The sequence below is a fragment of the Nelusetta ayraudi genome, unplaced genomic scaffold, assembly GCF_046127955.1.
Source record: "Nelusetta ayraudi isolate G7.1 ecotype Tasmania unplaced genomic scaffold, CSIRO-AGI_Nayr_v1 ptg000020l, whole genome shotgun sequence".
NCBI lineage: Eukaryota > Metazoa > Chordata > Actinopteri > Tetraodontiformes > Monacanthidae > Nelusetta > Nelusetta ayraudi.
Window position 1 is genome coordinate 595,605 of NW_027466070.1, and position 72,089 is coordinate 667,693.

General features: G+C 42.8%; 1 protein-coding gene across 1 annotated transcript; it reads left to right on the forward strand.

Annotated features, from left to right (window-relative positions):
- Positions 1-13,369: 13,369 nt before the first annotated feature.
- LOC142888759 (solute carrier family 23 member 2) lies at positions 13,370-46,507 on the forward strand. Its single transcript, XM_076027143.1, has 12 exons — positions 13,370-13,605; positions 24,872-25,021; positions 26,839-26,996; positions 29,349-29,529; positions 29,750-29,931; positions 32,276-32,393; positions 33,785-33,941; positions 35,541-35,794; positions 39,851-40,015; positions 42,033-42,141; positions 45,672-45,767; positions 45,859-46,507. The coding sequence occupies exons 1-12, from the start codon at positions 13,534-13,536 to the stop codon at positions 46,047-46,049; spliced, it is 1,833 nt and encodes a 610-aa protein (XP_075883258.1). The 5' UTR covers positions 13,370-13,533; the 3' UTR covers positions 46,050-46,507.
- The last annotated feature ends 25,582 nt before the right edge of the window (positions 46,508-72,089 follow it).

Sequence of the window (72,089 nt, forward strand, 5' to 3'; positions counted from 1 at the left end):
AGGATTACTGACACAAAACTCCCCAAAACAAGATGCTTAGCCCTCTGTTTGCAGCCTCCTATTAAAACAACGACTTAGCATCCTGACAGAGTGTTAGTAAGATGTTCTCATTTCATGGCATTATATATCAATTGATGGTATTTAAACTAAATTGTCTTTAATTAATCTAATTAATCTAATTCTTTACTCTATGAGTGATTTCAGTCCACTCCCCCTGAGGCCTGTCAACAGGTGTCTTAGCGCTTATGAAACCCTATGACACCTGAGTGCCACTGTGCCGGCGCTCACGTCGGCACCTGACCTTTGCATTTGCTATGAAGGGAAGCCGCGACCTTGGCACGCAAAAAACAAAACCAAAAAAACCAAAACCAAAACTCTTGCACGCAGCAAAAGCGTATCCAGCTATCTCTAGTTTTACGACACCTGATGTGTTCATGTTTACGATCTGAGACAGCAAAACATGCCGACTGTTGCGTTACATCATTGACCGTAAGTGTTGTTGGGATTACGCCATAAAAGTAATCCAACTACTGATTTCACCTTTAAAAAGTAATCTAATTACTTATTTTACTGCTTTGTTTCATAAGTAATCAATTACTAATTACTTTCGTTTGAAAAAGATAAAGTTGCATTCACGGCTGCGTCATCAATCTGCGACATCGTTGTTTTTGGTTGTTTTTTTTTAAAAGACATTTTTAGCTTGCAAAATATTTCAGAAAAGTAATGGAATCGTTACTTGATAAAATAATTATGGTATAATTAGCATTTTTCTTCCAGAGTAATCCCATTACATTACTCTGTTAATTAAAAAAAAGTAGTTTAAATACAGTAGTGGATTACTTAGTCATAGATTACTCGCCAACACTATTGACCTGCGTGTATTTACCAGGGTGCAGTGCCTGCAGTGCGCCTATCTTAAGCCAGGGCTTAGAAAATGAGAGCATGATGTTTGTGAAATATGGATGAGGGAGTTGAATAAATGAGCGGCGTCCATGCAGAGAACAAAGCACAACAAGCTCGTCTCAGGCTCGTCCTCGCTCTGCCCCCCCACGCCTCCTCATTCTCCAATCTTACCGCCGCCGCTCTGAAGTCATGGACGCATATTCAGAGGCATGACACAGTCGTCCATCGCCGGCTCACAGCCTGCAGCCCGATAGCAGACACAAGCTTATGAATTCTTCATGAGGCCTCCGAGAACAAACATTACGCGACGTAATTCCTTAACGCTGCGCTTATTCTCATTGGTTTTACTTATTCAAGGCATGAATAAAATGATGTATTTTTAGAAGCGCTTGAGACTGAAGAAACACTGTTTGCATATACAGTATAGTTTTCAAAACAATAACAAGCAATGCTATTCAATACAAGTTTTTTTTTTTAATAAAAACATTTTTGATTAATGCGTCTTTACATCTTAATGATTGATGTAGCAGTATTATATTATATGCATTCAATGTTATACATCCATATACAATATTATACAGTATAAAATACTTCTGTATTATATATTTGTAATATGTTGTGAAGTTTCTAGATGACAGCATCTATTCTTGTCCGCTATATTTCCCGTAAAAGTCCCGAAAAGTTCCCTGGCAAAACAGAAGCTTGTGCAGGATTTCAAGGACTTTGCAAGAGGAGAACTTGTTTTCACACGCTTCAGCGGTACGGCCACGTGCTTTGAAGTGGCACATAGAAGGCACACACACACACACACACACACACACACACACACACACACACACCTTTGGCGCTGTTTTCACTTGGTCACTTGTAACTGTTTTGAGGGACTGGATCACGAGAACTGATCTCGAAGCATCTGTTGTACGTAGCATTAACATGCGTCTCGAGCGTGCCATTTGTGATCGCATCACCCCCCCGCCGAACCTATGCAAATGCAACATGCGTCATTTCCGTTTTTAACGACTGGGGGCAGTAAAGCGCAAAACCACGACGAGTTTTACATGACAGTGAATAAGAATCAACTTCCTGAATGAAATTTATTAGCATGCTAATAAACGAGTCTAACAAAAATGATTTGTTTCGCTTCTTGTTTGTAACTTTATAATGACGACGCCGGGGGGTGGGGCGCCGACCAAGTACGTACACGGGAGAGGTGAGTGGAGTAGGCGGTCCTTAATGTGGCCTGAGCTCGCATTCTGTTCGCACGTCCGTGACGAATGCGTTTTTATGCGATGCGACTAGCAAGAGGTGGTTTTGGTATTCGGATGACAAAATGGATTTGGACTGTTTGCACTTGGTTACTTAACGTGTTTTATGCCGATCGGAATATGAAAAACGCATGAAATGACCAAGTGCAAACAGGGCCTTTGTTACTCATCAAGTCCTGATGCCGCTGCCAAACACACCTGGAGTCTCGCTAATGAGAAGCCGAGCCTGCATCTTGCACCAGGATATAAAATTAGTGGAAAAGAACATAAAAAAGAAAGAAAGAAAATGAGTGTGTTTGTAGTGTGGAGCTGAATTAATGGTAGAAAACTTCATCCTCCTCCCAGGCCTGACAAGATTCCTGCTTACCTGAACTATCACAGACGCAGTGTGTAAGATTCAGTGACATCTAATGGCAAGAAAGCATATTGCAGGCAATGCTAACATTACACGCTTGGGTTTTTTTTTTCTTTACAAAATAAAAGCAATATTTTTGAAATTCAGTAAAGTACAACTTTGAAGTGTACGTGTTAGCATTGAAGGGTGTTTTGAGAAAAAGTGTTTCGTTTTGTGATATATTTCTATCTTGAAACGTCTGTAATAGAGCGCTCAAACGTTTCAGGGATATTTGGGACAGAGCGCTTTGTGTTTTTTTTTTTTTTTTTTCTTCAAAACTAGTTCTTATTGTTGCGCTATTCAGGTTTCGCGTACTTCCAAGGGTAATGGAAACGCAGCCACAGACACAGTTCAGCCTTCAGCCTCCTGCGTCTCTCTGAGTCTTTGCCTCAACAGGGTGAGTTTTCCATTCCTGGCTTACATTAATCTGCTCTCTTTATTCTTTCACGAAACAGTCATCCATCTAACCCCCCGCCCCCCCCCCCCCCACATCCTCACCCCTCGGCCCCTCCTCACCCCCCCCAACACACCCTTCATCTTTCATGTATTACTCACGACAACATAATTCCGGTGAGTCACCGCCGCTTTTCTCCCCAAGTCTTCTTTTCCATCAACCCCCCATCCCCCCCGCCCCCCAGTCTTTTTCTGTCTTGTTTGGTTGATTCATTAGAGGTGGGTATGCAGCGTTGAAAAAAAAACATCACAAGCCCGTCCCCCATTCAGGGCCAATCAGGGTCCTTTGATGGAAAAATTATGGCAAATGAGATTTTGTCTTGGCTAAAATGGGAAGTTGCTGCTGCAGCAGCGTTAATTTATGATTATTATTTTGCAACGGAACTGTGTGAAGACTCCCCGCGCCCTCCTCTTTTACTTCTGTTTGGCCAGCAGTCCTTAATCCTAACTGCACCCAATCAGAAGTGAGTAGGGGAGGGTCTTTGCTGGGCACCAATAGGATTGCAGTATTACCGACTGGATTTTTGCAGGTGGTAGACAAGCAGTTTGTCCAATAACCTTCATTGTTTTTTTTCTTCTTTCTTCTTCTATTATTATTATTATTATTATTATTATTATTATTATTATTATTATTATTATTATTATTATTGTTATTATTATGATTCCTATCATTATTATTATGATCCTTCTTCCAACTTGCAGGTGTTTTCTATGTCGCTGAGAATAAACTTTAACCCATTAATCAAAAGGTTCCTACTTGATTTTGTTTGGGTGACTAATAGAGCTGTTTTTTGTGTTTTTGTTTTTTTTTCTTCAGTTTTTCGCAGGAAGTTTCGCTGTCCGAGTTCGGCGGGCTAAACCGCCTTTGACTTTTCCACCCGGTACCAAGCGTGTCAGTGTGTCTGCAGGGCCCGGTGTCGAGGAGCTCAGTCAGTGGGAGGCTTACAAAACATTTTATGGGCACCGGCTGACGAGCCGAGGAAGGATTCTCAAACCCAGTTATGCAAGATGTTAGTCATCGCGGCGTGATTCATTCTCTCCGTCGTCTCTTGTCTGCCTTTCATTGGCCCGTTGCCCTCCCCGCTCGCTTGCTCCTCTGCCCGTTGGTCGTCGATTTTTAAAGTTGCCAGAGAAAGATGAGGTGACGGCGTGTTTTTATGTTTTTTTTGTTTTTTTTAATCTTTAATAGTTATTGACGCTGGTCTCTCTCTCTTTTAGAACCAGGTAGTCAGACGTATTGGTGACATGTTTCTTCACTCAATATTCCCTCCTTCTGTGCCTGCGATTGATTTCAACAGTTTCTATTACGCTGGACTGAATTGCAACTTTTTTTTTGCTTTAAAGTAATTTATTGCTCTAATCAATTGCCAATTAAACGGATTGGAACTGATGAATCAAAATCAGAACATTGTATGTGTGTGCGTGTGTGAGACAAACATGGGTTTTATTACACGATGAGTCAGATGGACCAACCGGACCCATGTTGTGGTTCCCTGACCTGTTTTTTTCCCTTCCCAACATAAAGTCCAACAGCGTCTAGAATTTATTATTTTTTTTGCAGGAGGCTGTAAACGGTGGGCTAAAGATACGCGGGTTCCTGGAAATCTGCAAAGGGTCTGTTTTATTGTTTCCAATGCAAGGCTCCTCAATACACTGACCATTCTCCCTCCTCTTCCTCCCTCCTCTTCCTCTCGCTGCAGCGCCGCTCGCTGCGCCTCGCACCTTTGCTGCCCCGCCGACCTGCAGCCCTGCGACCGCAGTGACATGACGAAATGTCATCCATCACCGGCCCGGTCTCCGCCCCCTCCTATATGTTCCCGTCCATGTCCTCCCCTCCCTTCACCTGACCTCACCTCCTTCCCCCCCCTCCCTTCCCGGCTCTTATGTAACGGGCTGATCTGGGCTGTCGTCCGCCGTCCTGTCGGCCCCTCTGAATGAAACAGGAAATTATGAATGAATAAGCAGCCATTCTTAATCCCGTCTCTCCCGGCTGCCTCTCTCTCCCTCCCTCTCTGTGTGTGTGTCTCCCTCTTCGCTCTTCCGTCTTGTGCTCCCTCCCCCTGTACTCCCTCCCCCATGCCGTCATTTTTCATTCATCTCTCCGCTCCCGCCCCCCCTCCCCCCTCCGCTCCATCCTCTCACCCCGTCGGCTCAGCATCACGGCAACGTGCAGCAGTGGGGTTGGGGAGCAGAGGGGGTGGGGGAGGGGGTGGTGCTGTTGCCGTGCAGATTAAACGGCGTAATCCTGCAGCGTGGGGAGACGGCGTGCAAACCCGCTACTCGCACCCCCTCCTCCTCCTGCAGGGGCGCCGCCATCACTGTGCACCATGTGGGTGAGGGAGGGGGCAAAGGGAGAGAGAGATGGGGAGGAAGTGGTGAGGTCATGGGATGGTTCCAGCGCTCGTGTGCTCATTCAGGAAAACGGCAGCTCGAGATGGGGAGGGGGAGGAGATGCTGACATATAAAGAGATGTGCAGGGAGAGCGAACGGACCGAGAGAGAGCGAAGGGATGAAAGGTGTTTGCATGCGAACGAGCAGCAGAAGGGATAAAGAAAGGAGAAACAGAGCGGAGAAGAAGAAAAAGAAGGAGCAGATGAGATGGATTTTTTCACACCATCGAAAACTCATGGTCTGATAATACCGCTATAATAAGTAATATATAATTTCATCAAACAATATATCATTGTTTTTGTTTATAAACACAAAAACAATGAGAATTTCAGTAACAATAATAATAATAATAATAATGATAATAATAATAATAATAATAATAATAATAATAATAATAATAATAATAATAATAATAATGAGTTAAAGTTGTGACCAGGTTTAAGATGCATTTTCACTTGCAGACTTTCGGAGTGTTTTCGTTTTTTTTTCCATTTTGATGCAATTTCAGTGACGACAAACACGCAAAGTGAGACTGACAGGAGCCCAGCGTGCGCTGCGATGACAAGGAGGCCTTGTTTGGAAAGACTGTAGTTTGCCAACAGTGACATGAATGAGAAATGACAGGAGTGAGTGTTTTTAAGATTTAGGGGAAGAAAAAAGAAAATGCGGCGTTATTCCGACCGCAGTGGGAGCCAGTCAGGACCAAGGAGGAAGAAAAACACACCAACAGAAAGAAAAGAAACCCAGACTTGTTACGTAACTTTTTTTGGGGGGGTGGGGGGGTGTCTCACAGTCGCTGCAGCTCTGCTGTTAGAGAGAAGAAAAAAAGCTTAAGCCATTCTTATAATAATATTATTATTATTATTATTATTATTATTATTATTATTATTATTATCATTATTATTATTATTATTATTATTATTGTTTGAAAAGCAGTTTTCTTTGAGATTCAAACGACTGCTGTGTGGCCTCAGCAACAGGATCCACCTGTTTCAACACACGTGGTGTTGGCGAGTAATCTATTACTAAGTAAACCACTACTGTAATTGAAGTATTTCTTTTAGTCACACAGTACGGGTTTACTGTGGAAAAACTGGTAATTATATCATAATTACTTTATCAAGTAACTATTCCATTACTTTTCCAAAATATTTTGCAAGATAAAAATGTCTTATTATCCACAAAATGTCTGAAATTTAGCAAAACGACTAAAAACAACAACGTTGCAGATTGATGATGCAGCCGCGCGTGCAAAGTCATTGATATGCGACGATGCACCAAAACAAGCATGGCAGTGGCAAAAGAAAAAACAGCGGTTGCATTTGATAGCTGGAAATACAAACATTATTTCGAGTTCATCTCGTCTGAATCAAAGAATATTGTGGTTCGTTGTGCGTTATGTGCAGGAAACAAGAGGTTCTCCACTTCAAAAATATCCACGGCGAACCTCAGAAATTGTTGAAAGTCATGTTTACAAGTACGTCAGCAGTGCTCTGCACAGTAGAGATCCTTTAACTACTGTACGTTTTTATTATTTTAACAATATGGGCTGTGCTAAAGGCACCAGTGCTGTACATGGGCTTGTGCAGTGATATGTGCAGTTTGTGTTCAGAGAGCAAACATTCATTCACGTTAAGAGGACAGAGGCAATATTTGCAATTGCCAAATTTGCACTTTGAAAGAGTTCATTCCAAAGCACTGAGCAACTCTTACTTTACCCTTTTTTTTTAAAAAAATAACGTAATTAGTAATTGATTACTTACGAAACAAAGTAATTAGATTACTTTTTTTTGAAGAGTAATCAGTAGTTGGATTACTTTTATGGAGTAATCCCATCAACACTGAACAAATACAGGTGAAATGACATTGAATTTGAATAAAATGTCTTTGTGTTACGATACAAATTGATCTCTAAATGTAATTGTAATTCACTTCAATTTTTTCTTTATGGTGTCATTCAAATGAATTGAACAATCCATTGAATCCACTGGCTGAAAGTCTCGCAGTCGGTCTGCGATGGATTTGCTCCAGTCATCCACTGCGAGCCCACATTTGCTAAATGCTTTTAAGCGCTGAAGGAAAGTGGGTCAGTCAAAGTCACAGAGGCCGCTTGCTTGTGTTGACCACACGCACTCTCAGATACACACACTCGCTCGCAGTAACCTCACACAAGTGCCCGCACATAAAATTGATTGTGCCCTCGCTGCACTTTCCATGTGTGTTTGTTTTTGTCTAATCCGGTTTGAGACGAAGATTACAAATGTCAACGCACAAACGGACGACAGAGGAAAAAAGAAGAAAAAAAAAAACACAACACAGGGCAGAGGTTGACATTTTTCTGAATGAAAGAAAGAAGAAAGAAGGAGGGGCGCTGCTTGGGTCCTTTGAATAAAATGAGTAAAAAAACAAACAAACAGGTGCTCTTTGGTTGGGATGCATTCATAGAAGCAGACAGGTTCAGTTAAAGCCTGCACGGAAATGGGGAGCGTGCGGGTGAAGTGCAGGATGAGGAAGTGAAAAATCCAAGGCAACTCTGTTGTATATAGAAAATTAACTTTTATTTTGGCATGGCTGCACACATTAAAAATGACTGGCCCTACCTCAGCTTTGTGCCTTTATCAGGGTAAAAGTCCAAACAGCCATGAACACATTTTATGTATTGCCTCACAACACGCACTGTTTCCACTTGCAGTGCTTACTTGGCACTTTCCTTTCCTTTCTCTACATGTACTGTATCAGACCTTCCTGTACAGATTTGATTAGTTGATTATTTGTGATGCAGTCTACATAGTTGTTTGTTTGCAAGTCCCCCATGATCTCTAATTGGTTACTAATTGAAGTGTCTGTGTGTATTGTTAGCCTAATAGCATAGTCGCCTAAGTCATATTTGAACGTTTTCGGAAAACAAGAAAAAACACATTTGCAAGCACATTGGTAAAGTTAGGCAGATATCACAATTTGGCCAAAAAGGGACTTAGGCAATTATGCTATCAGGCTAATGATATGTAAGATGTATCCACGACTATTTGGACTTTAATCCTGATGAAGGCAAAAAGCTGAGGTAGGTCCAGTCATGTTTAATGTGTGTGGCCATGCCATAATAAAAGCTTTTTAATTTTCTATACAACAGAGTTGCCTTGGAGTTTTCACTTCCTCCCCATTTTCATTCAAGGACTTAACTGAATCTTTCTGCTTGTAATTTTTCTCCTTCATGTCTGGACACAGTATGTGTTGTGTTGTTTAGTTGCACCCACCCAGTGCACCCAGGCTGCTGTCACATGACTCTGCCTCCACTTCACTGCACATCAGTCATCATGCCATTATTTTTGAAAAGGAAACATGTTCAGTGGGCTCACTTCCTCTCCTGCAGCTAACGCTAACAAACACACACACACTGAAACTTGTGCTGACACACTTTCACACGTCGAGTTGCCCTCTGCCAGCTGCAAGGCACCCTTCAGCCGCTCGCTAGCTCCCACCTCCAGGGCATCTGCCCATTTCCTGTGAGCTACACTAAAGGGCCGAGCCATTAGAGGGCCGGCGTCGCCTGGGGCCTTTGTTATCGTTAACCGCATATCTGATTTTTTTTTCATCAGATTTTTGTACAAACAAAGTAGCATTGTCTGTATTGTTCTGCTTCCTATCAACATACTGAAATAAAGCATTAAGTTTCATTTGGACCCCTTTGTCCCCTAAAGTGCTGTTTTCCCCTAAAAGGCTGTTGCAAAGTGTGTGTGTGTGTGTGTGTGTGTGTGTGTGTGTGTGTGTGTGTGTGTTCTCATATGTCCCTCTAAAATACATGAGAGCATTGTAGCATTGCAGCAGCAAAGGTAACCACAGTTTGATAGCAGACTGTAATATTACGCCTGAAACTTCCAATAGTTGTTTTTAATAGAGTTTGGATGCATTTAGTCACAAATGTCACTTTTTTTTTTTTTTTTTTTTAATGCCAGTCACGTGTCAGTAGTCTAAATCCACTCATTTTATTTTGTTCTTCTAATTTCTCCCATTTTATTTTCCAGACACATTTGAATTTCACATGGAACTCTTTGGCGAGCGTCTTCAACGAAATATTCTGAGTGAGCAGGGTGAACGCAGCCCGTTTCTAGTTTGCACGTCGATATTTGTCTCTGCAGACGCAGGAGAAAATGACTGCTTGGTTTGTGGTGTAATTACAGTATTTGTGGCGCTGCTTAAGAATTAAACATTACTTTGGTTTAGCCGGACTGTTTATACGAATACCCTGGCCTCAGGAACCAAAATATCACATTTAAAAAAAAATAAAAATAAAACAAAAAAATAAATATATATTCTTGCCCGTGTTGGTTGTATGCTATTTAAAGTGTAAATTAGGGCAGATGGGTTCCGGCGCAGTTAAAACCTCTAATGAGATTTGGAAAATGTTTCGTGTGTTTCGGGTTCCTATCTGACTGACGAAGGCGTTTTGGTTTGTTCAACTTCCTCAAAATGTGGGAGACGAGCTCTCGCGCAGTGGCCAATCTGGTTTAGTATATACTGCCATCTAGTGGACTGGAAACGGGTTACAACGCACGAGGTTTATAAATTGATTATGAGCGTGTTGTTGAGGGCTCTTTTTTTTTTTTTTGACGTTATACAAAGTTGGATTCAGTTAATCTTGGATAACACATTTATTCAGGAGGTATTAGCAAGCTAGCATGTGAATACAATGGTTATTATTGACCTCGACACATTATTAAACAATCGTTAAGTTGCAGTTGAACCTTAAGAGGTTAGTTGACTTCAACAGAAAATCAATCAGCGTGATTTCAGTGGAGGCCTTGGTGATTCTTCAAGCCCACCGAATCCTTTCCGGAAGTTTCCAGAATTACCGTGGCACGTTGGAGCTTCAAAACTTGCAGGTGCCCTCACCTTCTGCCCGGGCTTGGACCCGGCTGGTTAAGGTGCGAGGACTACTGCAGGACGCTTCATAGGTCGTCTCAGCTGAGAGGAGTTGGTGAGTTAAGAGTGACGGTGCCGAGCTCACCAATCGCCAGGCAGGATTCACAACAACGTGCAGAGCAAGACCTAAAAAAAACTACGGACGGGACCAGGACCTGGCAAGATGAGAACTAGGAGAGAGCGGAAATGATGTTTCACAGGATTCAAAGTCCTGGAAAGTTTGCAGATGAAGTCGTCAGAGAAGATCGAGCAGATGAAAAGCGGTCTTTTTGGCAACAAAAACCAAACTAAATGCATTCTCAATGCAATAACCTGCATCTAGAGACTTTAAAAGCAATCTATACGGGTAAACCTCATGACGTCTGGTGAGCGGCCTGTGTGTTTTAATGAAGGATGACTTCCTGCTGATACAGTTCCAGTGTCAGACTGACAGAAGACACCCGGACTAGCAGAGGAGCCAGGCGGTCACGCGACACCCTCTGCTCCCGTCATCGTTTCCGTGGCACCGAACCGACACCGTTTTGCTGTAGCGAGGTCGACAATTTCTGCGCATTTTTCCGGCGCGTTTGCACATTGAGCCGCTATTGTCTCCTGCGTCACAGTGTCACAAGGCTCCCACGGCTTGATTAGAGCCTGAAAACCAAGTTACGGCCCCCTCTCATCACATGGTTTTATCACAATATGCACACAAAACGTTCTTTGACCAGAACCAGACATACAGATACGGTCATATTATTGTTGTTCTTATTCTGCTGTAAGTTAGATACAGTCAGGCAGCAAATAAACTCCACTGTCTGAACATTTCTAACTGTAATTCTGCCAATCTAGACAAAGTTTGTTTAAAAATTGATTTTTATGGGAAACATCTGTTCATTAAAACTACGGCGTGTTTCTGCAGCAACATGTTTTTTGTGTTTCTTTTTAAACCACATAAACCCAGACCTTAATATTTAGTGCCCTCAAGTCCTCCGGTTGGCCCGACAAGGAACTTGAGACTTTTTTTTTTTTTTTTTTTTTTTTTTTCAATGGCCAGAGCACGGGGAAAAGATCAGTTTCAGATTCACACCCGTACTTGTTTATGTAAGAATTTCATGCCAAAGTTTGAGCCAGAAACATGAGCTCATAATACTCCTGTGGTGAAACGCTGGCGGTTCATTCACTTGCGTGAAAAAGTTTTTAAGCCACTTTGTAGCTGGTTTATTTTGCCAACTATGTTCGCTTCGGACATAGTTGAAATAAATGAGCACTGATTGACGGGGATGGCAGGGTTTGTGTTGGAGGGGGGCGGGGCAACAAGGACATTCTCAGGATTTGATTGGGTTAAGATGTCACATTGAAATCTTTAAAGTGGCACAAAATCCATATCTTGGGCGGAAATAAAAACGTTAGCGGAGCCACCGTTCCGTCACCGTGAAGCAGAGACCTTGTACAACCCACTCGTCCTTCTTCTATCACCCCTTGGCCCCGCTCGGGGGTTGTGCTCAGAGCCAATCCCAGCGGCCTTTGTGGGCGAGGGCGGGGCTAAACCCTGGACAAACAATCGCGCTCACACTCACAGCTGCATTTTTTTTTTTTGGACCATGGGAGGAATCCGCGTCACCCTCGCATAACCCTTCACGCTAAATCAAGGTCAAAGGTCAATTGTTCAGTCGTACGAGAAACGTCAGATAATCCTGGAAAAAGCAGGCTGCATTGCTATAAGTTGTCTTTGGGGGACGAGGCCGACAAAAAGACCGATGGTTTTATCGAATGTTAATGTATTATCACTTCCCGGACGCATCTTTCAACCTCATTTTGACCCCTTTTAACATGCTCTGATTCTCACCAAATTTGGCAAGCAGGTCAGGACAGGTGCTCCATAGCGCTACCTACAGGCAAAAAAAAAACAACATGTCCCTGACTAGGACGGCGCTAGCAGCCAGTATGGAACGTTGCACAGACATAGGACCAAAACTGACGCGTCTGTCTGATCCTAACCTATTGATAAATAAAACTCTGTCTCATCCAAATACTATCTCTATCTCTTTCTCTATCTCTTGCTCTATCTCTCTCTATCTCATTCAAATACTCTGGCCGAGTTTGTATCTTCAACAGAAAAGGCACAATTTGAGTTGGTTTGCAGGTATGTGCAAAATGATGCAAAAATTCAACCAATTTTTTTTTAAATATCTTCACTTACAATACCGCAAATATTGTGGGAAAATTAGTAGTTTTTTATAAATTAATATTTTCATAAGGGGTACACACGCACACACACACGAGTGACACCACCCTTACGACCCCCTTGACATAAACCGAAATTGCGCAAATTAGCACGATAAACGTTGACAAAAACATCCTTGTCCTCTCCTATTGCACATTTGACAATCTAAACAGCGTTCAAATTCTCATGAAATTTGACACACACGTGAATACAGGTGCTAACTTCCCGAGAATGAAAAATAAAGCTGTTCAAAACGTTTTCCGCATTCCATTTTTAAATTCCTCTCAAGCCAAAGCAATTCACTCAATGTTCTTCAAACTTCAGCAGATGACAGGAAAGACTTTGATGGACAAAAGTCTCCTTTTGATAAATTGGTGACGAGTTTTCATTTCTTGTGTGTGTGTGTGTGTGTGTGTATGCGCGTGTGCGTGAGGCGCTCACCTGCACATGCACGTGGTGGTATATTTAAAAGAGCATTCTTTAGTTAAATTTTCACACCTTAGAACCCAAAGCTTTTGCTTATTTTGTATGATTTTTTTTTTTTTAAATCAATCAATTGATTTGTTTTCATTTTATATAATTTCCCTTTATTTTTCTTAGGTCTTTAACTTCTCTACACGTCTTCAGCGACGTGGTCGCCAGGGGTGTGCTGGCAGTCCGTTAAACAAACTTTCAACTTTTAGCTGTCACTCAGTGTGACAAATCAAAGATTCATGTGACAAATGCGCCTATCTCCTCTCACAGGATCCACCGTCACACTACGGTGTGAGCGCATGACCACACAAGACAGTACATAAAAACTCTAGACTTTTCCTCTCGGGGGCCAGTGAGATTGCTGAGCCGAAGAGGCGATTACAAAATAACTGAGCAGCTCCGACGACTGTTTCCTTGGCGACCGGCGGGGGGAGACCGGTGGACAAATTTCACTGGTTCTTTCTTCTTTCCTTCGTTCCAATTCGGCCCCCAGAGGAAACCGGACACCACCTTGGCCCCGTTTGGCCAGAATGCATCTTTCTGCAAAGGAAACTGTGGAGTTGGGACTGATGGAGCAGGGGACCGTCAATCCCTCCTTTGGGGTAAGTTTCTTCCTTCATCGCCACTGTTAAACTTGCTTTTGGAACTTATTGAGGTAATGCATAAAATATACAAATATACATGCACACACACATATACATGTATATATACAATATACATATTTGTATGTGTATATATATGTATATATATATATATATATATATATACTGTATATATATACATATAAATATATGTATATATATATGTGTGTGTGTGTGTATATATATATATATATATATACATTATATGCATACAGATATACGTATATGTACATATACACATATATGTATTTTTATATATATATATATATATATGATATAGATATACATATAAACACACATATATATACACATACAGTTCTTTGCATCTTTAGTTGAAGAAGGCCGGTGGCATTTCCGTCGTCTTTTTTGTCATGCGTTTCATTTGCTCAAATATTTGCACTTGCCATGTTTACACGTCACAGAAGTCAGAGCTAAATGTAAGCCACGCTGGAATGTGAAACAACCATTTGGAAATCAATTGCACAGCCTGGAGACGAGTGTGAAACATCAGTCTTGTGCTGTGACGGGGGCAGGAGGGGGGAAGGTTGAAAGGCAAACCTCAGAGGAGACGCAAAAAAGGAAATGTTGCAAATTTTGGTTTTTATCGAGTTTTATACCTTTAAAAAGTAATAATTTTTATGTTTTTTTAATGTAGAAATCAAATACATACAGCAATGAAGAGCATCATACTGTATGTACTCATCGACTGAACAATAACTTGTTTCCTCTGAAGGCTGGAGATCCAAAACAACCAGGAATGATAGAGTTCATGATTTAGAAAAAAGTCGGAGCAGAATCGAGTGCCAGAGCGAAACACGTGAAGAAGTGAAAGAGGGATGAAAGCTTGAGGGGAGGCAGCTTGTGTATGATTTAGCTGCATGGGGGCTGTGAGTGTACACAGCTGAGGCTGCAGGTTGATGCTCCCCACTCGGCCGCGTTCAGATCAAGCAAAGAGTTAAACAAAAAAAAAAAAAAAAATGGGAAAAGCAAACAAACATGGCCTTGGCTGCAGATGGGCCAACGACATCTTTCCACACAGCACAAGTCCTCATTTATTACCCTTATCCTCGCATTGTGTCTCACCTGACACTCCTACAGAGGGACTTTGTGCCACGCAGTGAAGTCAAAGGTGTTGACCGAGGATTTATGCTTTTCATAAATCTATTGAGCCCCATTCTGGCACTCAGATTAAGTTTTCACATTTCATTCTTTTCTTTAAGAATGGGGCTTAAAAGGTATGTGAACCCTGAAACCCTGCACGTTATTTTCCGCGGCTCAGAGCTTGGCCTCCAGCACATGCATGGAGTCGGGCTACTGTGTTGATATAATTAAAATGTACTGGGGAAAGAAAAACTCAATATTTCGCTCCAACCGCAGACGAAAAGCTAAAGACATTGATATTGATTGACAGCACCTGCTATTCCACCACACCCATTCTGAGGTGTGCAATTAGCATGTCACACGACAGGAAAATTGCACCTTTCATGCATAGTAGCAGGAATCTGCTGCCACACCACTCTGTGACACTACTACAGCGTGTTTGCGACAAAATATTATTGCGATATGTTAGTGTGACATGCAGGTGATATTGGTAAGGAAACACGACAGGCGTTTACTGGTATATTTGATTCCTTGGTCCTTGCTGACAATTTTCCTGTTTCAGAGAACGTTTTTACAGTTGAAGGAACATGAGCCAATACTGAGCGGTCTTCACTGCGACAGAGTCCAACTGCGACATTTTCAGCCATTGCGACAGGTTGATTTGGGAGCAGCTTGTTTCTCAGAATTAGAGCATATCTTTTTCTTCTGTTTTTCCAAATCAGAAATATAATCTCAAAGTCCTTAAAATCGTTCACTGCAGCACTGCGTTTGGTCTTGTCACCAATTTATCAGATGTGATAAGTTGGGCCATTTTTGGATGGAAAACAAACAAAAGAGGGGAGAGGACGCAGCCCTGGGAGACCCGGGGGAAAACATCATCTGCTTTCTCGCTGTCTCCCGTTGAGACCTCGCTGTTGTGAGGGAGAACGCAGTCAGGTTGAGGACACGAGAGGAGGTTGACAAGCTCTCATTTTGCTTGTGGAAAAGTCTTTAAAAGTGCATCTAACTAAAGCAAAAGCATTCATTATGAGAACCAGAGCGAGTTAGTGCTAAATTTGTGGGATGAGTGGAATTTATAAATTTAGGGATGGGAGCAATTATTGAGTCATTCCAAAACAACAAGGAAAACTGAATGTTCTTTATTCTTTATTTTTTTTATTAATGCAATCAAGTTTCTGAAACCACATCAGAGTTTCAAAACCATGTGGCCGCAGTCTGCGTTGCCTTCCTGCACCCTTTCTTTTCATTTGCACAATCAGTCAGAGCGAGATCCGTCTTCGCGTTCTTCACTGAAACACTGATCTTCTCCAAGAGGTCTTCTGCAGTCGCCCGGTGAAAGCCTCTGACCAGCAGAACTGATCGGCCCTCCCACCAGCAAGCTCAGTCATCCATATTGTCACGTGTCAAGTGTCAGGCTCACACATCTTAGCACATGATGCCGCGCTCGAACAATTACACACCGAATAGCCACACTTGGAGCCAAAGTCTGAATCTGCAGCCTTCCTGCCTGCCGTGCACTTAACAGACAGGAAAACCTTGACTGATGACTGCAGCCAAGGCAGCAGATGACGAACCAGTTTTACTACAATGTCAAAGAAGTGAAGCTCCCCGACTCTCTCATGCTTTTTGAGTTTTATAGACTTCGATTGAAGTCCCTGGTCGCACACTCATGGAAAGCATTTTCTCCCTCCGACGCAACACCAGACTTGATTTCATTCACAAGAACAACAAGTTGAGCGACCTGTGTTTTTTTTTTTCCCCCTCTCTTTTTCTCTTCACTCTCAGGGAGTCTCACATAAAACAGCGACACTGCCGGGCCGTTTACTCCGACACAGACCTCTCTTTGTTATGCGCGGTGATCCTGATCCTCTCTGTGACGCGGCTAATACCCGGTAAGCGCGGAAGGTTCTCCAGAGTCCGGGCGACATTTAACGGCTGACAGACACCTTCAGATGCGCCCGCTGAGGAGAGAGCAGAGTTTCCCAGGCTGAGGGCCTAGAGAGGGAGAGAGAGAGAGAGAGAGAGAGGTCCGTTAACCTGACGGGCGAGGCGGGAGCGGCCCCTTGTATCCATTGGGATGTGTTTTGCACGTCTTTGGCAAAGGCTTGACAGAGGAGGGAGGATCCTTCAAAAATGAAGGGGCTAAAATAAAAATAATTTTGTCGGTCACAGTCCAAGTAAAATCAGTGTTTTTTTATTGCTTCCAGCTGCAAGTTGGCAAGAACGGTGGAGCCTCCTCCACCCTTTGGTTCGCGAAGGAACTCTTGGCACTCTACGCACCACTGAGTCGCTATGTTCTGTGGAGTTGAGTGAAGTTCTTGCCGGTGCCAGCTGGCAGCAGGGAAAATAGAGAGAAATAGAGGAAAGTCATCCCCCCGTTGAAAGGAGGAAATGTTGCCCCAGCGCAGACAAATTTCACTGCACATCAAGTATACATGACCTGTAAAGTGCCTCCAGTCTTTCCTAAAACCAACAACATTGCAGCGTTCTCTGCGCTTTGGTTACAGATCTGTTTTTTTTTCTCCTCTAAAGATGGTCACTAATCCGGTGTTACTCCAGCCAACTTGAAATGATGTGGGGGTTGGAGGTTTTCAACGTCCGAATTCAAAGTTGATACCTCTATTTTGTTTTTAATGGCCCCAGGGTTTTTTTTTTTTTTTTTTTCCAGTTAAAGTGAATTTTACCTTAAACCTCTGAATTGTTATCCGGCATGTTCTGTCCAGTGCGATGAATAGAAAACATGGCATTTACATGTTTCTCTCAGCGAGGCCGAGTGGTCGTGGTGGAACTGACGGAAACGCGAGTCAGTCCTGACATGAACCAGCAGACCACAGCGGAAAAAAACATGTGCATCATTTATTCAGCCCGTTAATAGCAGCAAACTGCACTGGAAACATGATGTGTCAGATTAAAATGCGTCTTTTAGAGCTTTTTTGTCGATCCGTCTTGGTTCAATTATGTTCCACCTCTTTTTCCTCTGCTTATTTAAAAAAAGCACAACTTTATAAATAAGTACTTTTTCAATAAATTATGACTTTTGAGAACTTTTAGGTGCATCTGGTTTTCACGGCGTGACATTCAGCAGACCGCTGAGCCTCGGGGGTTGCAGGATGCCTGGGCCTGATGCCAGGGTCCCATGACACATAGTGAGATGCGCAACGATGGGCAGAGAGACCTTAAGTGGCACAGCGTTTGTGGAGGAAACACTGCCTCAAAAGGAACAGAAACTAATGTTGTTACCGACATGTTCTTGATGTCTTGTGGCTCTCAGAGTGCCTCGGGACAACGCTGCGGACCTCACATCAGGACCATATGAAACTGGAGATGCTTCCCTGCTCCTACAAATTGGTAGTGACGGTAATTCAGGATCAAGCGCAGGAGTATTTGAAGCTGCTCGGTTAATGCTTCCGCCGCGAACTCGGCCCCATGCGGTAGCCGCACCAGTTGGCGGTTTTCAGCGGCCACTGCCACTAGGTGGAAGCAGAGTCATGTGACTCAAGTGGGAAACGGTCCGTGTCCTGTATGACTCTGAAATCAGATTGCTTGCTGGTGCTTCTCACTGCTGCCACTTCTCATGTGGTTCAGAAACGTGTGTTCACTTCTCTATTTCGAGAATTAGATGTAATACATAGAAGAGAATTTCAATTTTTCAATTCAATCTTTCTAAAATTGAATTGGAAAAAACAGTTGTTAAATCATGTAAGTGTTTGTTCATTTTTTTTTTTTTTTTTTTGCGTTGGTTCTCTTTGTGTGCCACTGATTATTATTTCTTCTAGACTGAGTCAAGAAGCCGCAGCTCAGCTGTTTGTATTCAAGGTTCATTGTGCTGATATTGTCAGTAGAAGATTGTCCTTAAATTGGTATTTGCATTTCAACAAGGAGGTTTTTATGCAGGTGCAGGTGAGCAGTGCTAAACCTGTGAGCAGTATTTCTTTAATGATTTGAGCTGTTCACTTTCAGTCCATGAAATCTCAGTAGACCCTCAGCAAAGCATTTAGCACCAGGGTGTCTCAGTAGGACGTCCTGGATGTGCTGTCACAACATAAGCTGCGATAACATGAACTCTGGCTTTTTTTCTGCATATTTTTTTTCTGCAACTCTGCACCTGCATGCCGGAAATCAACAACGTCGAGCCTTGAGGGGGGGGGGGGGGGACGTCAAGCCAAATTCGGGTTTCAAGGATGAAAATACTGAAGTTGCAACACACTGGCGGCATTGCGACATCTCGAGTAGCAAGTGACGCCAGAGTTCCCCCGCCTGTGTGTACCGCTCCTTCCCGCTCCCTGTTCCTCGTCCGTGCACGAGGATCTCGGCTTCCTCCCTGGTTTCAGAACCAGAACCGCTGCGCGATTTTTACAGACGTGCGGGGACACGGTTTGTTTTGGTTGTACGTGCAGTGCAGAAGTACGACATCATGCGGCAACATGATATCTTCTTTATCAATATGCACTCTGTCAGAAATGTTTAATTTAATAAATGCAGTCCTGCGCAGCACGTGAAGCTCACCTCCCCCCCACCTGTGTTTCTTCGGCTCCTTCCCTCTGGGAAACAAAGGATGCCTTCTTTCATTCGCTCAAAGTTTACACTTATTTTCTTTGACACGCAGTGGAAGCAGTTGCAGCTGCCAGTATCACCATCATTTTACCTCTCCTCTCTTTCTCCCACTTCGTCCACTTTGAACTGACTCCAGCACACACAAATTTGACACTTCTATCTTCCGCGGACCCGCCTGCAAGAAGAGTCAGAGCAAACAGACCTCCGTCGGTGTGGGCTGGTGTTAAGAGGGAACTGGGAGCTCTTTGCAGTTGAAGAAAAAGGGAGACCACACACTTTAACACACACTGAACACACAAACACAACAATAAGAATGAAGAAAAACACAGACCCGAAATTAGACGACGAGGTTATTGCTTTTTTTGTGTCCCAGAGAAAAGACAACTTTAGGATTATAAACCTAAAGGTGCGAAATATAAGACATAGTTGGAACCACATGAGGTTTCATTTAGTATGGAGCGGCATTATCGTATGACGTGGAACCCTCCGTCTCCATGTGAGTGGGCTAAACGTCAGCCAAAGCATATGTACGCATGAAATACTTTTTTTTTTTTTTTTTTTTTTTTCATGTATCTTAAGCGTCCTCTTCCATCATTCATTTTGTCGATGTCGACACCACGGGGGCCTGTTTTACCCCACCAGTAAAAAACAGCTGTGCACACCTACTCATTCTAAAGCAGCTATATATATATATATATATATATATATATATATATATATATATATATATATATATACATATATATATATACATATATATATATATATATACACACATATATATATATATATATATATATATATATATATATATATATATATATACATATACATATATACATTAGGGCTAGGCAACGATTACAAATTTTAATCGCATGATTAATCACAATTAATCACAATGTATACGCAAAATCCAATAATGAATTTAAAAGAAGTGTATAGTGCATTTTTATTTTAATGTTCTACCATATGAACAAAGCCTTTTCTTTTCTGGTTCCGCAGAAGCCAGCAACACACTTTTACAAAATAAAAGCACGTATTGCGGCTAACTGGCGATCGATACATAAATAAGCCGCGGTGGGCTAAACGAAGGAGTAATTGTTGACGCGCATGTAATAATTCTAGTCTTTATTCTTTATCACAATGACCTCCGACGCTCACCCCACCACACCAAGCCATCCGAGGCGCACAGGTGAATGTCATTAAGTAGCATTGTGGCTACACCCCACAGTGACACACACACCCCCTACCCAGGTGTTACAGAAGTGCGCTCACAAATATAAACATCAGAAACTCACGGCTAGGGATGGGCGATATGGACTAAAAGTTTTATCAAAATAACTTCTGGCATTTATTGCGATAACGATAAAAGTGACGATAAAAAATATAAAACAATTCAACTCCATGTTTTGGGATTATTATTTTTTTGAAACTGCATATATTTGAAACCGCACTCGGAAAAAAAACGCGCTTACACAAAGCCATATTAAAATAAATAAATAAAATAAAAATAAATCCCGTTTACACGGATACGCGGCTGGAAACGACTGAAAACAATGTAGTACCTATGCCCGGCCTTGTGTGGCGCCGCAAGTTTATTCCTTGAAGGCGGAAGAAGAAGAAGAACGCCTGAAGCACGCCGTGTTTGCAGAAGCAGTAGCTCGCTGAAAGACAGAAAGAAAGATCGCTCTCGAAAAGACGGTGTGGATAAACGACAGAGTTCAACGTCTGCTTCGAGTAACTGTAGAACACAAAGCCTGAAAAGGTCCATGCTAAAAATTGACTTGGAGTTGTGCCAGTAAAAGTTCGCTAACATTTTTGTGTTTCCTACCTCAACATCCCGGTCCGCCGACCCAAAAGAAAATAAATAAAAAGTAAAACAGGATGTTTGCAAATCCTTTTCCGTGGTGTTTATTTTCACTTTGCACACAATCCACGATCGATTCTCGAGCACTGTGGGTACGCTATCAGCCCCGTGGTTGTTAGTGTGCGACACATGAGCTGCCCGCTGCCAGTAGCAAGTGCGTTGCGCACGTAATTACGTCATCAACACGAGTTTATCGTTATTACCGCGAGATGACATGTTCTTACCGCGGTGAATTTTATGACGATATGACGCAAACGCCGACATATATCGCCCATCTCTACTCACGGCTCCTACAGCACGTGAGCAACATGCGTTAATGCGCGATAAAATAATTGTCAGTGTTTATAAATAAATGAGTTAACGAGTTAATAACGCATTAACTTGCCCAGCCCTAATACACACACACACACACACACACATATATATATATATATATATATATATATATATATATATATATATATATATATATATATATATATATATATATATATATATGTATATATATATATATATATGTATATATATATATATATATATATATATATATATATGTATATATATATATATATATATATATATATGTATATATATGTATATATATATATATATATATATATATATATATATATATATATATGCTATTTATCTTTGTTTTTATTTCCATCTTCTCCCTAATATCGATAAATACAACTATCGTATCTTTTTTGAGTCTTTATTCTTCTTGGTTTGTGTGTTTTGTTGCTACTATTATTATTACTTATTATATATACATTATTATTGTAGGTTTTGCTACACTCACTCACACGTGTAAAAAAAAACTGTGATGCGCAGGTTTGGTTAAGAAGTTTTCAATTCTTTCAAATGGAAGAAATACTACATATGTAATTAGCTAAATATTAGCTAAATTGGAAGTTTATTATTATTATTATTATTATTATTATTATTATTATTATTATTATTATTACTACATGAATAATTACTTAATATTTACGAATAGCTATTAAGACAACACAGCAATGCTGCTGGATATTTAGAAGGATTATTCATGGAAGTCATTATACCCTGACCCCCCCCCCCCCCCAGCTCAGTCACAAGGCTATTTAAAACGAGCCAAAACCATGCGTGCTTGATCCTGATTTATTATTATTGTAATTGTTTTCCAACAGGCTGTTCTTTATATTTGCATGTTTTCTTCTGCCAGCTCCCCTCAGGGACGTGTTCTTTCCCCCTTTGAATATTTCCCCCTTCTCCCAAACACGCGTCAGAGTGCAAGCAAAGAGAAATATTTGGATGATGCGGTTATTGCAAATTTGCTACACAATAATGAGCACGGCCCACTCATTGATTCATTGAAGGCGAGACGTTGAAAACAAATGGTGCAATTGTTGATTCCGGAGCCGCTCCAAGGCCAAGCCCGGGAAAGGTGTGGAAAATTGCTAGTATCTTCTACAGTCCATCTCTCAGGGACTCCAGTGTCTTCATTTCCAAGTAAATACTACGTCCACTCTATTTTAAAAAATTCAGTCAGATCCAGTCAGTATCAATACGATTTTACCCCTGGTGTCTTCACACATCGGCTGGCGGCTAATATCGCAAGTGATCGCGCTTTCTGTCAGAGCTTCATTCCATCCATCTCCGTCCTCGACCGACTGTCCACGCCATCTCGTGGGAAGCTGCAGCTCCCGTTTTCTGTCGGTTGACATTTCGTCCCTGTGGGAAGAAACCCGGCGCTGTGGAGAAAGAGTTTTGTTCCACCGCTGAACAAAAACACCACAAGATCTGATATTTTTTTTGGGGTGGGTTTCAAGAATTTTTTTCCCCACCCCTGGTGACTGCGCTGCTATTTTGTTTGCCCTGGTGTCTTGGGATGCTGTGTGTGTGTGTGTGTGTGTGTGTGTGTGTGTGTGTGTGTGTGTGTGTGTGTGTGAGTATGTATTCCTGCCCGCATTATATATCATCATCATCATCATCAGGCGCGAATGGGGGAAAAAAAAAACGCTTTTTCTGTAACATTGAACTTCATTAACGCAATGCATTTCATTACAACAAGTAGGTCATTTATGCATCCACTGCATACATTCTGACCTCTCTTGTTCACATTGTTTGTACGACATTACATAGCAGTGACATCTGAATGCGAGTTTCCAACGTTCCAACAGTTCAGTTTTCTGAAATATGCTCCGACCTCTACACAGCCACTTGCCGTTCGAAATAAAGCGCCCTTCCCTTTGCAATCTGAGTGCAGCTGTCCAAACATCCTCTCCTTACGATTACGGTGAGGGGGTGAAAAAATGATGAATTAGAAGAAACAGATTGGTGAGTCTGCGAGAGGCCAGAGGTGCAGTGGAGGAGGACGGCCCACCGGGATGGCTCAGTTCTTGGCAACTCAGACTTTACGTTGAGGGAGTGTTGGGAGAGCGAAGGCACCACACTGATAAGAGGGCTCATCAGTTATGAGGAACTAATGCACACCAGACTGACTCTCAAGGCCCAAAACAAGAAACTCTGGGAGGGTTCCGTATGGACTGATGCAACTGTGAGCAAACTTCGCTAGGTTTAATCTGTAAATTAATTATTTAATTAATTAATTGAATTTCTTTTTCTTTCCAAAAGCGTCATCACAGGTTGCAGCAGGTATCGCAGCTGATATCCAGAATCCAGAACAATATCAGCAGTGTTGTTGGGATTTGTCCATAAAAGTAATCCAACTACTGATTATTCCTCAGAAAGTAATCTAATTACTTCTTGAACTATTTTGTTTCATAAGTAATCAGTTACTAATTACTTAAAAAAAGATAAAGTAACAGTTGTGAACGTCTTGTGTCCTGCACATAACGCACAACGAACCACAATATTCTTTCATATAGACGAGATGAACTCAAAATAATGTTTGCATTTCCAGCTACAAACGCAATCGCTGTTTTTTCTTTTGCCGCCGCCATGCTTGTTTTGGTGCGTTGTCGCATATCCATATCAACGATGTCGCATGCACAGCTGCATCATCAATCTGCAACATCATTGTTTTGGGTTGTTTTTCTAAATTTCAGACATTTTGTGGTTGATAAGACATTTTTATCTTTCAAAATGTTTCAGAAAAGTAATGGAATCGTTGCTTGAGTAATCCCATTACATTACTGTGTTACTAAAAAAGTAGCTTAATTACAGTAGTGGATTAAGTAACAGATTACTCGCCAACACTGAACCTCAGCAAGGTTCTAACAAGAGTTTTGCAAATCCTGCCTAATGGTGAAACCTAAGCAGCATCGCAGATCTGTTTGATGTTTTGGTCTCATTTTGCCTCATTAAAGCAAATAATGCAGCAGTTGCTGATCCAACCAATTCCTCTCAGACCCAACCAGCAGTTCACGGAAATGCCTCGTGATTGGGAGGAACCAAAAATCTTTCATTTGTTGCTTATACTAAACATAACTAAGCAAGACGTTGAAATGTAATACATATTTTTGATTGTCAGACATATCTGTTGTGTTATGAGCCAGACGGATGTATTTCCTGGCAGCATCACAACGAAAAGGAAAACGATGATCGATGGGAAATAAGACAGATTAAAAACACTGGCTGTTGGAGAAGTTGGCGGGTTGGCGCCGGCGCAGGTCCAACTGGAAAGATCATTCAAATATCTTCTTTTATGAAAATGCTTAGAATTCCTCTTTTTCCTGTTTTTCTTTCTTCTCCTTCTTAAAGGATAAAGACAACGATGAGCGTCCAAAACTGGCAGTGATCACCGGAGAGCCGTGTGACAAGAAAGAGGAGAGTGTGGACAAGAATGTCGACTTGGTTTATGCCATCAACGACAGGCCGCCGTGGTATCTCTGCATCCTGCTGGGCTTCCAGGTAAATCATACCTCGGCCTGCTGAGAATGGGTGAGGGTTATAAATGGCTTGAGGACAGCTCAAACAAATGACTTACATGGTGTGCTAGAGAACATACAAAGCATACCAAAGAAAAGTGGCAACAGTGGGAACATTTAAATAATTAAAAACAAAAACAACTAAACAATAGTAACAAGCATGCACATGTGTATAAAATGCACAAAAGACAATAGGGACTATAAATCTTGCAAGACTTGCACAATGAAATTAGCCAGAAGCCAAAATCGCCCCAAATTTCTGAACTTTTCAAACTCCTCTTCACCTGCCGCCGAACCATTTTACACATCCATCACACGGCCTGGTGGGAAACGGTTCTTCTCAGAATCTCCTGTTGGTCTTCTCCGACCCAAACCGTCGCAGAGGTCTCACCATCGCTGCTGGGATCAGAACCCGCATGTTGACTCTGCTCCCAGTTTTTTGTTTTCAGGTACCGGCAGGTTTTACAGGTTACCGGCAAGGAGGAAGAACACTGTCTCCGCCCCCCCCCCACCGCTGAGACGAGGAGCCGTCAGTCTGAACAACTTTGAGGCGGACAATATTGTTTATGCTTATCTTGTGAGATCACACGCAGCGCGCCTAGACAGTTATGGAGCCACTGTGTGGAAGCCACAGGTGGTTTGTGCCGCTATCCAGTCATCTTACATCTGACTCACTGGTGTAACTTGAGCCACGTCCACCTGGTTGTAATTATTAAAACTCTAAAACCAAATTTTGGTTTTCTTCATGAATTACTGCTGGAGCAACAGGGTGCATGTTTGTATAAAGCAGCATTATTAGCTCCCTGTTTACAGCTTCCTGCTGAAATGTTACTGCGTTGGACATTCCGCACTACAAATGGCTGACTCACCGCACTGACTCTGACGCACAATTTCTAAATGTTATTTCATGTCAAAATGAGGCAAGAGGCACATTCTGTTTGAAGTTAGAAATCGTCTCAAAAATATGAAAAACAACAAACTTTTTTATTAGTTGTTCCTTTAAATAATAATAAAAAAAAGATTTTTCCTCTTTTAGTTAAGTCAAAAGCTCTACAGGAAGGCATTACTTGACGGCGGATCACTCTTGGTTTGGAAATCCGAGATTGGAACGGTGACGAAATGATCCTGAGAGAGACGTGAACGAGCATGAACCCCGGCGGCAAATCTTGACAACGTTGGCCACGTTTGAAAGGGAGCTGGAGAATTAAAAGGGGATTAAGCTGTCAGCTCCATAACTGATGACCTGTGCAGCAGCTTTGACCTGCCAACACAGGACGAGTGACTCACGAGGGCATCGGGTGAACTGGACTGGATGGCCGACCGTGCAAATCCAAAAATGTATAAAAAGTGAAATATTGTTTGTGTTGAATTCAGGATATCAGTATGTTCAACTTGGAACGGTGTGCATTTTATTTTTTTTTGGGGGGGGGGTGTTTCCATAAATTTTGTAATGTGATATTCTTCCCAGTGTGTGTTGAAAGGGTTCATGGACCAAACAACCATTATAACCATGTCTTTATATCTAAGGTCTTTAATAAGGTTTACTAGTAGGTTTACTAAGGTTTTGAACTATACTAAACTATTTCAACTTTTCTTTTCTTTCTGTCTGCCTGAAGGCACAATAATATATTTGTGGTGTTTTATAACATATATGTTTGTATATGTGTAATATTTATAGTTAAATATTTACGTCATTTTCAATCCCACGTCAATCAATCGATCAATCAATCAATCAATCAATCAATCAATCAATCAATCAATCAATCACAGCACCCTCATATTTTACCTTCCCACTCACAGCATTACATCCTGGCCTTTGGCGGCATCATTGCCATCCCGCTGATCCTGGCCGAGCCGCTCTGCATCGGGGACAACAATGGCGCCAAGAGCCAGCTCATCTCGACCATCTTCTTCGTGTCGGGACTCTGCACGCTGCTGCAGACGGCGGTAGGCACCAGGTGAGCGTTCAGTTTAGAAATTACATTGATTGTGACAGGTTAAGTGTGTGATATTTGGTGATTTTGAGAGGAAACGGCGACATACTGTAAGGTGTATTTACTTTTAGATTGCAGCACTCTTTCGCTCTCCCTCCCTCAACTGAGTTTGCCTGTGAACTATGGTGGCCTACGCACGCAAAACTGAATACCTCGTCCACCTTCTTCTTTGTTGGTTTATTTCAGAATGGTTTATTTCCGGAATACGAAACGCGCTGTCAGGCGGGCTGGATTGTCCATCACTGGCTTCCTTAGAAATATGACCGCGCAAGATGGCAACTGGGAGCAAGACCCTAATATATTTATATATATTTAGTTATTTATATTTAGGCTGTTAGTCGATTAAAATTTTTAATTGCGATTAATCGCATAGTGTCCTGAGTCCGATTAATCACAAATGAATTGCACATTTTTTTTACCCTGCTCCATATGTAACTTTTACAAGATATTTATTGTGTTTCTTATCTTCTTTTTCTTAGGGAAAATTAGAGAGGACAATAACATTTCCTTTGTGGAAATATTCTATTTTTATTCTATTTTTATTTTCATTGGAACATTCCAGAACGATTACACACTTATACTGTCCAGATACTCTCAAATAAACAAGCAAACAAACAAAACCAAATTAGTTTTTTGTATCGCGTGTATACACTTTTATTGATGTATTATGGGCAGTATTTTAAGTTTCCAATGTAAAAATCATAAATTAGGCCAAATTATACACATTGTACCTTTAAAGCACATATGCACTTCAGCTCCACAAACCACAGCAGATGGACTGACTGACTGACTGTCTGAACTGTGGTCCAGGTGCAGCAGCTGACTTTATTTTGTTCCTATCTGATCTGCACATCAGGGACACCTAGTCGATTCATCGGCAATGCAGGCGGAGATGGCAGCCAATCACGTGTTTGGCGGCCAAACAAGGTGCACAGGAACAATAAGCACAGCACTAGAGGCCCAGTGATGCTAAAAACTTGGAGTCCTGCTGCACAATCTGGCTGACACGCCTGTCAGCTGGACTGATGGGAAAAGTTTGACAGCCCGTTGCAGCGCCAACTTCAGTTGGCTTGCGTCCGTTCCTCGATGCTCCCGGGAGAACTGTCACACACCGGCAATTTGTTTTTTCAGCCTGTGATGTTTTGCTCGAATTCAGCAGAGGTGTTAAAATGATGAATTCCTCAATCATCAAAGTTTCCGATACGACGTTTGTTGATACGATGCTCGCCTCCGCTGTGCAGCTGCCGTCGATTGGCAAAGCATGAAAAAATCTTTTGAACAGCTGCCAGCTCTTTTCAAAATCGGCCCTAAAAAACAAACAAACAAAGAACTCAAGGATTAAAAAAAAACACCATCACGGCAGCACATTTTTTGTGTTTGTGGTTTTTTATGTTACACCAGTGATGTCAGAGTTGCAGAGGCCCGCTGCCTCCTCCTACACACCTGCCACAGTACAACGCAGGGCTAAGCTCGCCGCCGCTGGCCTCTCAGCAGTGCTGAGCCTGGGCAAACAGCGCTTGTTTTTTTTTGTTTGAGATCTCCACCTACACCCTCTGGAGAAAGATTACATACGGCGAAAGTGGTATATCCCTGCAAACACGCTGACGTTGGTACGATAAGCAAATTAATCATTATTTGCTCTGGGCCTTTCATGGCTCTGGCGGTGAGGGCCGCTCCGAAAGACAGAACAAAGAATATGCGGCAGCAGACAAACAAAACAGGAGCATAGCTCACATAGCGCAGCGTATAGCAGCACTGTCACGACACGAATTTGGGATGAGGAAAGAAATACAGGAATGGATTTTTTTTTCTTTTACTTTAATGAAGGCGGGTTTGGTGCAGAGTGCCACGAAACAATACGAATCTTGGAGAGAAAAAAAACAACCGTAGCTACTTTTTTTCACTTTCTTTTTTTTTTATGAGACATGAACAACGTAAAACAAGGCATCACTATTAATTTTCTTTTCTTTTTTTTCAAAAATGACCAACAACATACGTCACATCTGCTTGGAAAAGGAAAAGAAAATTTTAAAAAATGCTTGCAAACTGGTCAGAATCATGATACTTTGCACTGATTCACTAAAAAAAGCACTCAGTGCCTTTCTTTGCTCTCTGTTCAATGAGGAAATCAGGTGATTCCTTCCACATTGAAACAGCCAATGACTGTTCAGAATCACTGTTTTGGCCGATAAATTGTGGAGGCGTTGGGAAGTCCCATAGGTGGATCGATGGGGCTTTTGACACCATTAGGAAAACGCCGATCTAGTCCCCTGGTCGACCTCTGACCTTTAATGCCTCTACCTCGCCGACCCACAGGTTACCAATCCTCCAGGGAGGAACCTTCAGCTTCATCACTCCCACCCTGGCCATACTGGCTCTGCCAAAGTGGAAGTGTCCAGCTCCCACTGCAGCCGCGGCGGCAGTGTTGGCTCAGAACGGCTCCGGTCCGGCGCTAACAGATCATCCTGACGAGGTCTGGATGGTGCGAATGCGCGAGGTAAGTCAATGATACAGAGAGTCAGCGCGTTGGGAGAGGGTCTGCACGGAGAAATGAAACAATTGTTTGCAGCTAGCCTTATGACTCCTTTTACAGTGTCGAAGAGGAAAACTGAAACAATCTGTAATTGTTAGCGAGTCGTGCAAATTGGCAGTGAATGCCGAAACGGAATAACAAAAATAATCTTGAGTCTGTGTTGGTCTTTTCTTGTGATTGACAGATCCAGGGAGCCATCCTGGTTTCCTCTCTGCTCCAGCTGGTCCTCGGTCTCTCAGGACTGGTGGGTTTGGTGCTGAGATACATCGGGCCGCTCGCCATCGCCCCCACCATTAATCTCATCGGCCTCTCGCTCTTCATCGAGGCCGGGAAGAAGTCCGGAGGTCACTGGGGGATAGCTGCCCTGTAAGTGGATGCTGGTGTGTTGCATCAGTTATTTAAAAGGACAGAGTTGGTAAAAAAAAAAAAATCATGGGTTTTGTTTTGGGAATCCATCTTGTTAAGAGCTTGTGGGCTGCATTTGTGCAGCGGAGGCAGATTTTGGAAGGTGATTGGACGAAATCTTCTGTCTTTTATGTTCAAGCAGTTTAATCAGTGGCCTTCGCTGCTGCACCCCCATTGTGTTTAATGGAACCTTGCTGATGCTGTGAAAAAAGCTCTCATTGCTGCTTTTCTGTCTTTTCTTTCATGTGAAGCCAAAAGCACCACTATAGCAGCGTCCATGCTAATCATCGACACAGCAGCCATGTGTTTGTCTTCCTGTTCTTCTTTTATGATTTCTTTTTATTTTAAAGCAGCTGCTCTTTGATTAGGGAATCCATGCAAAAGTAAATTAGATTGGAAGAAGCTTTCAAAAAAAAAAATAAGTCAATTAAGATGGATGATTGAGATTTGGAAGTTAGTCCTTGTGCAAAGACATATTCCCCTGACAAAAGACTTGAGGAATTCTTGTGAATTTTATTGGACAAGGAACTGATGATAATAAAAAAAGACCTTGCTAAGTGGCTGTTTGAATAAGCTGTTTCGAAAGCCCTGTTCTGCCAAAATACGCACATCATTCATTAGTTTTATGGGCTGGAGTTTTCACTCCAAGAGCCCAACACTCAAACTCCCTTAACCCATTCATTCCATTTGACTCTGTGCTTTCTGGAAGAGATGTTTCAGCTCGTGTTAGCTGCACACCAACTGAAACTCCACTTCCACCGGCAGTCGCCCTGAGCTGATCAGGAGCACAGTTGTAAATGTCTTGGGGGGTTATAAATTTGAGAGATACCAAGGCCCAGACATCTTGTCATAAGGGTACAAGGTGGCGTGACCAGCAGGGGCTGCGAGCTATTCTGAAAAGTTGGGGAATTCCAGAGATAGATAGAGAGAGAGAAATTATAGCCCTTCAAAATACTTTCCTGGCTTTGCTTGATCGTCTCTTCCACGTAACGGCGCCTGGCGGCACGCCCTGCTCTCAGGTCTTTACGTAGAACAAATCCCATGCGGTGAAAATGAAAGATTCAATGTCTGTGGAGGTTCTCATCCATCCAGGTCAGCACCTGCTGATGCCAATCTGGATTCAAGATTGCAAGAATCAGTCCAGTTGCCATCACAGATTCAATCTACTGTGACTTAGATGCATTTGTACTCAAAAATAAGCTCATATACCATCTTTTCATTGAATCAGGTTGAGAATCCCACAACGACATTATCATCAAACTCAAATGATTAGATTCACGTTGTCCGATTCTCTTACTTCTGCATCTGTTTCTGTCTTCAGGAATGTTCTTAGATTGTTATTTTATGAGTCAGAAACCTGATGCATTCTGGGAAGTTTACAGTCAGCGTGCACTTCAAAGCAGCACAGATCAACATTTTAAGACAGTAATACACCTTTTAGAGGGCAGCATAAAGCGGATGGATGGAGTTGATTCAGCGGGTGGGCCTCAAGTGGGACATGTGATTTATATCACTGACTCCACGAATCTGGTTTGGACGAGTTCAGCCGAAAGTCCATCTTGTTCTGGGTCAGAGCTGGCAACCTTTGCCTGTTGGGTCGTTGTAACAGTGGTCCAAGTTTGGACTTTGAATATTTACGAGAAGAAGAAGAAGAAGACAAAAGACAAAAAAAAAAGGACGATATTGTGGTATGAAATTGGCCAGACCCGGAGGATCGGAGGAGGCAGCGTAACTTTGTTTTCTTTACATGTTTTTTTTGCATCCTGTCGTCAGTTCTTTGTGCGAATGCTGCAAAATTAACACAAAACGAAACCCAATAAGTTTGAGTAGTCGGGCTAACAACTCCACCCGTCTCTCTCTGTCCACAATCCTGTCGGTGATCGTGACTTGCAGACAAGTCACGTGTCATCAATTTCCTCGGCTGCAGTGCACGGCATAATGGGAATCTGGGAATTCAATCCCGTCCGGGACGATCGAATCTCTTTGAATTATAGAAACAATTCAATCAGATTGACAAGAAAAGAAGAAGAAAAAAACGTAAACGCACCAATTGACTTGAAATTTTGTGAGAGATGGTGATATAATTATATACACACATTCCAAAAAGACCTCCGCTGGAAGACAAGTGGGGCCTGCAGGCTGCAGGGGTGCATATTGATATATGCGAACTTGTGAAAAATATGTAAATTCAACCACAAGGTCAAAAAAGTGAAAGAATAATGGGGCGATGGAGAGTCTGGCCAAAGTGTTTTGTCGCGTCTCTTGATTTTTTTTTTTTTGTGTGCTTTTTTTTTCTTCCTCACAGCACGGTGTGTCTGATCCTCCTCTTCTCGCAGTATCTCAGCAAAGTCGACGTTCCCATGATCGCCTATAAGGACAAGAAGTGGAAGGTTTTCCAGTACCCCCTCTTCAAGCTGTTCTCTGTGAGTGGCCGCCGCACATCAAACACACACATCTTGCATTTGTTTAAAAACCAAAGCTGTGTGGAATTTTTCCCTCTTCGTGAGTCAAACATGTTTTTTGGTGTTTTTGAGGCTGGACTGTAGTCGGCAGGTCAGACCTCATAAGGAGCGGGCAGATTCTGTCGCTCTGTGTGAATTCCAGAGATTTGGAATGAAACTGACAATTAACACCTCAGTCATATACTCTATCAACATGTTCTAATTAACAAAGCCAGTTTCGTCTGAGTTTACCCACGTTCCACTTGACTGACAGCAAACACAAGACCGCAGGATTAGTTTATGCTGTCCGTCCCAAAACACAGAATTCCACTGGAGATACAAAAATGTGACTGGGAAAAAGAAAACTGTTTAAACTTGCTGTTTTGTTTAGTTTTTTTGCTGGAGTGAATTACAAAACCATTCAAAACATGATTGAACATTTAATTAACTGGGAGAACAAAACATTGCAGATGTTTTAGACATAAAACATCTGCATATGTATGACTTATTTGAGATACATTATTTTGAAGTATCTGTGAATAAATGATTACGCGCTGGGCTGCTAGTTAGTATTGTTCTGGATAATGCCATCATGATTATTATTATCTAAAAGCAGATGTGCGAGAACAATGTTTTGGAAGGAGGCAACAAAAAAGAAAAACACATGCAAAATAATTTTCTGCTGAAGAAAACTGCAAAAAAAAACACAATACAAAAGCCTAATGCACGTGTTCCCCCGCCGCAGACTTTAAATCAGTTTGGCCTCGGGCATCCGCGGCAGAGGTGATTTATTAGCAATCGCTCCTCAAAAAAAACATATAGCCCCTTTGACCAAATATGGTCATCCATCTTTAAATAAAACCATGTATCACTCTTAACTCGGCGCCTAGCGGGACGCACCAATGAATTGAAAGATTGTGTGCTATGAAAAAAAACAAACATATATATACTGTATATATACAGTATGTATAGATACTGCCACAATCCACCTGCATGAGGTCATTGAATGCAAAACCTCCCAAAGGCCTCTGCCAATCAACGCACCTCCTACCCAGTACAGTTATTAACATATATTATGTATACATACTTGCGAATCAAACACGCACAAACGCACATAGACCAAAAAGTTGGATTTATGAAACGCTGAGCAGCAGCAGCAGGAGGAGGGGGGAAGAGTGGAGTGATAAACGTCCGCTGTGATAAGATTGAACTGATCTCATCAAGCAGCATGGTGTCCCTGGTGGAATGCAGAGAAGCATAAAAGTGCTTTTGCGTCCTGCAACGCACATGTTTTTTCGCTCCAATTTAGGCTGTTAATGGCTCAGTAGGATGAGGTCAGGCCCCCCTCCCAATGACCTCCCCTCTACCCTAAGGCTTTGTTCGGGATGTGCGGTGCCTGGCTGGTCTGCTTCCTGCTGACCGTCTTCGACGTCCTGCCCTCAAAGTCCGACGGCTACGGCTTCTCGGCGAGGACTGACATCAACCTGAACGCCGTGACCAACTCGCCATGGTTCCACGTGCCGTATCCAGGTACCATCCTTTTCTCAAGTATTTCTAATTGCCTCCATTGCCTTTGGGGTTTGAGGTCAAAGAAACTTTTCAAAACTTTGTAATATGCAAATGTAAAGCTTCTCCAGCACAGGTGGGTAAAAGGGGAAAAAAACACAGCATCTATCAAAACAGTGAGTGCTGTCATGTCAGTACAACATCCACTTGCCCTGCCATTAACAATATTTTCTGTATCGAGCACGAGAATCAGTTTATGAAGGTTGCACAATTGTTCTTTAAAGAGCTGCCAACACTTTCCTGGAGCTCTCCGAGCACAGGAACATCGTCAGCCCTCACTTTGATCATATATAAATACCAATATATTTAGACATACATATATATAGACAGATAAAATGTTGCATGGTGCGGCCTCCTCCGCACATGCCGTTCAATGTGATGGTCAGCCCAGAAAACGCAGGGAGATCGGCTGGGTGGCAAACCGCCCAGAAGCAAACCTCGGGCTTTGACGCACACGTCAACGTTTTTCAACCTGGATCAACTCCTGTCACTCATTGTGTCAGGTAATTCCCCTGGCAACAGCGCTCTGCAGCCGCGGATCAACGACTCCTATGGCTTACGATCAGGGTTGAACCCAGAACTTTTTAAAGCCCTCTGAGTGCCGCCTTCAGCGCTTTTCCTGATGAGGTTGTTTTCGTTGGTGAGCAACGAGAACATCTTTTTTTCCCCGCTGATGAATCTACGCTGCGAAGACTTTATCTGAGTGATCTCGTCCTATTGAGAATAACAAGACCAAAGACACTGGCAAAGACTCACCTGAAACCAAGTGGCACCAGCACCTTGTATCGTCCACCATCTGCTGCAACATAGTGTCATTAATAACTTTAAGGGGAGACGTGGCGGGGTGAAACAGACTGTGTGTTGGCAAAACTGTGTGAAGGTCAATTTGGATGTTAGTCTGTAATTGATTCTAGCATTGGTCAGTTATAGATCGGTGTGTTTTTTTCTTTAAAACTGAAAGGTGGTATTTCCAAAATCAAAATCCAAATGATAATCCATAATCCCCAGGCTCAGACTATGAGGAAAGAGTATTTATACCACTAAAATGAAAAGTCGCCATTTAAAAAGGGGGAATTGTGTAGAACATAAAGAATTCAGGACCCAACACAGAACCAATGATTTGAACAATCATCGACTAAATCTGGAATTTCAAACCAAAACCAAAGCTTGTTGGTGATTTGTGAACTTCTTATGTGTGTTAAGATTTATAAGGATAGTATATGATGGTATGACATATTTCAGGCAATTTTTTTTTTTACTCTGTTTCAGGCATGTTGGGGGAGGGCAGAGGGACCGAGATCAAAGACATGTGTTTTACAATACATATTATTCTGATTTATTTTGTTAGTAGAGGAAAAATAACATTCCAGAAAGAAACGGTACGGAAAATAAGTTAAATAAGTTATGTGTGGTTTTATTTCCAACATCTGTTGGCATGATCTATAAATTCGAACATACTTTGTGGGCAAAACGCATTGTGAAGGTCACAGTGAAGGTCCTGCAGCCTTTTTCCTTGTCAAAACCAACGTGGAGTGTTCAGTGTTTGGTATCTGACGTCCGCAGGTCAGTGGGGGGCGCCAACGGTGAGTCTGTCCTCGGTCTTGGGTATGATGGCGGGCGTCCTGGCGTCCACCATGGAGTCCATCGGCGACTACTACGCCTGCGCTCGCCTGTCGGGCGCACCTCCTCCGCCCAACCACGCCATTAATAGGGGGATCGCCGTGGAGGCCATCGGATGCATCCTGGCAGCGCTGTGGGGAACCGGGAATGGCACCACTTCCTACAGCCAGAACATCGCCGCTCTTGGCATCACCAAAGTGAGCACTCCATCTCTTGTCTGCAAGTCACATTACATGGAAAATAACTTTTTTTTATATATGCTTTAAGGCAGGGGGTGTCAAACTCATTTTGGTTCGCGGGCCACATAGAGGAAAATCTATTCCCAAGCGGGCCAGACCGGTAAAATCATGGTGTGGTCATAATAACGTAAAAATAACAACAACTTCCAATTTTTATTGGTTTTACTTTATCCGTGTTCTTTGAGCACTGTGCACTCTGCATCAGTGTTGCCAACTCCTCCGGAAGGAAAGTCGCCATTGGCTGTCTTAAAATTTGCTAGAAGTCGCCAAATGATGTCATTGTCTAATTTGCATCATTGACAATTTGCACTTGATCGCATCGTGAAAACACCAGGAAAAGTCGCTAGATTTGTCGCTAGTCGCTTTTGACCAAAAAAAAAAAGTCACTATGGGGAGAATAGCGACTTTTTGGGGGGAGAAAGTCGCCAAGTTGGCAACACTGCTCTGCATCAGCTTTGTCTGTTTCGACAGAGACATTTTGGGCTAATGAGGGTAGCCAATAGGAGACGTTCTGGGGCAATGAGGGTAGCCAATAGGAGACGTTCTGGGGCAATGAGGGTATCCAATAGGAGGCGTTCTGGGGCAATGAGGGTAGCCAATAGGAGACGTTCTGGGGCAATGAGGGTAGCCAATAGGAGACGTGAGTGGATGTACTTGTGCCGATTTGCTCAGCCCCAGTATTGAGTTTGTTTGCGAAGCAGAAACGATATTGCGACACCAAGTGGACGCATTTAGAACAGCACTTTCTTTCGTTGAAAAATTGCAGTTTTTATATTTTGCAAAATCATCTCGCGGGCCGTGAAAAAAAAAACAGTTTGCAGGCCTGATCCGGCCTGCGGGCCATATGTTTGACACCCTTGCTTTACGGTAATCCCTGGAGCGTTGTTCATTTTAAACACTTGCAGATCATGAAGGCATCTTTTTGAAACAGCTTTCACTTGGCAAACTGTGGGGAGATAAAATCACATGGATACAAGAAACGCTGTATTTGTTGGTCCGATTATGTTCAGACCTCTTTTGAATTCCGGCTGCAGGCATTTATCTTCATTCTTCTGCTTTTGCTGCAAACTATAACCAGGTATCAAAATGCGATTTCAGCATGCTCATGACATGCCAAGGATATGAACCCTGTGCTCCAAGTAAAGCAATTCTGTAGTCTGTAGTCACATATATTTAGTACAATTCCATACGGTAAATTATTTCAGGCATTGAACAGGTGTTGACAGATTCATATTTTATTTGTGTCAATAAACCACCAGTAAGTTGCTCACCGTTTGATCCTCGTGTAGGATTCTGGATATCTTGTTTCTTATTATAAAAATGAAAGTAGCCAACGGAGGCTTTAAGACTTAAAAGCTTACACGTGTAGCAACAGGAGGTAATTCTGCGCTGACCACGTGTCCAGTTATGCTCTGAAATGTGTCAGACATGCACAGTGACTCCTGGCATGTAGTAATAATTCACCTTAATGTCCCAGTGGAAAAAAGCCTGTTGACATTCTCTGTCTGGTAACGTCTTCGAACTCACACACATTTCACAAATGATCCGCCTCTGCTGAATACTATGTTGCCAATGTAAATTTGAACATTAGCTAATGGAATTTTGACAGATGTGACAGACATTGTCTTATGTTTAATAATCATGTGACACGAGAGGTTTATATGTTAGGTAGGACAACTTTTTCCTATGGATTAGAGTTTGGATTTTGTAAGTCAGTTTTAGTAACAGCAAATAAGAATCGACACCTATATTTTTAAAACACATTCTAATAATCATCATATGATAAGAAAGGCTTTTTTATAGTTCAGAATAGGGATGCAAGATATGTGTTTTTTCAAGCCGATACCGATATGTTCCTACCTTTAAAGACTGATACCGATACAGATAACCGATATTTGTATATTCATTTTTACATTTAGATTTACCTGTAGTTTGTGCACAAAAGGAAGAAAAAAAAATGGATTTAACAAATTTTTACCTGTAGATTTGTCCCAATCACATGTCAAGTGAGCACTAGTATTAAAACAACAACAAAGAACAGTTCTGTTATCACAAATGTACATATTTATTTCCTTTGCAAACAAAAAAATGGCATGTGCAAAAGGGTGAACACTAGAATTAAATGTCTAATATGAAATTAAAAAAAGGCCTCTAGGAGTCTCCAACCACTCTGCAAAGGAATTTATAAAGTACACTAACAAGTACTGCAAACTTAACAAGGTGCATTGTATTCTTTATTAAAACAAAAATACAATAGAAATATACAACTGACACTTAAGTCACTCCAGAAACAAAAATTGAAACGTGCACTTTAATATAAATAAAATAATATATTGCTTAGACATGTACGTCTATGTAAACAGAAACTGAGGCAACATTCGTCTGAGGTATAAACAGTTTTTTAAACAAAGAATTACACAAAAAGTAAGTGAGTGTGTGTGCGCGTCTGTGTGCATTTTAAACTTGGAGTCAAGTATTCTTCTACTGTTAATTCTGGGTGGATCAGGATCAGATTACTTTTTTTTTTTTTTTTTTTAACAAAGAGCAGCATCTCTGCCTTCTCGCATGAAAGTCGGTTTCTGCGCTCGTCCATCGCGTGTCCAGCAGCCGAAAACAGACGTTCACTCTCGACACCGGCGCATGGCACAGACAGATATTTAGGAGCAAGCTGCGCCAGGCACTTGAAACGGGACTGGTTGCTCCTCCAGTATTCTAGCGGACACTGACTCAGGTGAAGTGTGGGCTCTGACAGATATGACTCGAGCTAATGGTATAAAAGCAAAACACCGTCGTGGCGACGCTGATTTTTTTAAGTGGCTAATGAGGTTTGTGGTGTTGAAACTCAAACTGTTTTGTCCCACTCGAGAAATGTTTGCCGAACATTTGTGGGAAAAAATAGCGCGCAAAATATCATCATCGGACACAGCAAAATAATCCCAGACAATCGATGTCATGTTTTTCGGTCACATACATGGGGAAAGTTAGCGTCAGACTGTTTACTGCACAGGTAGGACGCTTGATTTGCTCACCCTAACCCAGTGGTTACCCAGGGTCTCACCCCTACCAAATTACAGCACAACACTGGCAAAATATGCGATCTTGACTGGAGCTATTTTATCGGAGCTATTTTTAATAATATCGGATTAATCAGTATGGCGTCAAAATTCCTGATATCGGTCCGATATATATCGTGCATCCCTAGTTCAGAAGTATTTCTTCACTTTCTAGTAATTTCAAGATCAGAATAAAAAGTACAGGAATTTTCTGTTGACTTAAAATTTGCATCGCACGAATAGCTTGTGTTTAACCCTTGACCTGGCTACGTCAACAAAAAAAAAAACCTAAAGGAAACAATAAATTACAGTTCTAACTTGCTGCAGGTAAAGGCCAGGCTCGTTAATGGATGTTTATGGTCTCTGCAGGTTTGACCTTTGACCTGTTTTTTTCACTCTCGATGGGTTCCTCAAACTTCTGAGCCTCCCGATGTCTGAGCCGTTCGGGAGAGCTCATTCCTCAAAACAATACAGACTGATGGAACAGTGGTGGACACAGAGAAAATTAAGGTGTAATAAAAAATAAATATTGGTGTTGGTCATTTCTTTCACAGGTACAGTGTGCGCCATGCAAAGCACTACCGCTAACTGTCACTGTAGTAGCAAACTGGGTCGATCGCTCAGAGGAAATAGACGAGGACCTGACTGTGAAAATGACAAAACGAAAGACAAACAACCATCCATGTTCATGTCGAGGGACCAATTTAGGGTTCTAACCTGGGCTCTTTGTATTTATTAGACCGCTCTGATGTTTAGTCGGACACTCATTACTCATGATGCTTCAGGTCTGGCAACTATACAAAGCAGGTGAAAAGGTTAATTTGGTAGTGGCCCATTGATCCCCAGAGGTTCCAGGGTTAATAGAAGGTTGGGTGCAGACTCCAGGTGTATGAGTAAGGACTTGTATTTTTCTAATCTAATTTTGTGTCATTTTTGTCATTTCTTCTTCCTGCACACCCAGGTCGGGAGCCGACTAGTCCTCCAAACAACTGGACTCCTGATGATCATTCTCGGGGTATTTGGAAAATTCGGAGCCGTTTTTATCACCATCCCTGACCCGGTCATCGGAGGCATGTTCCTCGTAATGTTTGGAATGATTGCAGCAGTGGGAATCTCCAACCTGCAGGTGAACATTTTTGATAAAGGCTTCACGTTATCAGATCTTCATCCTGGATTCCATTGGGGCAATCTCACATGATGAATGATCCCCCCACTAAAAACCAAACTCTCTAGAACTCCAGAAAACATCATCCATCCATTCATCCATCCGTCCATCCATTTTCAATACCTGCTTATTCCTTTGTTCAGGGTCACAGGGGTCTGCTGGAGCCTCTCCCAGCTGTCATAGGGTGAAGGCAGGGTGATACCCTGGACATGTCGCCAGTTCAACGCAGGCCACATAGAGACAAACAAAGACAAACAACCGTTCGCACTCACGTACACACTTACGGGCAATTTAGAGTTAGGAAACATCATATTTAACCCTAAACATAAACTAAATGCTTTATCGAGCCTCCCACATGTTTGAAAGAGGGCAAAAACAAGGATTTGTCATCTTCATTTTTCAACTTTGGATGCTTTCATAGACAGTTGAGACACACACATGGGCTAGTGTTTTATTTAAAACTTTTATAAAACTGTCACTGTTGAAACATTAAGAATAAAAGTAACTAGGACAGCCACAAAAGTCAAAGACCAACATGAGTGTTTATTGTGCGCCGTCTTGAAATAAATGCAACCTGCAAAGAAAATAATTTTTGCTTTGTCCCATCAGTCTTTTTAAATCAGCCTTGATTGTCCTCTAAACAAGCGTTCTGACAGGACGCACAGCAGCAACACAACCCAGCGCACACATGCTAGAAACCTGCCTCCAGCGTCTTCTTCATCGCTGCAGGCCATCGCTGTCTGCTCTAGCTGCAGTAAATCAGCTGTGCAGCGTCTTTAGGTGGCAGGAGGTTAGCGAGCGTGCAGCTATCGCCTGCGTCGCTCACACAATCTGCTCTGAGCCCTGCAGCCTCAACGAGTTCAAGGCTGAAAAACTGTACGGCAAAAAAGAGAGCGGCAGGTGCGTGGCTTCAAAGGTTTTACTGTTAGCTGTCACGGGAAGGGGTTTCCCGCGAGCTGCGACAGTCTCCTTTGTGTGATGTTGCCCTCTAGCGCTAACCAAAAACCACAAATTCAAAGAAAGAATAACCAAACAATGCAACCGCAACGTAGCTAACAGACAAGCCCGCTTGATTTGACCGAATTTGAACTTTTTGGATGAAACATTTTTGAACACCTTGCGTACATATGGATTCCAAGCTTTAAGCAAGTCTTTTCATGCAACGCACATCAGCTGCACGTTGCTCAATTATGTGGCAATTATCCTCATTAGTGACGCACTGACTCAAGCATTCGCCTAATTGCTACGCTCTCAGATGGAGTCGACGCAGCGAGCCCTGCAGCGGCATTTCTCACACCTTGCGCGCACCAAGGGTGGCCCCACGGCTGCAGCGAACAACACCACCGCCGCCTCAGCGGCCGACTGATCCGACACACTTGGCTTTTGCGCAAAACTGAGGAAGACGAACACAATTAACATAATGACACCAATCACTCGTGGATTACGAAGTGGCACAATAGGCCCTTTTTCTACCGCGGCCATGTTGACATGCCCGGCAGTTACAAGCACAATTAACGAGAATCTATCGGGATTAAGTGCCATTTAGCGTGAACGGAGTAGAACGTTCCCGGTGAGTCAATGGGCACAGGAGTGGGAAAAGTGTGCAAATACACACCAGTGGGAACACAAGTCCTCGCCACGAGAGGAAGTTCTGAAAAGAAGTAAAGAAGTTCGGTCCTTGGAGAACTCTGGTCCGCTACCACCGACACCCAGGCACCAATTGACTCATCGAGTCATGAACATGAGTCATTGGGAATCGATGTGATGAAAAAAGAGATGCTAATCAAATCATCGTCATCATGTTCAGTCAATCTTATCCATCCATATACCACAGAATTCCTTGCAGTGCACCAGAGTGGAGATCATATTGGTTCTGGGCTTTTAATCCCTTTTTTGCTGACGGTCTGACCGACTCCGCACCACCTGAACTAAACTCCTTCTTGCTCTCCCTCCTCCTTCCCCCAACCATCCCCTGCAGTACGTGGATCTCAACTCCTCTCGGAACCTCCTCATCCTGGGCTTCTCCACATTCAGCGGCCTGGTCTTACCCTCCTGGTTCCAGTCCAACCCCGGCATTATTGACACAGGTGACTCTCCGTCATAGACATGCTCGACGGCACGGACGAGTGTCGGAACAATGTGTTCCTTATTCAGAACATGACTTTGTGCTGTGAAAACGGTGTAAGGTGCTGTGTTTTGATATAAGGGCAGATCTAATGTTTGGGGGCGGAGGAGAGAGAGAGAGAGAGAGAGAGAGAGAGAGTGTGTATCAGGTGACGATTAAGGTCAAGCTGTGGCCCTGCGGTCGGAACACACCTGGTGAGCTACTAGACGGCTAATTAGATCTGGTGTTGTTGCTGCTTTCAGTGCGCCGTGTTAGACACAATGTCAACAAACAAACGGGACGGGGCACAATGGTAAGAAACGGCACATATCATAACACCTGCACCCATTTGTTTCAACACGGCGGCGCCACTCCCAGCTCCCCGCGCTGACAAGTGTTTGGATGAGGAGTGGCACTCGCTCGCAAGCGTTGACTTGCCGCCGTGGCACAGGTTCACTTCCCCGCATCCGTCAATCTGTCCGACTCTCAGAAGAACTCAGTTCTGCTGCTGCTGATTTATCTGTCACTTCCTATATGGCCACACAGTAATAGTGCAATAAGACACTGGATTCAAGGGCAGTTTTATTGCTGCACACTTGTGTCAGTTATTGTTCACATGAGCAAAAAAAAAAAAAAAAAGATCACGGTATCATGGTATCCTTGCTGAAAAACTGGACCTGTGAACTTGGAACCTGTACTGTGGTTTGAATGCAACTCTTGAAAATGCCTTCCATTATCACTCTCAAGGTTGCATCAGTGCATGTCATCAGTATGTGCTTCCAGATGCCACAACCAACCGTCTCACAGCCAATGACGACAAAAGCTGCAACAGTCCAACTTTTTGCATGTCAACTTTTGTTGACTTCTGCAGTGAATGGATCGTTTTTGAAGTACCGACTTATAAAGATAGAGTGACACTCTATCTTCACACAAAGATGAACATGCCACACTGGACACAGACCTGATTTCGGTCATTTCCTTTTTGCGCTTGACTCATCTGCTTTCCTTTACACACTGGACACACTAATCAGTGACCAATGAGGTCAAATGGCCCGGAGCTGCACCAGTTCCACCCAAGTCAACCCATGACTGGCGACCATCCAAATCAAATAAAGGACTTTTGCTTTTTTTGTTTTTCCTTTCAGACAGACTTCCTGTCTGTTTGTGGCACTGCTGGACAAACCAAGAGGTCTCCGGCTCTGCATTTCATTTTCGTTGCATACACAAAGCTAAGTAAGCAGTTGTAAATTCTTCTCGCCAGAGGGAAGATCACGTCTGTCCAAAAAGTGAGTGGTAGGCCGTGCGTACACCTCGCTCTGCACCTGCAGATTACCTACAGAGAGGTGCCAGCCAGGTCTGGTAGCCTATAAGCTCCTCAGCCCAGGGCATCTCTCAAATCCTGCGGTCCCAGATGGCAAACCTTTGGCTACCTTTTGTCTTTAGCCTAGATTTCAAGAGTGAGATGGTGACTCTTGCAGGTCCTGAACAGACGGGATAGATCCTGCTGGTTCTGTCTTGGATTGTTTTTTATGGAAGCAACAGCAATTTAGACTGGTCTTCACCATTCTAACGCTAGATTTTAGCGTCAAGGAATGAATGAGGGTTGGGGTGTACAAATTAGTCTCTCTGTAGACAGTAGTGATTCCTTTGTACAGACTTTGTAGCTAACCTGGCACAAGACGAGGCACACTTGTGTAGTGATATGATATGATATGCCAGTCTTTGACCAAAAAAAGAGTACAAGTGTAGCCATAACCCTGAGCATGGTGAGAGTCCGATTCAAAGCTTTGCTCTGTAAATTGATATTACATTAATGAGGCGCAAGTCACCGAATACTCTCTTACGGTCGTGGAAAAAAAATGAGGATGCTCGGGTGAGCGAGGGCAAAATTCTCACAGATCGCTTGGCAGGGTTAAATCTGGGTTAACCAGGGTTTAGTGGTGCCACCGGGCTTCAGTCTTCCAGTGTACACACTGGATTATGTCTGTTATTTCATTAGGGTGACTACTGATAGGTGGGGTGGGAAGGGCAAACTGGGTATTGAGGAATTGGCATTGGTACATGTGGCAGCAAAACCAGTTTGTTTCACGGATGCAGCCGTCAAACATCAATCCAACTGATGCAATCGCACTTTTTTTTTTCTTTTTTGGTTTCATTTTACAAACACAAGGCTATTCAGACACCTGTATCTGATTAGCACAACTGTAACTGTCATCAGTGCAAAAAAAAAAAACGTCCGTCTAAACGTTTTCCCCAAAGGGGGCCGATGATCGGCCAGTTCCATGTCTACCGCTACCCTACCCCACCACCCACCCAGAGGGGGCCATCAAAAGAGCAATCCCCGAGATTAAACATGTCCTCTCTTCAGACATAACACCTTGATCCAGTGAGTCATGTGATGCAAGGGTCTCCCAGGAAAGTGCTTAATCCCGCGTGAGGCACTGGGCATGAGGGCTTGTCTGGTTCTCTCAGGTCTAGGCTGCTTACCTCGCAATCCTCTTGGCGAGACGCCATGTCACTCCCTGTAATCTGCCCTGCTCAGATAAAGCACTCATGCCCCCAAAGTTTTTTCTTTCTTTCTTTTTCTTTTTTTTTTTTCTCTCTCTTTTCGCCAGCCTAAACAATTAGCTGATAGTGCCACGCAGAGGACGCCTGTCAGCACTCTGTGTAAACAAATGTTACTCGCCCAGACGTCTTTAGACGTCCAGGCCGAAGGACTTAAAATCAACCCAGCGGGTAACTTGAACTTTTGACTTCAGCCTGTCCAGGGCAGGAAGTTTGTGTGTGTGTGTGTGTGTGTGTGTGTGTTTGTATGTGTGTGTGTTGGCCTGCCCCACATTACACTCTGGTTTTTTTTCTGAAAAACAAGTGGAGTGGATCTTGATTCAACTCACCTTGTTAGGTGATTCATTCGTTCGGTGCCTTCTGTGAAAGAAGACAGACTCCAAGACATCAGACACATTCAGATGTTCGGTGGCTGTCTATGGCCAACCAGGATTCAGGTTTGAACCGGTCAAGGAAGCCCAGTCAAGTCGACCACACTTAATAAGAAATGTTGTAGGGGGTTAGTTCCACAAACTGCTTGTTTGTTTGTTTCATTTGCTGCTGATTAAGGCTCTGGCAGTTTTATGCGTGAGAAGGTCGGCAGCCCCACTAACCTGTGGAGCGAACCTGTATCCAGGAGTCTCTGGGAGCACTGTAACTGATGGGAGTGGGGGGGGGGAAGCATATTTGGCCCTTATTACTTTGCTTTGTTTATTGTAACAGAACTAGTGTGTCATTAGGCTAACCTGAAAGACAACCTCAGAGCAAAGGAGGCAAGAGCAGGAGGAGTTCAGCGTATAGAGGATTATTTTCCTTCCCTCAGAACAGACATTAATAAAGAGTGACGTATATTCATTATGACCTGTCCAGGGTGCAACCCTGCCTTTGCCCCATGACAGCGAGGCCGGGCTCCAAAAGAAAATTGCTGTGGAAGATGGTTGGATACATTCATTACTGTACTGTGTGCAGGCGTGAAGGAGCTGGACCAGGTCATCGTGGTGCTCTTCACCACCCACATGTTCATCGGAGGATTTTTCGGCTTTGTCCTGGACAACACCATTCCAGGTAGGAATGACGCTAATCACCAGAGCTCGTCCTGGACAAGAAAGAAACTACGCAGGTTCATTCCCGCCGCTTCTGCTCCGTCCTTTGCCAGGTACGGACAAAGAGCGTGGCATCCGCCGCTGGAAGGAGCGGGATCTGGGCGACGGCAGGACAACGTGCGACCAGTCGTGCTACGACATCCCGTACTGCGGCGCCATCCTGGAGAGGTTCCGCTGCTCCCGTTACCTGCCCTTCCTTCCGACCTTCAAGACCTCCAAGCAGCAGAAGAGCTCCAAGTTATAACGTCGAGATTTCACGGTCGCATTGCAGCCGAAGAGAGTGGGGACGGAGAGGAAGGAGAGGTCTTCTCAGCACAATTGAAGCCTTTTTACTCTGTCCAAAAAGTTTTTTTGTAAAAAAAAAAAGTGTGGGGCACGCTGTGTTTTTTTCAGCCACTTTCACACCTGGATCCATCAGGGGGCGCTGTTGTGAAACACGAGGGGTGTTTTACCTTTTATTTGGACAAGCTGAGATCGCAGCGGGTTTTAATTTGAATTTTAAAAAATATAACAAATATTTGTGGTGGAATTTGTATTGTCAACAGCTGTGAAATTTCAACGAGGCATTTATCCTTCTCGCAGTGAACCTCAGACTCGCTCCGTTGTTGTCGTTATTGTTGTTGTTGTCGTCGCAACGCAGAGCGCAACTCAGGCATGAGACCAACTTCCTTGAAAACAGTGAGATTTTGAAAGTGATTTGGAACAAATTTTTGTTTTTTTTTGTTATTTTGGAAAAAATAAATAAATAAATTATGAAAATATGATGATCCAGGTGTGCGTGTTTTTAAATAAGACGTATGGGTGTCATGTCTTTGCGTCCAGGCTGCCTGTTGTGTCTGTTTGTGTTTACATCAGCGGTTTTATGAGTCAATGTTTTGGAACCATTAATGTGATTGTTCTTCTTCTTCTTCTTCTTCTACTTCTCCTTTTTATTTTTCTTCATGCTAATCATTGTGTTCTTTGGTGGTCAGCTGATGTATGTGTTGGTTGTGTCCAGATCCAGTGCTACCTCATCTTGAGTAAGAACAAGCACAAGCAGATTTTTAAACGGTAGAACATTTTTGTTATAATTATTATTTTCATAAAACAAATAAAAAGATGTGGGGAGGTTGTTACACATGTTTCTGTGTTATTAACATTGTTAAAGGTGCTGTTTCCATCCTTTTACTTTAACAATATCTCTATAGTACTGTACTAATTTTTTTGTACTACAATGAAATGAATAAGTAATGAATTAAACGTGGCAGATGTATGGAGAAAAAAAAGTACAGTGTGGTTTTATTCTTTATCCCAATTGACGAATTAAACATCAGTTCTGATCCAAACCTTCAATAAAGAGTGTGTGTGTGTGTGTGTGTGTGTGTGTGTGTGTGTGTGTGTGTGTGTGTGATTATTTATCTGAGGATCCCAGTGAACCTGCAAACTAATGTGAATGGACCAATCCACATAACGTAGTTTGACTGTTGCAATGAGGTTGTTCCTCATTGCAACAATAGGTTGCTGATATAAAAAAAAGTAAAAAAAAAAATGTTTTCAGACAGAACATAAAAAACAAAAACGTACATGCCGCAGAGTGTCTCAAGAGAAGCGGAGGCGGAAGACAAATATGCAGCTGCAGACTTCCATAATTCCTGTTTATGCTTGTGTGCTAGAGAGCCGGGAACATTTCAGTGTCTCTAAATTAACGCTGCGACCGCAGAAACCCAACCGCCGAGGGTCTCGCAGGAGTTCTGCCGTCTGACGGTAAACACAGAGGCTGTTGAGTGGCAGGATGTGGCGCTGCAGACACATTAGCGAGTGGCTCCAAGTAGCAGCAGAACCTCCCGGGCCGAAAAGCTTCCGACGCAAGTGGTTTTGTCTTCGCCCCGTCAAAAATTCATGCAAAAGGTGAAAACAGCACAATGCGTCACTGTCTGACCGCAATTGTGATTTCCGATGAGGCACGACAGCGCAGTGGCTAACGAGGAGCAGAACATGGCAGCGTGGCTGCCGAGAGCCAGAGGACTCCCGGCTGTGTTTTATGCAGCTCAGGCAGTTTCCAGTTCAGGTCGGAGAACGGAGAGGCCATTGTCACGTCTCTCGCCAATGGACAGAAAAGCCTTTGACAAAATATCTTCGGCAAACAGGGCAGCAAAAGGACAGCTCCAACTATAGTTATAAAAAACAAACATTTTAAGTCTTTTTGAGTTATGCAATGGTGCTTTTATTTTAATTTGATTTTCAAATTTCTTTCTTCTTTATCTATAATTTCCTGATGGACATTCCATTGTTGGTCCCCCTTGTATGGATGGAGCAGGAAATCATCTGCAGCAGCAGCAGCAGCAGCACTTCCAGGACAAGGTTCCCAGTGGAGACATTAAGTCTATTACAGTGTGTGTGTGTGTGTGTGTGTGTGTGTGTGTGTGTGTGTGTGTGTCTGATAGAGTGCGTTTCAGCTGTGTAAATGAACAGCAACACTTTATTTGCACATTTTTGTTGACCTGTGCTACAGGGAGCCAACTCCAAGCTACAGTGTAGCGCTCAGAATCATTCATTTTTTGGCTAATGATCGTTTTACTCGTGTGACAGTTGAGGGTCCTGTCACTGTGCCTCCAATTGATCACGCACCCTGGCTACTTGGCCAATGGGGTGTCCCTTTGGCCGACTGGTCAGCGCTAAAGACTATTACCTGGGAGTCTGGGGTTCAAAGCCCGCCTGGACCCTCTTCACCTAGCCACGCTAGCGTCAGCCAGCCGGTCAATTACAGGCTGAATACACACATCTTCACACGTATCAAGTGAGAAAAAAAAATTCTCAACAGCAGTTTTTGGATTCTGCTGTAGACTGAAAGGCAAAGTTTTTGGCCGACGTGAATGGACGCCAGGACTCTCTTGTCCGTGAGGGGGAACCTTGATTGGGTTAGCGGTGAATTCTGGGATTAGCCCTGGAGGTGTGAGGGTTAAGGTGGGCTCAGGCCACGGAGCTGCCGAGACCCTCCCCTCTGTCTGGGGTCGCAGGTCACGGTGCCGCTGCCTCATCTTCCTCGTCCAGAGACGCGCTTACTAGGATTGTGGATGTTTTGTCTCGTGCTCCACCTCCTCCGCCTCGTCATGTCCGTGATTCGTGGAATCTTCACGGAGATCTGTTCCCCGTCTGGGGATTAGGCTCTATAGCATATCTGACAGCGGGAGCAACTGCAATCTTGGCAGCCTTTGGTCTGGAGATCAGACGCGTCGTAAAGTCACAGATATATACAGTACGTATAATCCTCCGGGGTATTCGCTGCCTTTGTACTAGAGAGAGGCGACGGACGCTATCTCGTCTGACAAGTCGTGGCTGGCTCAGCAAACCGATTCCGTCGTTTAAAAACCAACATATTCTCCTTTTCTCATTTTTTTTTTTATAAACTAACAAAAATACTACAAAGCCCACAGTCGAGAGAGCAGCATTGTGGAATAAGTATCAGAGCATCGACGTTACTGTGCCAAATGACTCAATGCAGTCATCGTAAAAGCAAAAGCACAGGTTGTTAATGTTGCTTTAGACATCCCATGTAATTACTCACCAATTACAGGAGTTTCTTACCCGCACTGGTGAACAGATTAGATGTCTAATTCTACAAGACTTTTTTATGGTTTGCTTTTAGTAATGATGGCTGGTTCAATCCCATAAAAGTCCCCTGTGTGTTTATTGAACACCCCTGGGGGATAGTTTCCACACTGCGAAAAAGAACAGATGATGTTTTCAATGTGAAACCTGGCGGGAGTCTCATTACAATAAAAAGTTGTTGAAAAGTACCAACTCTCTGAATTTACGGTTGCTGTGAGTCCACGATCCAAAACCACCGGACCCTCACTTCACGTGTGCGTCCGGCAAAGAGGTTGCAGAGTGTTTGGAAAAGCTGAGGTGCTACCTGGAAGGTGAAGGAAAACCCTCTTGTTAACCGGCTCGAGGAGGAATGCTGGCGAAAGCACTCACTGGGGATAGTAATGTTTTTCTGTTAATGTGTAAATGCCTTTGAAAGTGGAAAAAAGGAAAACCGTTTTTTGTTTTTTTGGGGAGAGCAGCCATTTTTTTGCAACCCATTAGTACAGTTCTTTTAGGTTTAGTATCAGTATCATTTTCTTCTTCTTCAGAGCAGCGTTGAGCAACTGCTGGTCCCTCTTTACCTTTTTTCATTGGTAGAGGAAGCTGATTGGCCGTGGATTTGTCCGAAATTTGTTGCGACAATTCCACATGAAACACCAATACGACGCAACACAACATGAGGACACGAGTCGTTACTTTTTCTTTTTTTTTTTTTTAATCTTATTTGACCACCTATTCTATCTGTTTCAGCTCTGAATCTGAATCACTTCAGTCAGTAGCAACAGTTGACAACCTAGAGAGAAGGGAGAAGGTCCGGGGGCCTCACTGGAGGTTGTAGGTTAAAAAAAAAACACCAGCAGAGAAAAAAAGAGAAGAAATTCAACTGAAGAGACTTTATTTTTATATTTTGCACACTGGTGCAATATTTTGCACCCTGATGGAATTTTTCACACTGGGTTGCAGGAAACCCAACATCAAGCCAGGCGGCAAAAAAGAAAAATTTCACTCAACGTTGTTGCAGAAGTTTGGGGCTGAACACAACAAGCGCTAACATGGAGACCGTAAATGTTACAAAAAAAAAAAAAGAAGTCTCAGTGACCCAAATTAAAACAGTTTTTTTGATTTATGACCTCATTTTTATTTAGCGTGGTAACATTTTTCTGTATTTGACACGCTTAATTTGATATAACGCCTTTTTAAACCAAGAATAATACAACAACTCTGACAGCATGAACAATTATCAAAGCCATTATGGCCATGGCGATTGCTCCCAACTGTGGCGTTACACTTCTTGGTCAGCCACTACAGTGGGGAGAGAGAGAAAAAAAAACAACAACAAAACTTTAAACTTTTATTGACAGACGTGACATTAATTCTCTTGAAATCTGGCTCACATTACGTCAAACTCAGCCCTCAGCATTCATTTAAATGTGGGTTTTCTGAGGAGCAATAGTTCCTCGATGCTGCTAAATCTAAAAAAAAAAACAAAACAAAAAAAAAAAACCCCAAAAAAAACAGGTCACTTCATAAAACAGATCATTACATTACATTACGCAAGTACCAAGTCAAGTCTGTACATTTTCATTGTGTGCATTAATCTTTATTTCATTGAGTTTACTTTTTTCCCACATTAATACATGTAATGACTTGGTTATTAAAAGTTCCAAATTTAAAAAGAAGACAAATGCATATATAATTAAGATTCTACAGCAATAATCATTTATTTGTTTCTAATAATTAATGACAAGATAAAACAATAGATAAAATGTTCTGTAAACATACAATATATCAGGGGGGCGGCATGTCATTATTTTTTGCTCTTTTGTAATCCAGCCAAGCTTTTGATTACACGGCGCGCTCCCTCCAGTCGAGCGTCTTAAACCAGGCCCCTGGGTTTCAGAGTCTCTTTGATGTCTATTAAATTTACATGCTCCATTAGGTCGAACTGGGGCCCCCAAGGTTCCATGCATTAGCTGGAAATGATGCCAATTTGTGAGGCAATTCTGTATTTCTATTGGCTACGGTGTAGTAAGGGGACTTGGGGGGTATTTTATGACTGCACTGGGCTAATCTCGGTCTGTTTAGGGCAAAAGCTAATCAGATGAGTTTGTCACGCGTCAAATTTGCTCCAACGTTTTAGTCAATGGCAAGGAAGGACATCAAAGGCTGTACGCATCAGCAACAGCGAGCAAACTGTTCTATAAATAGGACCACGTTTAACAAACAAAAAAGAAAGAAAGAAAAAAACGGGCCACTCACAGTAAGCACAATCTGTGACGGCCATGTGGCCGAAGACGCAGCCTAGTGCGATGCCAAGTGCGGTAAAAGGCCGATTGTACGCACATAAATCGAAGATGTCTGGCCTGGCAGGCCGTGTTGGCACAAAGCTAACGGGATTAGCCCAGACTAATCGGGACTGAGTTGACTCGACAGATGCGAGCGTTCATTAAGTGAAGAGGTGCCGGCAGACCCAATGTTCTGAACTGGTGGTATTAGAGAAAGTCTGATTACCTGGCGCGGGCATGATCATCTGCCGCAAACGTGACTCGACTTGGAAGTTTGCCACCGCCGAGGTGGACGTCAGGATGGTGAGGACGTGAACGTGCGGTGGATTGTTGCTGCCGCTGCTGCTGCTGCTGCTGCTTAGATGTAACGTTAGGCGACTGTTTGGGCAACGATCAAATTTTAATTCTAGCCAATTCATGACAAATGAATAAGAAAACAGATTATTTGTTGTTGCGTCATTAATAACAGCCCTTGCCAAAATAAGTCAATAGATTTCTGTTATTACTAGTTAAAAAATAAATAAATAAATAAATGGAAACGTTGCGCAATTTATGCATCAAGATGCCAATTTAAAATTAAAAAATAAATAAAACTCTGTGGTTGTAGAAATATTTTCGAAACACATCCGAGGAAAACAGATCCGGGATTATAGCCAAAGATTGTGCAGGTTTGTTTCCTCTTTCTTAAGCTACTTTATGCAGCTTTACTCCAAGGTACAGCAGTATATTGAATTAGCACGTTTGAACAGAAGGCTGGAGGCTCCAAATTACCCAATGAAAGTTGACTGGAAGCAAGTGAGTCATTTCATTGGCTGGGCAGACGGATTGGCTGTTAGTCCACTGCACCTCACTCAGAAATGCAGAATCTGAATAATTAGATCCACAGGCAGCGCTGCGCAGATTAAAATGAAATGAAAATAAGCGTCTGCCGGCTAAACGGAAATCTTGAGGTTAACCGCAACCAGTGACACCACAATGGAAAGGACCGTTTCATCCAATTCGATTTGTTGCCATCTTGAAGTATCCTCGGGCCACTCGAGCAGCCGAGTGGGTCCAGACCTGAAGCTCTCACAGCCAGCATTTCGCAAATGGAGCAAGAGGAAGAGAAAAAAGGGGGGGAAAGCCTCTTCAAAGGCAGGAGACCTTGATCCTGAGTCACTTGTCTAGGGTCAAAGGTCAACCACCAGGAAACAAGCTACCTAGATAGAGGAAGAGCAAGGAGGGGTGTGCTCAGTCGATCTGAACTATTGGCACATTTTAAGTGATTTTGATACAAGGAGGGGGCGTGTTTTAGGCTTAACGAATCAAAAGCAGCCCTGAACTCTGAGACTAGTGTTGTGGATGGATCACATGTGAAATGTGTACACGTTCATGTGGTGCGATGCTGTTTTTTATTTCTTGTTTTTTTCGCTACGACGGTTGCTTTTCTTTCACGGCTTGATTTGAAAAAAATAAATAAATAAATAAATAAAAAGTAAAAAGTCCATGTTCTTAGTTACACTTTTCCAGTTGCGGATTCCTAATAAAGTGGCCACTGCAGGCTCCAGGCCACAGATGCCGACCCTTGTTGTATTTATTTTTTCTTCCTTTCTTGCTCGATCGCCCTCTGTGATGCTTCTAATGTGGTGAAAATGCCCGCAGCACTTTGTCAAACTCTCGGCTGAACCAGAAGCCCATCCGGTGCCGACACCCGTGACCCAGAACAAGGCTTTCGCAATCTGCAGTGGCTCCCTTTAGCGTTGGAAAGAAAAGCAGCAGCAACAACAACAACAATTACATAATAACATGTAAATACATTTTAGCCATTTTTATTGCCCCGTCAACAAGGAGAGAATTTTTTTTTTGAAATCGAGTGTGTTAAGAAAAGCATTTGAAAAAAAGAAGAAGAAAAAGATTACACAAAGTCATCTCAAAAAATATCTGCATGTACACGGAAACGCTGGAAAGTACTTACGCCAGCCCTTATGTGGCGCTGTGGTTTTACTCGCTGAAGGTGGAAGAATAAGAAGACCTGGAGCCCGGTGTAGTTACAGAAGTAGCAGCTCGCTAACGTTGCACTGCGAAGACGGCAAAGAACGCAGGCAAAAAGACGGTGTGGATAGGAAGTTGAACTTCTGCTTGGAGTTACTTACTATCTCTGCCATCTTTGCGTCGTATCTGTCATGGGCCGATGGAAAAATATAGAGGAACCCAGTTACTGTCTTGACGAGCTGTTTTAGTAAGCAGCTTTTCAGCTAGTGCTAACGCCGAACCTGAGGCAGGTGGACCGCACGAGGTGACCTTGAAGACGCATCCTGATGACTACAGAAACTAAAGCAACCTGTACTTATCAGAACAGTACCCACAAAGGTTTTTTGCGCTCATGATATGCAGACGTAAAAACGCCCAGAAATGTGGCACCCGATAAGTCACAAGCGCAAATTGCGCTCTAGTAACCCCACCGCTTTTTGCAACCTACATTGTCAGAGATTGTAACGTTGGTGCAAATGTCAATCACCGGATGTTACATTTCCAACGGAATACTTTTTTTGTTTTGTTTTTTGCTGTCAAATATCATGCGCATTGGCTGTCTCCCCCGAACTCAAGGCAAGAAAGAGACAGTTGCAAAAATCCCCACTGCCTCGGGTCTCTGTCACCCTCTTAAAGAGGCAGTGTAATGCCCCCTGGCTGAAGGTGAATGTTATTGGACGGCAGATGGGGCAAGATGGCACTTTTGATAGTGAAGGTTGCCGACCCCTGACGTAGAACCTCAGCGAGTCATCACGTCCACGTACGGGCCCATTGCAACGCGGCCTCGTGACTGACTAGTCTTGTGCTAGCAAGAACATTGTCTCTAATGAAGTGGCCAGCGAGTGCTCTTTCTGCACATTGGTCTTCAAAGAAAGTTTTCAGTCAGTGACGTGGACTTCCTTGATTTTCTCACTCACCCACTGAACAAAGGGCTGCAGCTGGGCTGCTTGTTTTTGCACGGTTTTGCTCTCCCGGCGGACTCGTTCACTGGCGTGAATTAGTTCACCTTAAACATATTTTATTGCAGACAGATGCAGCTGGACCTGTGCAATTTAAAATTCTTTATGAGACGACTTACTGAAAAGAAAAAAAAAAAATCTATATGTAGTTCTTCAAAAAGAGAGAAAAAAAAAAACAAGCTGCTGACGAGCAGATTGATTCCATATTTTGCACTGTGAGGGTTTATGTTGCACTTCACAGAGCTCATGCAGGCGGAGTTCATGTTGATCTCTTCGGTAATAAAACCAGGGACTTCTTTGAAGTAGAAAAGAGGGGAAAAAAACATGACTTGCAAAGGGAACGATAAACAGACGAAATCTTCACACACAAGAACGGCCGAACGTCATCAATCTCGGCACCATCGGATGACTTCACTGAGACACACTGGAATCCATCTGCTGCTAAAAGACGACGAGGTCAAGCCCACTGAAACAGATGAATGGACATCAGTCACTGGCACTGCAATCGTTGGCCAGTAACCCAGGGCGTACTTTACAAATTTACTGTCCGACGTGGCCAATGGGATTTTGAAAAACTATGACTGTATTCATGATTATAACGTTTTGGCCCACTTTTTAAAATCTGTGTGGTACCCAGATCATCGCAGGTCCAACACGGAGAATCCGAAAACCGTCCACCCTTAAATCAACCCTGAGCACCTTCAGAGTTACCAGTCAAGCTGATGTCGGTGTCTTTGGACTGTGGAAGGAGCAAGAGTACCTGGAGAAGCACAGAAGTGGTACCATGCGGGAATCAAACCCACAACCTTCTTGCTCTGAGGACACAGCGTGTACTGTGTGCTTATACAGTATACGATATGTTTCATGTTGTTTATTTTAAACATCAGATGAAGTATTTTAGCTTTAGTGGCTGGAAAGCGAGAGGCGAAAAAGCCAAACTGTAGTTGTTGAGGAAACGCTTCTTCACCCCCCGAACTCGAGGCTCTGATGAAATGCTTTCCGCAGGTCACAGTACGGGATCGCTTTTTACAACACTGTTTACATGTGTTTCTACTAAGAATCAGCAAATGCATCCAAAAAAGACGGACTTGTGTTGTGTCTAAAAGCTCGAAGTGGGGGGGGTGGGGGACAGAAAAAAACCAACCAACCTTGATCTCATGACTGCCATCTCACAGTCAGACGTCAGGGATAAAAGTGGACTGATGGCTCACAACAACAACAAACTCCCGTGATGACCCACTTCTCTCTCGAAGGTTTGTGTTTTGTGCGGCCACGCAAAAAGAGGGAAACAAAGTAGAGTTTTCTTCAATCGTTCCATTTTAGATCGATCTTAGAATTTCCTTGCTGATTTACAGGTACTCAAGAACCAAGGACTTTAATCAAAGTGACTCACCGTCACAGCGCCCCCTTGTGAGTACTGCTCTTCTCTTTGTTAACTGGCCGCACAGTCACGTCAATGCCTGTAAATCCATGTCTTTCATTCTCCTGTCCTGCATTCAGAAGCCTTGGTCCACAACAACAGGGCGTGCCGGTCCGGCGGCCGGACGCCCCGTGGCGCTAATAATAGCGTAGCCTGCTAAAATTGTAGCCCTCGTTGTAATTTACAGGGAAACCAAACAGCATGCAACAGAAATAGCTAGAGGGACTGCAATATCATGTCCTCACTTCACATTGCCTCAAAAAAACTGCCTTGTGACCTCGGTCCACATCCTCCTGTGCTCAGTGGAGGCAGTATCACAAATTAGCCCTGTTTACAAACGAGCCTTTTACCAAGAAGCAACGCTGGGGAACAGTTTGGGGGGCGGAGCCGCAGACAGGAAATGCTCTCCTATCACGGTGAATTCATCAAGCAAGTGCAGGGCGGATTCCAAGGATGTCGAGATAAGACGGTGTAAACCGCCAGCATGCCAGATGTGTTTGCGTGTGAAGCTCCAGCGCTGCGGGCTGTCAGTCAGTCAGTTGGTCAGTCAAAGTCCCCATCAAGCTGCGCCGCTTGTTTTCATTCACTCAACGGCCGCTTTTTGGAAAAATGATTCCCATTGACATGCGATGGAAGCCGAGCCAAGGCTGAGGTTAATTTTTACTTCCGGAGGGGAAAAATATATCATGTGGGCGGCCAGACAACAATCGAGTCTGGATGGGGGAAAAAAAGTGTTTGAGTGTCTCAATGAAAAAAAAGAAAAAGAAACATCCAAAATGCACGAAATGAGAACAGTGGACTTAAAGAGGCGCAATTAGCGCAGACATGCCATGGTGAGAGGCCTCGCTTGTTCAGAGTGGCTTCTTTGTTTGATGAGGTCACTTTCCCTGCGGAAATCCGAGAAATTCAGAAAGGTCTGTGCAGAGCTGAAAAACAAAACATCAAAGCGTAATAAAGGTTGATGTTGAGAAAGATGTTAAAACGTCAAAATAATTTATGAAATGTAGTGTACTGTGTAAACAAATGTATTTAAAACTTTTATTAAAAAAAAAAGCAAAAAGCAAATTTATTTATTTATTTTAAGATTTAAATCTGCTTAGTTGACCGACTCCTCAGATACTCAGGTGATCTGTTCTGCCTCAGATGAGCAGATTTATAAACCTTCAGGAGTCATTTTTAACTGGACCCGTTCACTCCACAGCTGAGCACTGACCCTTAACCTTTCATCTCAGAGAGAAAAAGGTGTCGGAAGTTGTGGCACATCCACTCAGCGACTTAGTGACCCCAGTTGTGATGACACTGAGATGTAAAACACACGTGTGTCATCTGCATGCAGGAACCGTAATAGACGTCATGAAATGTCCAAGAATGTTGAAACATGTTTATTCGGGCCAACAACTCAGCCCTGAGGAACACCATGCAGCATTCTTCCCTTCATTTAATTAAAATAAATGACGCTAAACAAGCATTCTGATCATCTTCAATCAGTACTTTTGTTTGTCAGTGAGACGTCCAGACTGGTGAACAGTGTTCATTAGATTACAATTTTACTGAGGGATATGGAGGCAAAGATTAAAAGCTGGAAAAGCATTTGACGACACAAAGCAATAGCATTCTTCAATGATTTTCTTTTTTTTTTTTTTTTTTTTATGTTTTTGAAGCTACTTCAGTTTGTCAGCGATTGGCCTCTGGTGAACTCGCATTCCGTTTAATTAGAGGAGGGATTTTACTAAACTGAGGAATGTTGTTATTCATTATTGTGAGAAGGGGGAATGTAGTCATGTTCTCAAGATGATATCGACATTTAAACAGATAAGGGAAAAAGCACTGTCACGATATCACGATGTCTCTGTGTTCTCATGCAGGTAAACTAATACTCCCTTTTGTAAGAGTCATCACATTTGTTTACTCGCGTAATGCAATTGGAAGAATCCAGCACAGTATGTATTGCACAGCCAGGGGGGAAAAATAAAAATAAATAAGCAAACAGGCAAAGAAAGGGCCTCAGATAGCCAAGAATCCACTTCCAAAAAAATTATTCCTTTGAAGACCTTCCTGGAACAGGATCAGTGTCTCGTGTTTGCCAGACTCGTCAGCATGTGACTCGGATGAATCCGGATGATAAAAAATATTTACAGAGTCATTTTCATCAGTTCTCTCCAGCTATAAGTAATTTGATAAGGTAATTATCTGGGATGTGCGCGCAAGGACAGTTATTAAGGCGGAAGGAGGTGGGGGCGAGGCCCACCGGATAATGTAAGAAGATGTTCTGCTATCCGCCCGCCAAAAGGCCCAGTGTCAGCAGGGAGTCTCGAGACGCCGCCCTTCGCGGCGCCTCGCAACCGTTGTGTATAAATCCACTGCTGTTTGATCTGCTGCGCCCAATGAATTCTTTACTTAGCGAAAAAAAAAAAAATCGGGGGTAAAACTCAGGGAAAATCTATAAAATTGTGAGTCATTCTCAGACACAAGGGAAAGTGTATCTGTCGCTAAATCACATCCGAAAACATCTCTGAGTTCTTTGCACAGTCATGAGAAAACCAACGGATCCCTCCAGAGCAGCAGGAAGTCACAGTGGTCAGGAAAAACTCCCCAGTACCGAGAGAAAACCCCGACTGTAGTGGGCGCTCATCTGCTTTTACCTTTTAGAAAGAGTGATAATGGAGTTCCTCCATATACATGTAGCCTCCACCTGCTCGTACTCTTCCTCTCGTGGCCGTTGTGCAGTCAAATCCTCAAGAGAAAGCGGGTGTTGAAGATGAATGAGTGTACTGTATAATAAGCATGTGGAAATACGGTATGTACTGCTGCGTTCTATTAGACTGTTGGAAGAAATCTGATTTTTTTTCCTGTAGGGAAATCAAACATGTCAAACCTTATCATAAACAAGAAAAAGAAAAAAAAAAGATAGCAACACGCACTCTCAAAAAAGTGAATAATAAAAATTAAAGAGGTGCAAGGCCCAATCAGTTTAAATCAAAAAATGAAAAAAGACCAGCAGTGCTCTAGTGTGTCCATATCAAAGATGTTTATTAATCACATGGCTTGGTCCCAGTTGCTTTGTCAGTGAGATTAATAAACATCTTTAAGATGGACACTGGAGTGCTGCTGGCCTCTTTTCAACCTCATGTTACAATTAACTATAGCATTGGAATCTTCATGAAACGTGTGATGTTACAAGCCCAACAGTGTTTGGGTTGGATTTGTATTTATTTATTTCAATGGGGATCTTGAGAATTGATTGTCCGGTTATCGGAAGAGCATAATTTAGACTTTAAAGAACTGGTCAGCACTACGTCAATCAGCCATACGCAGCAACTGTCGGACCCCTGATTATTGTCATGTGTGCACGCCGATGATTACAGCCGCACTGCGCACGTACTCAACTTAAAGTGCATGGAAAAACTTGACGGAATTTGGCGTTGGCCGGAGTCGACGGGTTAATCGCTGCTTGTGAAATTACTCGCAGCTGGGAGGTTCCACATAAGTGCCCTGTAGACGCACTGAAAAAAATAAATAAAAGTTTCCATATTGGGAATTTTTCATCATGAACCGTCTACGCTTGGGAGGAGAGCGACCTGTTTATTGCAGCTGGGATTTTTAGAGATTTTATTTTTTTCCTGGAAAGTGATTGTGCAGGTGCAGAAGAAGTGCATTGTAGCTGACATTGTTGGAAGCTTGGGATACATTATCGTGTAGCAATATTTCTATTCATTAAAAAAAAAAAAAAAAACATTTTTGAGAGAATCCTTCTCTTTTGCACGTTTTGCACAAAAATCTGAAGTGAAAAAGTGAATTCTGTCACCCAGTCTTGAGTGGGAGAGTGACTCTCCCCATTCATAATTAATAATTAGAAATAGAAGTAATTGCTTGTATATAATGTATCCCTCCAGCATATGGTGTCTTTTCATTTCTTCTTTGATGTTTGTTGACTTATTGGATTTGTTATGTTTTGTTTCTTGTTGGAAATAAATATCTAGATCGCGGGGCCTCCCTGCTGATGAAGAGAAGTGGCTGCAGCTGTGATGTTCTCCTCAGCGGCAGCAGATCAGGTTGAGCAGCAGCAGCTTATGTTGGGAGGCCGAGTTTCCCACCTCAGCTAGATGCTGGAGGCCAACTGAAGCCACATGTAACACCTTCAGTTGGCCTCCTGTAACCTGCGTTTGGACAGGAAACCGCAGTGTCTTTTAGATGTGGACTTTAATTTCCCCCCTTTGACCTCATTTCTTTTTTCTTTTCTTTCTTTTTTTTTGGAAGAATTAATGGCTGGCTGTGGTAAGTTTCGTTGACACACTTCCTTTTTATGAAAGCGCAGTTTGCCAGATCACAGCACTTTCTGATTTTGTTTTCTGGGGATGAGTAATATCTTCTATGAGGAAACCCAATCTTTCCCTATTAACGATAATAATGATAATAATAATAATTATAATTATAATATTATTATTATTATTATTATTATTACTATTATTATTATTATTATTATTATTATTATTATTATTAATAATAATAATAATAATAATAATAATGATAATAATAATAATAATAATAATGATATAAAACAGGCTTTCCCTCTCACCAATGCACGCTGGGTGAGGCTGCGTCGCCTCCCGGAACAGTATGAGCAAGAAGACAACCAAGTTTTCCCACTTTCCAAAAAGGCCCAAGTGTTTGTTTTGTGTTCCAAAGGGAAGCAGGTGATAGACTGACAGAGTGACGACAGGCTGGTGTGCATAACAATTTTGCTTTTTGCGTCAAAGCAACTATAGTGCGAGTAATTGACAACTTCAACTCTCTTTTCAATTCCAATGTATTTATTTTCAAGAGGACAGTGTACAGTGTGCAGCATCCCATTTTGTCGTGGGGATGCGACTGTACCCGATTTCAGCCAGGGGCTGGTTTACATTGGGAGTCTCCCTGCAAGTTGTTATAGGCACAGTACCTTTAAAAAGAGGTCAACAACAGCCATAAAAAGCAAAATAATGAAAAAGAAAATAAATAAAATTCAAAAGACAAACTAGGTGCAACTGATGAAACCCAGAGAATAAATAGATTAATTGATAAGACATTAAATGTCAATCAATCAATTAATAACTGACCTAAGACAGGGACATAAAGTGGGCAGGGTCCATTGCACAGTATTGTACTGGTGATTATGGTTGCAGAATTGGTTGCTTAGTAGCCACTTTATTAGATGTATTTTGAAGGTGCCATATGCACTACAGTTTCTCTTTATGACAGGTAAACTGTTCCAAAAGCAACTGCCTGTGACTGACAGCACTGTCTGCTCACACGCAGTCCGTCTGAGTGGGACTGCACAGTCCCCTCTTCCAGTGGCCCTGCTCGTATGGCCTAACACAGACAGACAGTGGGGGCGGTGCTAGCTCCTGCAGGATCTCCTATGTTGTGCAGGCATATTTAAATGTTGTGAAATTATCAAAACTAAAAATCCCATATTTTGGAGTATATGACAGCGATGGTATGACGCTGGTTTCTTGTCCAATATTTGTAACGCTCTTTTGTAAAGTAACTCCACCTGGTTGAGTGGGGTTTTGGTAGAGTTTGTGCAGTTTGTGAACCCGTATTCAATATGTGATATTATCATTGCATGCTAAATACTTTGGCTGCCTGAAGTTTCAGAGCAACCAAACATCAGCATGATGTGACGTATGAATGTCTCACACCAATGCTGTAAACTTTATTGGTTGACGCCTCTTTAGCCGCACATTAAGTGGCCACAACCAAAACCTGATGGAAACAACACTTAAACACTTGAACTTACAAAAGCTGGTTCCAATTCTGATTTAGTCCCACATGTGTCTTAAAATGCCTTCGCAGACACCAGTCAAGCTGTTTTTGGCAGAATCTTTTTTTTCTTATCAAATATTGAATTTATTCTGCTGCATTTTAATTTACACACGCTTCAAAGTGAATAACGCTCAATAGAATTTACACACATTGAGGCCGAGTTGGGAAGAAGAATTCCATATCTGAGGTCAAACGCGGGGCTGCGTGTCCAGTGTGAAGGATTAGTCACGAGGGAGCGAAGAGGATGGAACTCCCCGTCGGGTTCAGGCGCCTTGGCTTGGTTGCACCCAGTGGCGGACTCATCAAATTGGGGGCCTAAGGCAAACATAGGCAGCGGCCCTCTTCTTCTGTTCTTTTAACACTAAAGCTGGAAAGGCCACCTCAAAGGCACCTATCATTATACAACCTCATAATAAAAAGAACAGGTAGAACTGGATGAGATACTAAAGTTTCAGTCATAACACCGGTTCTTTCTCTTTTTTTATTTTTTTTTGCCGGTCAATTTTTAATTGGATCAAAGAGGAGAAATCAGCTCCAATCAGATTGATTATCTATTATCAATCTTTTTTTTTTTTATTGTCATTTTATTTTTCTGAGAGAAACATACAAAATAGTTTCAACACAAACATACATTTACTGTGACCTCTGTTATTCTCCCTTCCGTTTTGTAATAAATAAAATATATCCTGAACTTTCGAACAATGGATGTCACACTTCCTTCCAATATTTATAAATCAACAGTCTAGTACTTCAAGTCATGCACTAGAAGTATTTATAGAAGTTCAGGTCTCCGCGCTCGTGTGTAACTTGTCCATTTGGAGCACCATTTCTCAAATGTCTCTGATTGTAGTCTTAGAGCAAATGTCAGTTTCTCCATAAATTCCTTGAACAGTTTCTTGCCAGTCTTCCATTGTAGGTGCGTTGGGTTGTAACCACTTCCTCGTTATAGCCTTCTTCGCTCCAATTAGTAACATCTTCATTAGATATTTATCTGCTATCGCTTGGGTATGTAATATTATAGTACCAAAATACATTGCGCTGACATCAAATTGTACAGTCATTCGAAATATGTGTTCCAGACAATCATGAATGTCATGCAAATAGGACAGAAGTTTCGGACAATCCCAAAATAAATGGTAATGATTAGGTAAATCTGAACCACACATCCTCCAACAACTTGTTCCACTCCCTAAGTGTCTCTTCTGAACAGGTGTTATAAAAAAAAAAAATCTCATGAGGTTTTTCCATCCAAATTCTCGCCAGCTGTGTGAATTTGTCATTTTCCACTGTAGTTTACAAATATCTTCCCATTCCTGCTCGGATATGACCAGAGCTCCCTCCCTTTCCCATCTACATTTAATATGTAAGGTGTTGGATTTTGAGGAGTCTTGGAAACTTTTGTATAATCTAGATATCAATTTCTTTCCACTCCCGGATTTGTAGATTGAAATAAAGATTTTCAGAATATCACTAGTCAAATCCTCTGTCAAAATTGTCTTCAGTCGATGCCTTACTTGAAGATACCTGAAAAAATCTTGCCTCTCCAAACCATATTCCTTTTTGAGATTGTCAAAACTTTTCACAGAACCATTATGTATGAAGCAGCAATAAGCCGTGAGGCCTCTATCCATCCATATTTCAAATCTACTATCGGTCCTGTTTGGGATAAAATCCGTATCATATGTGCAACAACGTAGTATATTTTCTGCGCCCTTTAAATTGTATTTCCGAACTACTTTCTGCCATGCTTTTAATGTTGTTTTTATCCAGGGGTTATTTTTATTTGTAAGATCATTTTGAAGTTTTGGGTCTGCCATCAAGGCCTGAACAGGTGGACCAACAAATCCTTCCTGTTCTATTTCCTTCCATCTGGCCCTGTATTGTGAGTCACAGAGATATCCCAGGGTTCTCATCTGGGCCGCATTAATAGCCATTCCTCCCTTGTTTTATCCTGGGTTTTTGTTCCCCATAACACTGGTTCAAATTAAAATGCCACATATTTATTTAAAAAAAAAAAAAATGCAGACTTAAGTGCATGAAAGAAAGAAAGAGAAACAGGGAGAGTTTATGTACATGGAGCGAGAGACTGTGGGCAACTATTTACATATGTAGTGAAGTGATAAAGCGGAGAGCTGCGAGGGAGTAAATAAAAGTTGTGCACATATAATAATATATTGGGGATGCTCATGCTCATGGGGATGCCCAGGTCCTACTTGTTGATGAACCGTCTCACAAACATCTCAGACTCAGTCTTCACGTGTAGGTAAGGTGTAGGTGTTTAGAAGCTCTTTAAACCTTTAAAAATGACACAAAATCCCAAAACATTTTAAGGAGTCTAACAAAATGTGTTCAGGGGCCCTTTTATGCGCCTTGAGGTTGGCCTGGAGATTTTTCCACTGGCAACAAAAGCACAGAACTGAGTCCTTTGCTTTGCTGTAGACAAGCCAGGACCTATTGATCTTCTCTCCATTCTTCATGGATATAAAGTAGTTACTACATGTGAACCTCCGACTGTCTGCGTTTTTAGGGAAGTCAGTTTCTATTTGAACAGGTCCTCTCCTAACTATCGCGCATCGCTCGCTGCCACTGAAATTTTCTGGCCACAGTGCCGGGTCCTCATCCAGTCCTAATTCATTCACACTTCGGTCAGATGGAGGGCTGTTTAGCCACGGACTCACCAAATTTTCATTTTGAGCATCACCGCTGCGCTCCTCCACCACCGGGCTCGTGGCACTTGGTTCTGCTGCTACTTGTTGAGCCAGCCCGCTGGAACTCGGCTCCGAGTCTGCCAACTCTGCCTTAAGCTCTGGCTCCTGCTGCTGCTCGTTGAGATTTTTTCCAAGCTGTTTTGTCACAGAGAGCGTAAAAAAATGAGACACTTTTGGTAGTGTTGTGATCTATTTTTTTGTGTCTTCTCTTTTTTTTCCGTTTCTCCGACCCACTTTGATAGCTCCGCTTCATCTTTGCATCCTCTAGCCGGCGCGAGCACGGTTTCTCTCATTTACAAACAAACCCACATGACTTGCGCGAGGGAATGGAGGGGGCCGGCAATTCATTTGTTGGTTTGGTTGGGGCGGGCAAAACTGTTTGGGGGCCCCCTGCTGGTTGGGGGCCAAAGGCAATTGCCTACTTTGCCTTAATGGTAGGTCCGCGTCTGGTTGCACCCAAACACTCTGTGTTAAATAACCCCTCCTGATCCTCCCCATGCCAATCGATTCCCAAAGTGTGGCGATCTGCCGGCCAGGATTTCACCTTTTGGGACGTTTTGCTTCCTCAGCAAACATCTGTGTCAGAAACAAACTTTGACATGGGTCAATAAACAGCCAGAGACGTGGAGGAACTCTGGCAGTGCGTCTTTCATCGGCGGCCACGAGGCTCAGACGGAGCGAGGGCTTGCAGCACAATCAATGATCAATTTAAAAAAAAAAAAAAGGTTTGATTTGTCCAAGTTACATGGCGAGGCAAGTGGAGTGTGAAGAGCTACTGTAGCCAGTGAGCAGTGTGGGCGAGTAATCTATCACTGTACTGTGACTCTGGCAAAAATGCTAATTATATCACAATTCATTTATCAAGTAGCGATTCCATTACTTTTCCGAAATACTTTGCAAGATAAAAACGTCTTATTACCCACAAAATGTCTGAAATTTAGAAAAACAACCAAAAACAATGATGTAGCAGATTGATGATGCAGCCGCGCATGCAACGTCATTGATATGCGACGATGCATCAAAACAAGCATGGCGGCGGCAAAAGACAAAAACAGCGATTGCGTTTGACAGCTGGAAATACAAACATTACAGACGTTCTCCACTTCGAAAATATCCGCGTCGAACCTCATCAATTGTTGAAAGCCATGATTACAAGTACGTCAGCAGTGCTCTGCACAGTAGAGATCTTTTAACTACTGTGCTTCTAATTATTTTAATAACATGGGCTGTGCAAAAGGCACCAGTGCTGTACATGAATTTGTTCTGTGTGCAGTTTGTGTTCAAAGAGAAAACATCATTTACGTTAAGGGGACAGAGGCAATATTTGGAATTGCAAAATTTGCACTTTAATAAAGTTCATTCCAAAGCACTGAGCAAACAGCTGTTTTTTTTTTGTTTGTTTGTTTTGTTTGTTTTTACTGTTTTTTAAGTAAAGTAATTAGTAATTGATTACGTATGAAACAAAGCAGTTGAAGAAGTAACTAGATTACTTTTTTGAGGAGTAATCAGTAATCAGCAGTTGGATTACTTTTATGGAGTAATCCCAACAACACTGCCAGCGAGTGGCTGGGAGATGGCGGTGCCTCCATCAAAGACGGACCTGGTTGCCCTGCGTCTGCCAGCAGGGAACGCAAGCGAGCGTCTGCTAAGTTAAAACAGATGTGGCAGGAGAAATGCAAGAGGAAAGCTGCCTTCTTACACGCACGTATGCACGCAGCATACAGTGGATTTATGCTGGCCCACTTGGCCTCCCCACATCTGCAGCTCGACTTTTACAGCCACCTCATTGGAAGAGATATATGCTTCCCGCAGTGTTGTTGGGGTGGGACGTCCCAAAGCATTAACCTGTCTGCTCTCTGCTGTGACGCGGCCGGGGGTAAAGTGATAGGTTCAGTGTCGGCCCGTGTGTTTACACGGTGGAGCCGGTGTGTTTTGGTTTCCCACCTGGGGAGATGATCAATTTAAAAAAAAAAAAAAAAGCAAGAAAATCCATTTGAAACGTTGTAGGTTCCTCCCAAAAGATGGGAATTGTCATGTGGCGATCCAGTTATTTTATTTATTTAATATTAAAGCACTCCATAAGCAGAATGAAATTGAATCAATTGAATCAACAGCGCAGCCCAGAGCCTCCAGCTCTCGATTCTCACAACGCGCTGCACCAGTTCACACGGTCTTTCTGCAGAAACTCCGGTTTCCTCCAACATTCCAAAGATTTGGACATCGGGCCGCCTTACAACTCCCAAAGTTGTCCTTAGATGTCGAACGTTCCAGCAGTGATCTGGTGATTTGTCCAGGCTGTGACCCCTGCAGACACCTCCAGTGCATGAGAAGAGCCAAGAATTCAACGCAACTTTATTTGCTTATTTACTTTTATTACCGGGGCCTTGCAGGATTCAGTGACAACCATGACAACTATGCGTGCCTGGAATCCTGAGTCGTTGAAAGGCCATTTTCCAAATAATTCTCAAAGACAATGGTCCGTTTAACGCACTGCCCTCTGACATTGTGACCTCTTCAGTAACTTTCATCTTTTCATTTACTCTCACTTTTTGGTCAAAGCTATACTTCTCCCAGGACGATACCTTGCTTTGCTCAAGACCAAAACGACATAACCTGTCAGTTTTAAAATGCAAATTTTAAAGCTTTAAGATAAAATTTAAAGAATGACCCGGAGCCAAAATAACTGACACTCCATCAAAAGGTGACAGTTGCGAAAGCGGTCACAAAGTCAGAGAGCAGTGTGTTCGACAGACTTGCACAGAACTATTTGACAAATTGTTTCACTGACTCGGGATCTTTTTAAATCATGTCAGATGAATTCAATTCAATTCAACTTCAGGTGGCTCGTCCCAGACACTGGACATTCAGGGGCTCCTGGAGGACAGCTCGATCGCCAGACTGCTGCTGCAACCTGCGACATCTGCGGACAACTTGGGAGTTCTCAGTCACTCTGATCGGAATGTGGCAGAAAACTGGAGTTTCTGCAGAGAGAAAGCTGCTCGACTGCAGGACTGGGTGAACTGGTGCAGCGTGTTTGGATGTGTGAGGAGAGAGAGCTGGAGGCTCTGTCTGTCTGTCTGACTGTCTGTCTGTCCGTCTGTCCCTATGTCTGTATGTCTGTCAGTCTAGAGATATATAGAAAGATACAGGTGAATTAAGGAACATTTTCCCAAAAATCTTCCCAATCTTTGCAGCATTGATAAAAAAAAATTGACATCAAACACTCACCAGTGCTATTTAGTAGCTAGTGGTCCCCTTTGGAATTTTAAATCCATTTTTAGTACATTTTATATTGTCCAATATAGTGAAAATGGGGCGTTCAAAAACATTAGCCCCTAAATAAAATGTCCTTATTAAACTCACTGGACATCTTGTCTTTGTTCATTTTGAAATAAACACTCTAGAAACATTTGTTGTTAATGTCAATTTTAGCCTCTACTATATTTGTGTGGGTGTCTCTATACATATATAGAGACACCCACACAAATATATATATATATATACATGTATATGTGTGTATATATAGATATATATAGATATATAGATATATGTATATAGATATATATATGTGTATATATATATATATGTATATATATATATATATATATATATATACATCTATATATATATATGTATATATATATATATATATATATATATTTATATATATATATATATATATATATATATACACATCTATATATATATAGATATATATAGATATATATATTTATATATCTATATATATACATACCCCAACAATGTTTGGGTTTGCAAAAAATGCACTAATATTTTTATGTGTATGTACATAATATACATGTATGCATGTAATGTATATATGCGTAAATCTATTTATGTATGTATCTATCTATAATTTATTTTTGTATGTAATAATCTGTATGTATGCATTATGTATCTATCTATGCATCTCTGAAGGGATCTGTTGTTTATCTTTGATCGTGCGAAGCGCTTCGAGACGCCTTTGGATGTGATTTAGCGCTTTAGAGCTGGTGGAGAGCAGAACGAGGGCCTTGATGAAGTCCATCCTTGGCAACAGCAGTCCCCCTCTGCACAATATTGTGGTCGCTCGACAAAGCAGCCGCGGTGATCGACTGCTCTCCATGCGCTCCAGCACTGAGAGGTTCTGGAGGTCCTTCATTCCGCCAGCGATGAGGCTGCACAGTGGATCTTGTTCATGTGCACTTCACTGAATCGATGGCAGTTTTTTTTTATGTAACTTATTAATTTAATCATTTACTAGATACTATTTATACTTGTTTTTTAGTACTTTATGGTGGTTTTTATTATGTAGTGTGATTAAGAGTGCTTGGTTGTGTGTGGCGCACACTTCATGCTGCTGGACATCTGAATTTCCCTGGAAGGGGACTCTAAAGTACTTATCTATCTATTTACTCTATCTATCTATCTATCTATCTATCTATCGAACTATCAATAAAAAAAATACATTTGATTGATTAATTGATTGTTTCTGCATTAACAGTCGCATAATCTTTTGAAGTGTGTGTTTTTGTGTGTGTGTGCGCGCATGTGTCACCAGCTATTGAAGACAAAAGACACAATACCGGTTGGAGCACTAATCCCTGGTCAGCACAGGGGAGTTAATCCAGCTCCGCGGGGGCCAATTGCAGGTTGGATGCTGAATTTGGAATTTTAAGAACCTGAAAGTAGTGTGGTTTATTTTCGCCTGGTTAATCCCGTTGTATCTGCTGCGGCGGCCGGCGGTCCCACCTCCTGTCGGCGGCTCAATATGGGTCATAATTGTGGATCACCAAAGATTTTGCACGGGGGCGGGGTTGCACCAGCGGCTAACTTCTAACCGAATGGAAAGAATGAAGGTAAAAGAAAAAGAAAACTGGGTGAGCTGAAACTTCCTGCTGCAGCCTGCACCGCTTGATCCGCTGCCGCCGCAGCCGCTAACGGTCTTAATTTGCTTAGGTAAACTTTGGCTGCAGCCTTAAGTCGCCGCACGGCTGCTCGCGCTTTTGGGTGTCTGATTCGGCTTTGGGAAAAAAGACATCGACAAACAGCTACACCCAAAAAATGAATAAATAATCAAAAAAAAAAAAACGTTCCATGGTGTCGGTAGCAGCTGTCAGGCAGCAGCAGCGGTGTGGCGACACAATAGCAACTCGCCGCCTTCCGACGTTAAGTCACAGCTTGAAATCACCAAAATAATTGGCTCAGTTTCCCGTCAGAGTCCGACTCGATTATCCCTTCTACCTGAGCCTGGAGCCGCTTATAGCCCAGTCTGACCTCCTCCACCTCCTCTTCCTCTTCCTCCTCGTCACCCCCACCCAGGCGGGTTCACTTCACTCGGATCCTCCTGTGCGCTGGAACGGTAAGTTATTGCCGGAGGTTCACCGGCACTAATCAGGCAGGCAAAGTCTTTGAAAAAAGCCTCTGATTGGCCACTGAGGTGCTTTTCTTTCCCGACCTCGGTCGGGACGTCAGTCGGACTCCTGTTACAAGCACCGATTCCTCAGATTCCCCCCCCTTTTTTTTTGCTTTTAATGGCCTGTGTTTTTTTCCTCCTTGTTGGTAATTAAGGACCTCACGCTGGGAGGGAAAACTGGGAGTGTGTGTGTGTGTGTGTGTGTGTGTCAGGCAGGCCTGGCAGAGAGGCAGAGCTGCGGAGCAGCGACCCAGGACATGAATGAAGGAAAAATCCAGAGACACGGCGCGCAGCTCGCAACACGCGCGCGGCCTCGGCTGCACCGGGATGATCGCAGGATGCACAAAAGCACTTTGGAAGCTTCAGTGCCAGAAAGAGTGTGACAGAATCCAGAACCCTCAGCGGGGACGGTGGGGCTGTTGAGCAACTCGGCTGATCCTAATCACGCGTTGTCAAGCACATCTTGCATCCTTGAAATTCAAACATCTGCTTGGCGTATGTGAAGTTTATACAAGTCGCAAACTATTTGCGTTTCTGTCATTCTGACAGGCCGCCTGCCAGAGGGCGACGCCTGCCTGACATCAGGCCTCGCTTCGCCCACAGCTGCAGAGCCGCTATCACGTCACGTCAAGTCAGTTGCAGTCGCGCAGTCGCTCATCCACTCCGCACTTGCTGCTGCTACAGTTGTTGCTGCTGCTACACTTGTTGCTGCTGCTACACTTGTTGCTGCTGCTACACTTGCTGCTGCTGCTGCTTCCAGAGGCGCAGCAGGCTGCACCGGATTTTACAAGGTTTTACCAGCACATTTACAAGCATGTTTTTGTTTCTGATGTCTGAGATTATACGAGACCCAGGCGGAGCTGTTTTTTTGGTTTGTTTTTTTCCCCTTACACTCTCGCTCTTCTTTTTTTTTTTTTTCCTACATGCCGCAAAGCCGAGATTGGCTGTGCAGCAGCTTCGCTGGGAAGGTTGCACCGTCTGCTCCCACCTGACTGGAAGTGTGTTGGCAAAACTGTCGAGCGTGTTCAGATGTCGGCTGACTGCGCGTGTTTCGGTCCCCTGGAATCACCAAAAGAGGCTGAACCGTCCTGGTCAACACTCCTTCGGTCTTCTCCTCACCTGTTGTGGATGTAAATCCTCTGTTCCGCCCTGCTGCGGCTGAAACAGGAAGCGGCTCTTCGTGCCGATGAGCGCCCTGGAGGCCATCCCTCGTGGAGTTTTTCAAAAATAATCTTTGGTCTTTGGCCAATCGCTGCAAACCTGGAGGGTGTCGGCGGTGAACCTCGGCATGTCAAAGAGCCTCTTGTTGACTCTTTGTTACTGCCTCACCAGCACATGAAAGTCGAGGGCGGCGACTATCAGCGTTATAAAAACACGTCCTGCACACTTTATGACTCGGCTGATAAGGGAGGGCGGGACAGGAGCGTCCGCATGCCCTGCACGGCCCCGTGGTGGCGTCGTTTTAATCTCTAGTTGTGCAGATCCAGAACCACAAGTGTGACTTTTTTTTTGTCACTCCCTCCCCCTCCCAAAAAAAACACTGCACCAGTGCAGTGGTGACAGAGCACGTGCATAGGCGCTTACTTGGGGAATTGATTGACATGATGTGTTTCTGGGTTCAAAGGTCGAGGTGTTGCTGCTCATCACGACCACCATCATCCACAGAGAGAAGTCCACTGTGTTCACTGCATGTGGAGCATAATTTGTGAGGTTGCTCATTCTGTAAAAACAATTTAGAGTCAAGATATCTATAAGCTGCAAGGACGGAGGCGGCAGACGACACAGGTGCTGTTGGAAATTCTTTGGATTCCAAAAGAACGCTGCGCTTGGGAACAGTGTTGGCGAGTAATCTGTTAAGTAATCCACTACTGCGATTAAACTGCTTTTTTAGTAACAGTAAGAGTAATGTAACGGGATTACTCTGGCAAAAAATGGTAATTATATCATAATTACTTTATCGGGTAAGGATTCCATTACTTTTTCGAAATATTTTGCAAGCTAAAAACGTCTTGTTATCCACAAAATGTCTGAAATTTAGAAAAACCACCAAAAATAGCAATGTCGCAGATTAATGGTGCAGTTGTGCATGCAACGTCATTGATATGCAACGACGCACC

Excerpts from the sequence above, each read along its gene's own strand:
- LOC142888759 (XM_076027143.1), top strand. The coding sequence starts at position 13,534 with ATGCATCTTTCTGCAAAGGAAACTGTGGAGTTGGGACTGATGGAGCAG. Across the intron at positions 33,942-35,540 it reads GTTCCACGTGCCGTATCCAG|GTCAGTGGGGGGCGCCAACG; the intron begins GTACCATCCTTT and ends TGACGTCCGCAG. Across the intron at positions 35,795-39,850 it reads CCGCTCTTGGCATCACCAAA|GTCGGGAGCCGACTAGTCCT; the intron begins GTGAGCACTCCA and ends CTGCACACCCAG.